This window comes from Chanodichthys erythropterus, chromosome 12, assembly GCF_024489055.1.
Source record: "Chanodichthys erythropterus isolate Z2021 chromosome 12, ASM2448905v1, whole genome shotgun sequence".
In the NCBI taxonomy this organism is placed as follows: domain Eukaryota; kingdom Metazoa; phylum Chordata; class Actinopteri; order Cypriniformes; family Xenocyprididae; genus Chanodichthys; species Chanodichthys erythropterus.
Window position 1 is genome coordinate 27588075 of NC_090232.1, and position 72089 is coordinate 27660163.

Sequence of the window (72089 nt, forward strand, 5' to 3'; positions counted from 1 at the left end):
CTTCAAAATATTGAAGTAAAATGTTGAAAAAAGTTATATATTTTCCTATAGATATTTGGTTTTGACGATGTGTGTGCCAAATTAGGTGTTATTACAAGGATTTTAATGGTTAATGGATTTTGTATGGTTGCTAGGTGATTTTGTTTTGGAACATTCAAAAAAATAACGCGATTTTCTCAAAATTGACTTTGCTGACTCTGTCGACTTCAAATAGGTGTAGCTCAGTCATTTTTCGTTGGATTCCAACAAATCATACATCATTTTGACCATTTTTAATAGCAATTAGAGACAATAACAATAACTAATTTTTGAAAATTTGCTCATTGTGACTCATTTTGCCAGCAGAGGTCACACATTTTAGAGGCACGTTTTTCCAATGAGCTTATGTTTCTAATCACAGCTGATGCTACTAACATGATTTGTTATATTTTTGTTGAGGTCATAAGAGTATGACAGTAACCACGGAACAACAACCTCAACGTTGTTTGGATTATTAAGTCGTTTAAACCTAAACGACAGCGCATTGTTCCTAGATGAGACTCCGTTCCGTGCCAGACAGCCATGTCGACAGCAATCAACTCTTTCGGTACGACCTCGACTCTTTATCCAGACTCTCCCGAATGATTGCCGACCTCGCTCGCGGCCAAGAGGGAGATATATTTCCTCTGTGGGCATATCTGTGTATGTGTGAGAGCAAAAGTGAACATGCTTGTTTGCGTGTGTGGGTGTTGCTGACAGCCGGAGAGATGGCTGTTCTGATAGTGCTGATGAGGCACACATCGGCGCTTAATCAAAAGCAGAGGCAGTGGAATCACACTCCGGAGATGGGAGTCATAAATTTACAGTGAAACGCAGAGTGCAGCTTACAGCGCAGCTCAAGGCGCTGAAAGCACAGTGAAGGGCCCCTTACGACACCTTTAGAGCACTCTGAGTGTAGTGTGCACTCGAGTGTGGAGTGCACTTTCCACTTAACTGATGGAATTAATAATTCTCTCAAAATAATGTACTGTAAATCGGCAGGCCGTAAAAGTGCAATTTTTATACCTTGTTGGCAAGCTATTGTACACAAATACAGAAGCTTAAAACGTGCCAAGTACAATATTCAGAGCTTTGAAATGATAGTTCAAGTCTTCAACACCCCACATAATATTTTACATAATAATGCAAATGATGAGCACACTGGTTTCATAAACAGACATCTGCACTCCTTATGAATAGGCGTGATCACATTCCTGAACTCCAAGCATAAAGTTGTGTTTAAATCATACCAATAACATTTAATATGAGCCAGATTTTGGATCATTTTGTCAAAGGCTGCTAAAGAGATTGACGTAGGCTTTGAAAGGCCATTGAAGGGCACGAACCACGACAATCGAGATGAGTCTCATTAAAAAGAGCTTGATGTCTGCTAAAAAAAAATCAATATTTAATCAAGGATTCTTTCTACGGGACCACAGACTCATATCTGATGTGTCTTATAAAAAAACTTAGTCAATCAATCTTCTCTGTTTATAATGGCTTTAAGTTGGTAAATATACAGTGACCTGATTTTACTGGTCAGAGATTTAATAATGTATTATAGAGGCATACTGTATCTCGGAAAGCATAGATTTGCTGTATGAATGAATGTGTAAATTATGAGAGTTATGACAGCTGATGGAGTTTGGACCAACCTTGAAAGCATTGATCCATGGATCCATTTATTTTACAACCAACAAACAAGGCTGCAAATCAATTTTCAAACCAAATGATATGGAGATAAGTATTGATTGGTGGAGGTGCTGGCAGACTCGAAGCGCGATATGAGGCAACTCTCTCTCTCTCTCTCTCTCTCTCTTTCTGTGTGTGTGTGTTTCCATAGTAATGGAAAAGCTGAGGAATATGTGGAGCTGGAGTGAGTTATTTTGCCCTGAAGAACTTGAAAAATAAACTCAGGTGCCAGTTATCATTTAGTCTTTGCCAGTGAGACACTGACATTTCATGGCTATTTCATGATGTCATGAACGTACTTGAATGTTTCTAAGTAAATTCAGCTTTCAGTAAGTTCCATCAGTGGAGTTTAGACCATTTCGATTTAACAACACATTGATTATATAGTCAAGTTTGATGTTATTAATGCTAAAAACAGGAAAAAAAAAATAATCCATAAAAATATGAAGAAAAAAAAGGTAAACATTTAACCATTTAAACTATAATTCTACCATATTATCTAAAATGTGTGAAAACATGATTTTTTTGCACATAAAATGTTTCTTTTATGTTAATTAGCAAAACAAAGGAGTCAGCCGTTATATTCACCAGAGAATTTTAATAAATTATACATAAATCAGAAATGGAAATGTTTATCGTTTTCAGGAAAGAAAAAGAGTTTTTAATTTCCAGTAGTGGGTACTATACGTTACTTCTAAAAAAAAAAAAAAATTAGTCACTAGCTACTAATTACTAATTTTCAACAGAGTAATTAAAATAATGTACTAATTACTTTCTCTAAAAAGAATTGCATTACTTATTACTAATTACTTTCTAAATCTCATATCAGCCTCGACCAGTTGAACAATACAAGGATAGACATGAAATTGTTCTTTTAATTCTTTCAAATAAATAATATAAAATTGCATAAATTATTCTTGAACTGACCAAAGTATTTAGAGGTACATTACAGTAAAAAAAAAAAAACAAACAAAAAAAAAACATTTTAACATTAGACATTAAATTTTGATGTTAATTCCACTATTAATTTATATAGAATTTGAATCTATACACTATTCTCTGTAAACTCTGATGATCAAAATAATTAATTGGTTTGAGTAGGGTAAACTTACATTAAACAAATTAGCTCAATACAATGTACTTTTATGAGTATTTAGAACTTTCTTTTTCTTTTAAGTTCACAAAACTGATACATTTTAAGTAATTTGAATTGTATCATTGTTTTAAGTCTTAAGAACTTTAAGAACTTTTTTTTTTTTTAGACAAACGTAAATTTAACAGAAACTGGGCTAGGATTTATTTTTCCCAGCATGCTTTTCATGACAATTGAAAGGGAGAGTAAATGCTAAAATTAAGTGTTATATGATTTTTTTGTTTGTTTTTTGTGCAAGATTAATGTTATGTGGGAGATTTATAGTGATTGATGTTTTACTGTTTGTTTTGCTTCTGTATTGCCGTACTCACTCAGCAATATTCTAATGCTATCAAAGCATTGTGTTACAAATGAGCAAGTTAGCATTTACTGAATTAGCTAGTCAAAGCTAGCCAAGTTTCTGCTACTAAAAATATTTAAGTTGAGATTACATGACTCATACATAAAATTTTAAGTTAAGTACAAGCTAAATTGTTAAGAGCAATGAAAACGTATGAGTTCAAAATAACAATCTGCCAGTTCTGCTTACTTAAACTTTGAATTTCTTAACTTAAACATTTTGATGTTTGATTACCTAATGTTTTTGAGTTTTGTCAAGTTATTCGGGTTTATATTGTGCAATTACATCAGAAGTAACTCATTAAATTACAGACAAGAGTAATCTCTTACTTTACTTTTCTAAGGGAAAAGTAATTAAATTACAGTTATTAATTACTTAGTAATATACCCAACACTGTTAATATCTAAATAAATAAATGCATAATAAAAACATAGTCCGGGCCAAAAGTGATCATAATTATAACCACTATTAAAACGTTTGGGGTCTGTATGATTTTTTAAACAGGGAAAACACCAAAACACAATGAAACTAAACAGAACAGAGCAGTACATACATGCAGTTTATATATATATATATATATATATATATATATATATATATATATATATATATATATATATATATATATATATATATATATATATATATATATATATATATTTATATATATATATTTATATATATATATTTTTTTTTTTTTTTTTTTTTTTTACCTGTTTAAAAAATTTATAATATATTTTCCCTGTTTAAAAAATCATACAGACCCCAAACGTTTTAATACATACAGTACGCACACACACACACATATATATATATATATGATTTTTATTAGTAATGTTGAAAACAGTTGTGCTGCTTAATATGTTTGTGGACTGTGATACCTTTGCTGAATAGAAAGTTCAAAAGAACAGCATTTATTAGAAACTTTCTGCATTTTCGAAGAAAAAAAACATAATTTAGTATTTATTAGCTGTTTTCCTCATGGGAACCAAAAAAATGTCCCTACAAGGTCAAAAATTTCTTGTATTACTATGCTTGTGGGGACATTTGGTCCCCACAGGACCACACACACACAAACACAGAGAGAGAGAGAGAGACAGAGAGAGAGAGACCATCTGACACTCAATCCATCTCCCCCATGATGCTCTGGATTTTATCAGGAACACTGCAGCAGATGGGCTGTGAACAAGAACAGAGTGATATGTGTTAAAGCGCACACTGACGCGGATACACACACATTTCATGAATATTGCGTGCTTTGACTCATCGGAGACCACTGGCTTCTTTGAAATAAGTCTCTGACTTTGGCAATCGTCTAGATAGTCATCCAGACTTCATGGCAAACCTACTGAAAGCACTTCTCTGGGGAGCTTCAGCTCCAGACTCTGAAGAAGTGAGCGAGGGAGAAACTTTGCACTGAGATACTCCCACTGCACATCTGCACCCAAAGCCCGGGAAAATGAACAGGGCTAAAACTAGCTTATGAGACAGCATGTGAGCGTCTCAATTTCATAACCGCAATTGACATCTGACACAGTGTTGGAAGGCTGACATCATTATGTTTTACATTTATTTTTAGAAAGTGTGGAAAATGTTGCATTTTGCCATTAAATATTCCAAAAATGGCCTCTCACAAGGTTGACAACAAAATGAGAGATAAAAAAAAGTAAGTGCAGACTCATGCTGTGTGAATAAATCTCATCCAAAACATCTTGAAAAGGTTTTTAGTAAGACTACAGGAAAATTCTGCTTGGAATAAAAAAGTTAATATGCAATTCTCATAAAAAAAAAAAAAAAAAAAAAGTCAGAATTGCAAGATATAAACTCACAATTGTGAGGGGGAAAAAAAGTCAGAACTGTAAGATAAAAAGTTGCCATTTTTTTATTTATTCTGTGATGGAAACGTGTGTAAACTCACAAATTGATGCTTGAAAAACCTTTGTCCACCAAATCGAAACATGTGGTGCAGCCAATATGAAAAGCAGATCATCATAACTGCATGTCAAGGTCAATAAGCCTCTTAAAATATTAAATAATTGGAGCATTTTGTTACAAAACAAGGTTAGTTTAGGTAATAAATTGTCATGTTGTGCAGCTCACCCAAAATGTGATAACATTAATGAATTAATAACTGATATTGTGCATATTTGTAACACATTTTTACTTAAAAAATATATTGAAACATTTTTTTGAGTACAGAGGTTATACTTTATTTTAAGTTATTTTAAGTCCTTGTTACAGTGTCACTATACATTTAAGTACTGAGTAATGTCAATTAATAGCATGTACTTCCTGTATAATTAGGGTTAGGGCTTGGTTTAGTGTTAGCTGCATGTAATTATGCATAATTTACTGTTATTACTACAGTAAGTAAAGTACATGCAACATATGTGGCATGGACACTGTAAAATAAAGTGTTAACATTTATGAATACATCACATGAAATTGTGACAGGCATTAAATTGAAACATGTTTAAAATTATAAGTTTATAACTTGCGATGAGGGGGAAAGTCAGCACAGTCTTGTAATTGTGAGATATAAATTCTGCAATTGTTAGATAAAAAAGTCTCACACATGACAAGTACATAAATTACATTTAAACATTAGTCAGTCCAGCCTAATTTTTCTCTGGTGACTATATGCATAATTTATTTCCTCTGAGCCTACATGTCTGTCAAAATACTGACATTGTGTACCAAACAAATCATAGTTCAAAAGTGTGGCATATCCAGACGGTGATGAGAAAAGGGATCAAATTTATCTTGGCTCATCATCAATCATTCTGAACTGCTGCTACCACTGTCAGACATTTTATGATTAATGATTCTATGATTTTGCTCTTTATTTCTCTTTCCTGTATGTTAATGATGTGGTTTAATGTTCCACTTCTATTCAAAGACTTTCTTCTTGACATCCATCCAAGTTGACCTGATTTCTTTCATCCTGAACTCAAAATGCTGGTTAAACGGTTTAATGTTGCCAATCTAGGCGGGCTGAAGATTGGCTGACATCAATCAAGACCAAATGATTCATTTTGTACTAGTCAATATTGGTTACTGTGGTGGATATTGTTTGAAGGGTCAATGACATGCTCATTTTTGTATGAACCTGAAAATTATTCAACTCATACATACACTACAACTCTTCAAATATCATAATGCAGAAATGCCTCATTAAAAGAATGAAATCTTCAAAATAAGCCCTTATTAAGTTTGGCATGACCTTTAATTTATGTTATGTTATGTTTGTTTTTCAGCAAAATTGCCTCACTGCTTAATGTTTGAAAAACCTTTGTCCGCCAAAGTGAAGTCATGTGGTGCAGCCAATGTGAAAAGAAAAATAAATATTAAATAGTATTAAATATCATAAATTGGATCATAATTGGAACTTTTTATTACAAAACATGGTTAGTTTCGGTAATAAATTTTCATGTTGTGCAGCTCACCCAAAATGTGATAACATTAATGAATTAATATCTGAATTTGCATATTTGTAACACATTTTTACTTACTAATTTTTGAAACATTTTTGAAAATAATAATTAACACTGAGCAAAATTGGAATATTGCAAAAAACATTTGTGAATAAAGCACTGTTTCCATCCAGTGAGCTGAAGAGAACAAATCATCACTTCCAGATAAACTGGCGCTAAATATAACTAAAAAAATAAATAAATAAATAAAAATAAATTGCTGCAGCAGAAGGAGCCATTGTATATAATAATTTTGTATATAATAGCCTAAATTACTTGCGCCTCAGAGCATGCAGACAACACGCAATGAAGAAATCTTGCTTTCGGTGGCAGATGCCTGCTGTTTGGAAACACAGTTTTGTAAGACTCAGGAAGGTAATTATACCAAACCACTTTGACAGCAGACTTTGCCCAGGCATTTCAGAACAACCAAAACAGCATTTCAGATGCTGTGCAACGTGATCAGTCCAGTTATGCTATCCCATCTTTTTTGATACACATCGAGGAATTTATCATGAAAATGTGTTATTATCTTAATTTATGGTCATGTTTTCTTATCGAATAAAACGTTTTTCCAACTCAATTGAGCGCATACGTTTTTTTATGCACATTTTTAGAATTTTTGCACATTTTGGCATTTCCATCCAGCATTTTTTATGTGCTATGCCAAAATATGCATAAAATAGGTGGATGGAAACATAGCTATTGTAAGGCCCTGTCCAAACAAACAAGGGTATTTTCAAAATCACTGTTTTTTCTATGTTTTTTTTATTTTATTTTTTTCTAATCTTTTTTTAAAATTCCTGCCAGGGTAAAGATTTCCAGAAACTCCGGTTGCAGTGTTGTCGTGTAGACCGGAGATTTTGACTTGTGACATAGGAACCGGAGCAGCTAATAAAAAATTTCAGGCTTCTGATTTGCCAACATGACATTACGGTTAGGGTTATATCGCCACCTTTCTCTTGACAGTGCTTCATAGCGTGTTTTTGTGTTTTCATGTGGACAGAGATTTTTTTTTAAATGGAGGAAAAACTCTGTTTATAAAAATACCTGTGCACCTGTGGACTAGGCCAAAGACTATAGAATAACACAAGACGTGTCACTCGTATTGTTTTGAATGGGAGAAAGTGTAACGCGCAATATGGCGGTGTAGCGAATTAACCTTAAAGGGAAAATATTAATAATTATTCATAATTCAATAAGATTTATTAATTATGATTAATTATGAATATGTAAATCTGTTAATCAGATTAACTGGATATAGCTACATTAATCTTAATATTACAATCAATTAACCTGTTCGTCCAGTGAACACTCAGTGTTGATTGTTTATTAATTCTAAGAAATGTTCATTTCCAGGTTATGGAAAAATAACATTCTTACTGTACCGTGCTACTTAGAGCATAGATCGGGATCTAAATCACTTAAGAGGCAATTTATTAGCAGACGGAATCAGAACCAAACATGTATTGTGCACAATCTTTATTAACTAACTCACAAACACATAACTAAACTAACAAACACATAACATACAACAAAGGTCACACACACACGTACTGTAGGTAAGAATGAGTAATGATATGGTTGAACCGGAGGAGGTACTGTTACTAGAGCTATAGGAGAAAGTCAAAGACAATCTGGAAAGGAATCATCAGTTTCTTCAGCAATGGTATAGCTAAGTCTTACAAATCAATACTAAATCGCTGTTTAGTGTTAAAATGTACGATACTTGCAAGATGCCTTTAGGCTGAGGAGCGTCGGATCTGCTAGCTGAGGATAAATCTTGAGGTTTTCGTCTCAACTTGTTGCCAGTCTTTCCTATGTTGGGTGATGAGCACATGGCTGGGTGTTGTAGGCCGAGGCCTACTGGGTCATCCAGAAGCAAGGAAAAGAGAGGGAGTGGCATTTTTCTCTATCTTTTAACCTCTGGTCCAAGTCCAACCTCTTAAAGTTGATGTAGCCAATGAAGGTGTATTTCCGGGTGACAACACACCTTCTGTCAGGGCTTTTACGACCGAGAAAGATTAACAACCTGAGTTCTTGAATAAGAACTATTAAAGATTCTTGTAATACTGATGTGTTGCACTAGCCTGACGTGGTCATACTCAATTCTAGTCAGAATATGAGTCTGATACTGCTCCATTGGGCTTTGATTATAGGGGCGTCTTTCAACCGATCCAGGAAAGACCTCAATTGGATAGACCTACAACCAATCAGAGCTACAGAGTAAGTGACGTACGTTGAGCGACGCATAGTTGTCAACAGAACTCTTCTTAGCGACCATCGGGGCCAGCTGATAAATCAAACTTTTGCCAAATCCCGTAGGAAGGACGGCAAAGACATCTTTCCCATCGACAAATGCCTTGATCGCGGTCCTCTGTTCCTCTTTTAAAATGAATGCGCTGTCGATATCTTCTATAACGGACGCGATGGCGGAATCTACACATCTCAGTTCTTCAACAGCCATCATTGTTGTAAACTAATTGACCTTTTGCAAAGACTCGTCCCCCTTAGTTACTGTTGCTTTGTCCGACAAGCCGTGGCGCTGTCACGCCACACAGAGTGGAAAATACATCGCGGAGCAAAGAAGAAACTGACAACACATTGACAGACGAGACAGAGCAGGTTACTTATGATATTAAACAAAGTCCCAGCTTTCAAACTGTGTAGTTATTAAATGTTATTTTGTGGCTCTTTAATGTGTTGTGACCATGATCGTGACAGATTGCTGTAGCGCCTCAGCTCAAGAGGCTCGTGAACCGATCATCTCTTCCTACTAGTCCATTTATAAAGTCCAAATAAACATGAATGAACATGAGAATGAATGTTGTTTCAAACGCGGAAAGCGTTTGTTTCAAACAATTTTTCAAGTTTAACTCCACCGATGTTAATCTTCTAACTCCTGACTGCTTTGTTGGACAAAATGGCGGATGCGGGGTTCTGATTGGTTAGATCGCTTGTCAATCAAACTCCCCAAGCGCTCTTTGATGACGTGGGTGGTTACGTAACCGCAGATAGCCTGTCCATCATCGATTAAAGCCCGCCCTGGCAATTTGATTGGCTCGGCCTTCTGGGAGCCGAGCATAATTACTCCACAATGGATCGAGTCCAGACCGAACTTCCCGTCCAAAAAATGTTGTGGGCGGGGTTCGGGCTGGCACCCAGGCTAGTGTTGCACAGGTATGGACATAACATAAATTACCAAATTGGAATCGAAAGTTGGAGTCCGTAGATGCCAAACGTGCTACCCATGTGATTCCAGTTAACTATACATTGCAGCTCTGGAATATTAATACCAAACTAGTTCAAAAGAGAAAATGAATACATAGAATAAAGCCCATGAAAGAAAAGTCATGAGATGGGAAACTTGCATACATGTTTATACATTTCCCAAGTGGTTATATAGAGAATACAAAAATACAAAAATTGAGACAGTTGTTGTCAGATTTCATTCGTGATTTCACAAAAAAGCTTGGCAAACAGCTTTGGAGCTGCATGATGCCCAGGATGCCCGAGAGGCATTTCAAAGATGGCCGCTGAGTGAAATGACTTGTCTTAAAGGGACTTTGACTAGGCCTAAGTTGACCTAGTTTCTTGAGTACCAGTTAATCACTAATTAAGTTCACCTGTTGTTCATTTAGTTCCCTCATTTGCCTCTGTGTATTTATAGCCCTCAGTTTGTTTAGCTCTTTGTCTTGTGTTATTGTGTTGTCATATGTTTCTTCTACAGTCTTCTTCATTGTGAATTGTCTTCTTTGTTTAATAAAAGTTCTGCAATTAAATCCTTGTCTTTTTGCCTGACCACACCATGACAATCCCCTACTGATTAAGTCTTATGAGGTTAGTTAGAGCAGTCTTGATAAATGAGGATCTTACTGTAGTTATGAGGCCATCCTTGACCAGCTTTTTATTTATTTTTTAACAGCGGTAAGAGGTCAGTAGCATAATGAGACCGCTAGCACTTGGTCAAAAAATGTTAATTATTACAATTTATGGGAAGAATAAACAATGCTTGCCCTAAAACAGTCAAACTTGGAAGACTGTAAGATGTTAAGATGCTTCTCTAGGGTGTGGTTTCTGTTCAAAGTCCTCAGTAAACAACAGCCTGATGGTGATGATAGTACTGGGATTACTCAAAATCAACATTAAAATGAAAACAAGTCAAAGCTGCTGCCAAAGATAGCCTCACAACAAATAACAGATCAGCTTCAACAGAGGAAGAGCTTTCCAAAGACATCAAAGAATATACAGTACACCTGATAGAATTGATGACATCTGTGAGATGTTTAGATGGTGAAGGGCACCTGGTCCTCTCCACACCTGTACGATTGTTCATAGAATTGCTAAATCTGTGAGACAGAGGTTTGAAGTGATGAAAACATAATGCTAACATGTCAATGTGTGCCAGTCATCCTTCAAAACTGGCATTTTCTGTATACTGTCCCAGTTAGATTTGCTGAAGGCAAAAATGTGGTCAAAATGAAAACCAAGAATTCAGCAAATACTTCTCAGGAGATTAGACAAGCCACCTTAAGGGAATGAATCGCAGTGAGGATTGCATAAAATAGAGCAGTGAGGGGGGAGAAACTAAATAGGACAATGTAGTGTCAACATTACGACATCATAGAGAAAACTTATTAATTTTGCTCTAACCATAAATTACAGACTTCAAAGTGATGTAGTTATGCAATTTTGAGTGAAATCATTTTTTGGGCAGTTAATCCCCCTAGATACCGTGTCACTAGTTTTCTGAAATGAAGTTTTCTCTCTGCTTCTAAAAAATAAATAAAATACTTGACAAGTTTTACACCTCAAGCAAGGCTCACTGACAATTAAAGAGTATTAATGTAAAACTAACAAAGAGTCTATTGAGTTTAGAAGACCTTGATGGGAGTTTTCTTTGGATGAATTCACATGTGTCTTTGAGAAACGATTAAGTTGTCAGTAAACTGCACAGTGTAGAGATTCTCTGATCACCTTTGGCTCTGTCACTGCTAGAGTAACACCTCTGAGAGATGAATGATTTGAAGGTTTAAATGAAATATATTTTCAAATCATTAAGCTTATGTTGTTTGCTACATATATTTACACTCCAAAAAAAAAAAAAAAAAAAAAAAAGATTTTTTTGATGCTGTTCAGTGTATTTAAACAATTTATTTTGATTCAACACCATTGTATCAGGTTTCTGGTTTAAATGTGATTGATTCATGTTAAATTGACTTGAAACGATTACTCTTTGACTTAACTTGATGTTTTCATATTGGAATAACATGTTTCAGTTAAGTAACCCAACCAGGACTCAATCAAACAGGATTTTCACTTCCCATCATGCTTTGCAAAGGGGCTGAACTAGGAGTGTAAATGTTGAAATAAAGTGTTATTTTAAGCAGTTTTTAGGAAGATGAAAAAATGGAAAGACTTTTTAATGTTTACTGTTCTATTATGTTGGTATTTAAAAGTTTCTGTTAGTTTTAGGGTTACCATTGTGGTGAATTGTTGCACTTGTGCTTCGGTTGAGGACCTGCTAACAAACTTTCAAATTACTTTAATAAGAAAGTTATCACTGTGGTAGTGCTCTGGGTTACATTTCCCAAAAGCGCTGTAATCCTATGGTGATTGTAAAACCATTGCCACTAATGGACTTATGATCAATTTAGGCTTTACAATGTTTTTGGTTAAGGCAATTTAGGATGAATCCAGTATCACATCAAGATTTCTAACACAGAACATCACAAAAGTTATATAAATCACAAAATTAAACAAGAAGAATTAATTGTAAAAATCAATGTATATGAAAACAATTTATTTTTTTATTTATTTATTTATTGCTTTTTATTTATTTTCCAAAACATTGCAAATTAGTTGGGCTGACACTATTAAATTAAGCTGTGCCCAACCATAGTAAATAAGTTGAATCAACCTTAATAAATTAAGTTGAACCAACGTAAGTGCATTAAATTGGAATAACAGAATTGCATAATGCTGAAATAAAGCAACTTAATCATGTGGAAATCCTTTACATATTTTTTTTTTTATGTTCGTTCAAAGAGTTATTTTTTTTGAGTGTCGCATATATATATATATATATATATATATATATATATATATATATATATATATATATATATATATATATATATATATATATATATATATATATATATATATATATATATATATATATATATATATATATATATATATATATATATATATATATATATTATTTAACTTTAATGTCAATTAATAGGTCATTTTCATTGCCATTAAAGTGAATTAACTGAACATAAACATGCAAGCTTGATAAAAATGCTCATTTTAGAAGACAATTTCAGATGGCACTTAGAGGCTTTTGCATCTGAAATCTTCATTCATATATATATATATATATATATATATATATATATATATATATATATATATATATATATATATATATATATATATATATATATATATATATATATATATATATATTCTATATAGTGTCCTCCACAAATATTGGCACCCTTGGTAAATATGAGCAAAGGCGGCTGTGAAAATTAATCTGCATTGTTAATCCTTTTGATCTTTCAAGCATTGAAAATCCCCATTTCCACTATCAGGGCAATAATTAAGAAGTTCCAATCAACTAAAGATGTTACAAATCTGCCTGGAAGAGGACTTGTGTCTAAATCGTCCTAATGCGCAGTGAGGAAGAAAGTTTGAGTGGCCAAATACTATCCAAGGATCACTGCTGGAGAATTGCAGAGATTAGTTGAGTCTTGAGCCTCAGAAAGCCTAAAAAAAATTATTAAACAGCACCTACACCCCCACAAGTTGTTCAGGAGGGTTTCAAGAAAAATCATCTGTTCTCACAGAAACAATATCCAGCATATTCAGTTGTCAGACAATACTGGAACTTCAAACAAGACCGGCTTCTATGGTCAGATGAAACTAAAAAAAGAGCTTTTTTGGCAGCAAACCCATCAGATGGGTTTGGTGCACACATAGATAAAAAGTACCCCATGCCCACGGTTAAATATACTGCTGGATCTTTAATGTTGTGGGCCTATTTTTATGCTGGAGGTCTTGGACATCTTGTTCAGATACATGGTACCATGGATTCTATCAAATACCAACAGATAAAAAATCAAATCCTGCTTCTGCTAGATATCCAATAATGGGCCGTGGTTGGATCTTCCATCAGGACAATGATCCAAAACAAACATGAAAACCAACACAAAAATGGGTCACTGAGCCAAAATTAAGCTTCTGCCTTGGCCATCCCAGTCCCCCGACCTGAACCCTAAAGAAAATGATTTGAGTGAACTGAAGAGAAGAAGCACCATCATAGAGCTGGGAATCTGAAGGATCTGGAGAGATTCTGCATGGAGGAATGGTCTCTGATCTCTTGCCAGGTGTTCTCCAAACTCATCAGGCATTATAGGTGAAGACAGAGCTGTTATCTTGAGAAAATGATGTATGATAATTGGGTGCCAATAATTGTGGCCAACGTGAACTAGAGAAAAACATTTATTTCATAATGAACTTTTTCCCCATTTTCAATTGTTTTACTTAAATGAAAAGTTCAAAATTTGTGAATTTTTTGAATGAAAGATCAAAAAGATAAACAATGCAGATTAATTTTCACAGCCGCCTTTGCTCATATGCCAATATTAGTGGAGGGCAATGTATATATATAGCCTTATGGGGTGTTTCATTATAGACCTAGGTCAGCCTCATGTATGTTTATGTTCAGTTATTTCACTTTAATGGCAATGAAATTTACCTATTAATTACCATTAAAGTGAAATTACTGAACCTAAACATACGAGCTTGATAAAAATGCTCATTTTAGAAGAAGATTTCAGACAGCACTTAGAGGCTTTTGCATCTGAAGTCTTCATATATATATACACAGTGGGTACAGAAAGTATTCAGAGCCCCTTAAATTTTTCACTCTTTGTTATATTGCAGCCATTTGCTAAAATCATTTAAGTTCATTTTTTTCCTCGTTAATGTACACACAGCACCCCATATTGACAGAAAAACACAGAATTGTTGACATTTTTGCAGATTTATTAAAAAAGAAAAACTGAAATATCACATGGTATATATATATATATGTATATATATATATATATATATATATATATATATATATATATATATATATATATATATATATATATATATATAGCCTTATGGGGTGTTTCATTACTAAACCTAGGTCAGCCTGATGACAAAAAACATACGCCGCCATTTGAAGGGAGTGTGATTGCTTCCCTAGGCCACATTTTTCAAATAGTAAAAGAAATAATAGAGATTGTCACCGCCCGCTGTGTTAATGGTCTCCATTTTCTCCAGACTACAGTGCGGAGATTGTGGCACGGATCTGTGGAGAGGGATCAAACCGCTTGTTTTCAAAAGGATGTGCAGGAAATGACTCTTCAAGTTAAGTGGTTCTTTTTGGTTGATGCTGGATGCGTGCAGGACACGGGGCCACATCGACCTTCAGGCACGTGCTACGTTTCTAGAGCAGAACTGCGGGGGACTCACACTCACAGAACACACACATGCAGACATAGCTCAAGGCCACCTCTTTTGTGTTGTGTCTAAACAATATTGTGGATTGGGGGGGGGGGTTGAATTCTGCTGTACACCACAATGATCTAATTCCTCAAGACCACACAAGAAGGTACAGTGATGTTTAGTTTCTTAGACCTGGACTAAAACTGATCCTGGAATAATTTGACTTGTTAATGTGAAATATCCAGTAGGTTCAGAGTTTTTCAGGTCTTCCACCCCTAAACCCAACCATCAGTAGGCTGTGAATGTACAGAAATGAATGAATGATCATAGTAATTCAAACCATCATTTCACATTATGGCCATTAAATGTAACCAACTCTTGGAATGTGGCAATGAATTAATACATTTTGGTAACAAATTTTGTAATTCTTTTCTATTTTTTTATTCTGCTCGTCATCTACGGGACTTTGCAGCTCAGAGATGCACTAACGTTTTTACTTTTTTTAGAACTATTTGGCGGAGCAAAAATAGACAAAAAGCTGGCAATGTTATGTATAAAATTTAAATTACCAAAAATGTACTTCTTATTTATTGAACTGCTATATAAAAACATCACACTCAAAATTGTGCTGTTGGTTAGAATATTAGCAAATCAAATATTTAAAGCAACAGCACTCTTGCTTAAAGGGTCAGTTCACCCAAAAATGAAAATTCTGTCATTAATTACTCACCCTCATATCGTTCCGAAACCTTAAGACTTTCGTTCATCTTCAGATGAAATCCGAGAGCTCTCTGACTCCTCCATAGACAGCAATTAAACCTGTTAAGGGTCAGAAAGGTAATAAAGACATTGTTAAAATAGTCCATGTGACTACAGTTGTTCAACTTTAATTTTATGAAGTGACGAGAATACTTTTTGTGCACAAAAACAAAAATAGCAACTTTATTCAACAATTTCTTCTCTCCCATGTCAATCTCCTATACAGTTGACATAGTGAATGCAGTGCAGGCTTACGTCAGAACGCTGACTCATTATTGGCCGACGTTGTACACGTGAGCAGCACAGCGCATGTGATGCTGACACAGGGTTGGCCAATAAAAGCTGTTATTTTTGTTTTGTTTTTGCGCACAAAAAGTATTCTCGTCGCTTTATAAAATTAAGGTTGAACCACTGTAGTCACAAGGACTATATTTTGACAATGTCCTTTCTTAACAGTGTTGGTTAGATTGCTGTCTATGGACAAGCTCTCAGATTTCATCAAAAATATCTTAATTTTTTGTTCTGAACATGAACGAAGGTCTTTTGGGATTGGAACACCATGAGGGTGAGTAAATAATGAAAGAATTTTCATTTTTGGGTAACCTAACCCTTTAAACATGGCATCTGCTCATGTGATCTAGAGTTGCTAAGAATCTGCCAAGTTACATTGGCATGTACAAACTGACATGTTTGCTTCAATAATAAAACTCTTTGGAGCAAAGCGATGGGTTAAAAAGAAAATGACAGCTGAAACTCATTTTATAGTCACTGTAGAGTATACAGTCTTAAAGTAACACAATTTTATATGTATACCATATTACATGACAACTGTAGGCCTACATGAATGTTTACGGTTTGAAATATATTTATACACATTTGGATCTCAAAGGGATATGGTAATAATATCCACAGAATAAGAAATGAAAAACAACAAGAGATGAAGAGAAGGCAGGAGGGAGAGTTCAGCCCGAGCAGAATAAACAAGAAGCGACAAGTGATGACATGACAGCTAATAGAGAGAGAAAGGCTGTTCTTGTCACAACCTTATTTTTCGTAGAACTGCAAATAGAAGAGAAATTGACTATGCTTGTTGAACTCTTTCTCTGTTATAATTTACCTCAGACAAAATCTGACATTCAGTGACAGTTCCTCACAGAATTCAAAGTCTTATACAAGTGTAGTTTGTTACACATAACCAGAAAAATGCCTGCTTACAAAGTGTTCTGTGGGCCTACATGAAGACTTTATGAAGATTGGTCTTTACTCTTTGACTGTCTGGTAATCATTCACAATTTCTGTCTACACAATTTTGAGTGGTTACAACTACTTCAACAGATCCTCCTTATAATAAAACCAAAGGTCAGTTACATTTAATGGTCCATGCTTGCTTTCCCTTTGAATCTGAGCAGAACAGATGACTGCATGTCACCCTTCATGAGATGTTTGCAGAATATAGGCATTTGTTGTGGTTTTTGCACCACTGGAGAAGGGCAGACAGTTTCTGAGTCAAAAAAATAAATCAGCTCATCAAGTAAATTGGCCAATTTCATATTGTATTTGTTGTTTAAATTCAAAAAAAGTGTGAAACCACTTAAAGCAGTATGTTCTTGGTCCATGGGACTCGATCCAGTATTGTGTCTACCAATGACAAAGCCCCATACACAACAAACGGCTCTGTTTCTCATGAGAGCCCTTTCGAGCCAGAAAGCCATTGCCTGTGCAATTTATTTTAATAGAACAAAATGATCATGCCACAAAAATATGTCCAGTGATTAAATAGAAAACATGGGCCAACATCAGCTTGCCAAATAAAAAATAAAAAAAATAAAATAAAAAATAAATCGCAAACCTTTTTATGTATTTCAAAGTTGTCAAGCAGCATTTTGTTGCTACAAATTGTTTTACTGCTGTTTTTCCAGTTAACAGTTTGCTGTCTCAAATTATATTTCCCAGAAGTGACATCAGATGAAACAGAACAAAAGAGGAAATCTGGAAGTTATCTATTCTTAAAATGCATTCTTCCCCATAAAGCATTTCAGATTCCTTTAAAGGGAACCACCCCACCTAATAAAAACAGTGTTTACATTCGAAATGGGATTTCCTGAGACCATCTTTGAGAAGATACCAAAGCCATTGTGTAAATAACACAGAACTGAATCAAAGGAAAAATAAGGAACTGTACGCATAGAATGTGTCTTATATGTGCAAAAGAATGCAGAAAGAAAATGCAGGGTCATGAGGCCTTTTTTTTTTTCCTTTTTTTTAAGAAAAGTTCTTGGAACTTTACACTGGGTCTCATGTTGCCTTCTAGTGCACCTGGGAAACATGAATGACCAAGCAAAGTTGTAGTTGTGACGTTACAAGGTGCGTGTCATTTTGACTCTAATTGATAATTATAGGCTATAGATAATATAATAAATATAATCCATATAGAGATCAGTGATTGGAAAGCAAGTCTGTGGTGAATTATGCAGTTGTCTTAATTTTGCAGAATTTCTTAAACATTTTAAGGTGTGATGTAGGCCTACGAACAGGTTATAGACAAGCTTAAGCTAAAATTAATCACCCAGTTTGCTTCATGTAATGAATGGGAAAAAGCTCTGTGATTTGACATAAAATACCTGCTTCAACTGCAAGACTCTTCTGAGATTTAAATATATTCAGTCATAAATTGCATGCTCAGCAGATGTAAATGTTAAAAAATCTAATAGGCATATAATTAATAATCCAATCAAATCTAATAATAGGCCTAGGCTACATCTAATTACAGGATTAAGGTGGTCAATTTTATAATTATATTATTGATATTGTTATCACTGTACCCCTGAGGTTCAGTGACCATATTACTTTCACAATGAGGACATGTTACTACAAGATTAGGGAGTAAACCATTCAGCCATTTCTAAGAGGCCTTTTCAATAACACATTGTGAAGGAACTTTGTTAGATGCTCCTTTCTCTTTTATCTCCCTTAAGGCGTTCACTCTTGTTTGACAAATTGTCTTTATTCAGTCATTACAGGAGTGTGGGGATGTGGGCCTCTAGCAATGCACCAGGCTCTATTCAGGCAAAAGAGAAAGAGAGAGAGAGAAAAACAAAAAAAAACAAAAACATGTTGTATGAAACAGCCCAACTGATTACTTAAACACAGTTAATTAAACTGCAATTTAATTTCCTATAATATAAGTATTGATAAATGTTTTCAAATACCCTGCTATCATTCAGAGGCCAATGCAGGTGTTCTGTCTTTCAGAGCCCCTTTATGATAAGATCGACCACCAAGCATGAAAGGTGGGTTCAAGACCCTAACATGATATTCAATGGTCTGTTACCTGGGTGGGCCGGCTGTGCTGGAACGCGCCAACACGAGCCAGAGGGGTCTACCTGCTGAGACAGGAGCCCAAGGCTCATACTGATAGGAGACCCCCATTGTGTTGAGTGACGGTGGCATGACCCTGGTTGGAGAAGTTGGAGGAACTGCCAACAATTATCTGCATATCTGGTCTTTTTGAAAGAGAGAATAGAGGGATCATATTACCCTAGAGTGCCATTTAATATGCATGCTGCACTAAAGACAAATTAATCATAATGCCTCTTCTAATTAAGAGTTTTTTTTTTTCCAGCATATTTGTGTAGAAATTCCTAAAGCTTAATACACTGTGATGCCCAGCAGGTTCTTTTAAATAAGCTCTTGTGTTATGCTGTTAAAATGACACCTTGCATCAGTGCACATTCTGTGTTGATTTCAATTCTGTTCTACACATGGTGAAGAAAAGTGATTCTGATGCTTAGTTTGTTCAGTGATCCATAGCCAGCATGTGCTGAGTACTAAAGTGTTTCAGTTTAATGAATCAGGGACATGGCATACTGTTTCTTTTTATATGTTACTGACTCAAGTTTCTTTTCAGTAACAAAATAAAGCTTAGACATTGTGAAATGGCCAGCAGTTACAGGACAAGACTATGCAGTGATGTCGAACCTTTCAGTCCATGTCAGAAAGCTGATACTGCCATCAACTGGTCAAGATGTTTCATTGACTATTTAATGCCCTTTATTTTTTTAAATGGTTACTATGATTTTATGTGATTATGAGTGCATTATGTGTACTAAATTTACAAACAAATGAAATTCATCATTTATCAGCATACACCACCATTCAATACAGAAGAAAAAACAATGGCAACTTTCCCTCTTATATACGTCACAATAGGGAAGACTATTGCAGCTTCCGTTTCGTGCTGACGTTAAAGGGATAGTTCAGCAAAAAAATGAAAATTTGCTGTTAATTGACTCACCCTCAGGCCATCCAAGATGTAGGTGTCTTTTTTTCTGCAGATTTTTAGCTGAAACCGTGGTCCTTTGTGAATTATATAGTGCAGTCAATTATATAGTAAAGTCAATAGCTACAGTTACTATGAGAATCAAAAAAACATATATATGGCACATATATATATATATATATATATATATATATATATATATATATATATATATATATATATATATATATATATATATATATATATATATATATATATATATATATATATATATATATATATATATATATATATATATATGGCTCCTGATGAAACGTTGAGGTATGATACAGTGGTAGGTATGTGCAAGAAAAATGAACATTATTTACTACAATTTTTCCTGTAATCCACAGCCTTGGCAAACAGTCCTGAGTGTGTTCACACAGTCTGGAGCAGGAGCTTCCTGTCACATTATGACATATGTGAGCTGACGTTGTGCTTGTTTATAACTATTGAAGGCCAAATGGGTCAGCAGTCAAAAGCATGCTAATTCTGATCCATTTGGCATTCGATATTATGTGACAGGAAGCTCACTTTCCAGATTGTCTTGGTGATCTTCTTGGCCTGTTAAAGTGCAATAGGTTAGTTCACCCAAAAATGAAAATTCTGTCATTAATTACTCACCCTCATGTCGTTCCACACCTTTAAGACCTTCGTTCATCTTCGGAACACAAAGTAAGATATTTTTGATGAAATCTGATGGCTCAGTGAGGCCTCCATTACCAGCAAGATAATGAACACTTTCAGATGCCCAGAAAGCTACTAAAGACGTAAAACAGTTCATTTGACTACAGTGGTTCAATGTTATGAAGCGACGAGAATAGTTTTTGTGTGCCAAAAAAACAAAATAATGACTTTATTCAACGATGTGATTTCAAAACACTGCTTCATGAAGCTTTGAATCTTTTGTTTCGAATCAGTGGTTTGGAGCTGGTATTAAACTGCCAAAGTCATGCCCCGTAGTGGTAAACTATTGAGATTTATTGACATGACGTAACGGCAGTTTGATACGCGCTTTTTTCGTTTTTTTTTTGGCGCACATAAAGTATTTTTGTCGCTTCATAACATTAAGGTTGAACCACTGTAGTCATATTAACTGTTTTAAATATGTTTTTAGCAGCATTCTGGGCATCAGAAAGGGTTAATTATCTTGCTGGCTATGGATTTTATCAAAAATATCTTAATTTGTGTTCTGAAGATGAACGAAGGTCTTGTGGGTGTGGAACGACATGAGGTCGAGTAATTAATTACATAATTTTCATTTTTGGGTGAACTAACCCTTTAAACAAATAAAACAATTCAGCTATCAAAAATGGCGCAATTGCTTGTAAAAAAAAAAAGGAAAAAAGAAAATCATGATGGGTGCCTAGTGTTTTCCAAAGGGAAAAATTCATGTTTGATCATTGCTGCGTTGAGAATCCATTATCAGTCTTCAGCTTTTAATGCAGCTAATGTATTATTTAGATTCCACTACATATGCATGAGTAATTGAGAGTTGTTGTTTTTTTTTAATGTCACCTGAGAGTCAGTGTCAGAGTTGCATGAGGACTATGAAAGGAGCAGTTAACAGTGAGACACAGTAATGCTGTAAAACAATGTAATGTATAATGTCAGCATAACTGCTTGTGCACTGGTGTGCAGCGGCAACAAGCCGGGGAATGGTGTTTTATAACTAGCCTACACAATTAATCAGGGAATCATGTCAGACGGTAAAGGCAGCTGGCACGTTTATGACCATAGGCGAGATCTGCATACGAGCAAACCTTAAAAATGGGCTGAATGTGTTTTATGCTGTTTAGCAGTTAGTGTTTCATTTTTTATGTACTGTAGTATAAAGTGTGTTCAGCACCAACTGCTGGCTAGCAGCTCACAGCGTGGTCTGAGTTCTTGAGTGTGAATATTAGCTAGTGACCCCCAGATGCCCCTGTGGTCTCAAAGTTTAAATAGAAGTGCAATGCAGTTAATAAGACTGGATACATCCCACAGAATAAATGCTAGGCGGTGTAGTCTACAAACAGTGTGGGTGGATCTAGTTGACTTAAATACTATAGAGATGCTCTTGAAAAAGAATGGTTAAGAGCAAAAGAAGAGAACAGAGAAATAAACAAGCAATGGAAAATTCTGCCAGATATACAGTATACGTTAAATGGATAGTTCACCCAAAAATTAAAATGGTGCAATCATTTACATCCCTTTCTTTCGTCTGTGGAACACAAGACAATATATTTTACAGAAAACTGAGCATTTAAATTAACTTAATGAAATGAGCCCATTTCACTATACCATTTTTTTTCCCCTTTGTGTCAGACTGAGAATTGTAATTAGGTGTTGTTTTGTGTGTTTTTGCACAAGATTAATATAGCGAGATATGGGTTAGTGTTTAATATTATGCTTCATAGGGTTTCAATGTAGGGGTTTTTTTATGTAGTTTTGCAGGGGTTCCCATTGTTGTGAAGAGCCTCTGCTATAGGGCGAAAATAGACTGTAGAACTCTAAGACTAAAAATGCTGAATGTTGAGTCTTATTGCTAATAACATTAGCACGTAAGTGCTATTATTTACTAGCAATTGATCATTAAATAATCAGATTAATATGTTCATGCATTGTTTAAGTTGGTTTAGTCAATAATTCAGTTTACTTGAACCTAAAGGGTTAGTTAAAGGGTTAAAACTTAAAGGGTTAGTTAAAAAATGAAAATTCAGTCATTTATTACACACCCTCATGCCGTTCTACACCCGTAAGACCTTCGTTAATCTTCGGAACACAAATTAAGATATTTTAGTTGAAATCTGATGGCACAGTGAGGCCTGTATATAGGGAGCAATGATATTTCCTCTCTCAAGATCCATAAAGGTACTAGAAACATGTTTAAATCAGTTCATGTGAGTACAGTGGTTCAATATTAACATTATAAAGCAATGAGAATAGTTTTGGTGCGCCAAAAAACAAACAAAATGACTTATATAGTGATGGCCGATTTTAAAACACTGCTTCAGGAAGCTTCGGAGAATCAGCGTGTCGAATCAGCTGTTCGGAGCGCCAAAGTCATGTGATTTCAGCAGTTTGCCGGTTTGACACGCGATCCGAATCATGATTCGACACGCTGATTCATAACGATCCGATGCTTCCTGAAGCAGTGTTTTGAAATCGGCCAACACTACATAAGTCGTTATTTTGTTTTTTTGGCGCACCAAAAATATTCTTGTTGCTCACTGAGGCCTCACTGAGCCACGTCATTGCTGGCTACGCAGGCCTCACTGAGCCATCGGATTTTAACTAAAATATCTTAATTTGTGTTCTGAAGATGAACAAAGGTGTTACGGATGTGGAACGGCATGAGGGTGAGTAATAAATGACTGAATATTCATTTTTGGGTGAACTAACACTTTAACATGATGGTGTTGTGCTTTTGGTCATTGTTAGGCATTATGTTTTCAAGGCAGTTGTAAAATTGTGAGAATTTTAACATGGTTCCAGTCACTTCCACTGAGTGCCTCGTTTTTTTAAAGGAAGAACTCATTTAATATTTGGTAATCATTACGCCACAAGAGGTGTCGATTGCTGAACCCAGAATATTTCTGAGCTGAACAGCATGAGACTGCTGCAGTTTGTATGAAATAGATCTGTAGGCTGACATTGCATCCTACTAAGCCTAATATAAAAGAGAAAAAACTCAAAACACATTTCCACTGAGGGAGCTCATTCACCATCAATGCACACTATCCCAGCACAATGAGATAAACCTCAAAAGAGCTAATTTCAGAGCAATTTCTGTCAGTCTGTGATGTGCCAGCTTTAAAAGTTAAAATTTAAATATTATGCTAATATGCGACGGGATTATCGTTTGCAAACAGTGTTTTGACAGGCTTGTCATAGCATGATCTCTTAACTGTCATGAACGGTAGACGATACTGATTCAGGGAGGAGTGGCTTTCTTTTGTATTAAAAACGAGCAAGAGGTGGCGCTATTTCACTGAAAATCTATAAGTATGATCTCTAAGTATGTTGCGGCAGGCAAACAAAAACGAAAGTCTTTCTTACATGTCAGGAGAAGCATGAAACAAAGACCATTTTGTCTGAGAGAAAATGACTGCTGCTAAGCAGAGAATGCATGGAACAGGAACAACATCGCAAATGCCTGGCTTTTCCAGGTCCCTCGTGGACATTTTATTTTAGTATTTCATTCGAGTGAAGCTGAAAGTGCTTTGTTTTGGACACAGAGGAGATTAAAGGTCAAAATTGTTAATTGGGCTATAAAAAGTCATTTCCTCGCTAGCAGCTGACCAATCAATGCGCGAACATGCTTGAAGCACGTGATCTTGTGCTCAGCTTCCTTATATCGTGAACGTAATGTTTGTTTACACTGGACTAGAGCATGTTATGCGTTAACTGCCATCTGTAGAGAAATGTTTCTGTCAGCCGTCAGATGATTTCTTTCTCGTCCCGGGTGTATCAGGTAGGCTACGGCAGACAGTCCGTTTTAGGATGAAAAAATATAATATTTAGTCTGTATTTAAAACGTGTTGTATATGCTAGTTCAGCATTTCAGTATTTAGGAATGCAAAAATTGGATTATATAGGTATCCTATTGTAGATACACGAGCGGTCATTGACCTCGTGCACTCAGTAGTGACTTATATATTGTTTTTAAACTCTCATAATGTTAATGCCATTCAGCAGTTTTTTTTGTTTTTTGTTTTTTTCGAGGCTCCAGCAGTGTTGCTTAACAAAAACTAAAACTATTAAAATCGTATTTGGTAATTGAAATAACTTAAAAAATGTTCTACTCAAATATTGATTTCTTTGAAAAAAATTCAAATGTTGTCAACTATAAAAAACAAAACAAAATAAGTTCAAGTACTAAGATGACTTGAAATAAACCTAAAATAAAAATAAATTAAAGCAAAATAGAAATAAAACCCCCCAAAAACTCCCAATTAATTAAATTAATTAAACAACAATATACCTCTTTCGGCCTTAAAGGGTTAGTTCACCCAAAAATTAAATTTATTAAAATTAAGTCATTTATAACTCATCCTCATGCCGTTCCACACCCGTAAGACCTTCGTTCATCTTTGGAACACAAATTAAGATATTTTTTGTTGAAATCCAATGGCTCCATGAGGCCTGCATAGCCAGCAATGACATTTCCTCTCTCAAGATCCATTAATGTAATACAAATATATTTAAATCAGTTCATGTGAGTACACTGGTTCAATATTAATATTATAAAGCGACGAAAATATTTTTGGAGCGCCAAAAAACAAAAAACAAAAAAACAAAAACGTATTTAGTGATGGCCGATTTCAAAACACTGCATCATGAAGCTTTGGAGCATTATGAATCTTTTGTGTCGAATCAGCAGTTCAGAGCGCCAAAGTCATGTGATTTCAGCTTCAGCGGTTTGACACGCGATCCGAATCATGATTCGACACAAAAGATTCATAACGCTCCGAAGCTTCCTGAAGCAGTGTTTTGAAATTGGCCATCACCATATAAGTTTTGTTATTTTTTTGGCTCACCAAAAATATTCTCGTCACTTTATAATATTAAAGGTGCCCTAGAACTTTTTTTAAAAGATGTAATATAAGTCTTAGGTGTCCCCTGAATGTGTCTGTGAAGTTTCAGCTCAAAATACCCCATAGATTTTTTTTAATTCATTTTTTTAACTGCCTATTTTGGGGCATCATTATAAATGAGCTGATTCAGGGTACGCGGCCCCTTTAAATCTGGTGCTCCAATGAAACATTGTAACACAGTCAGTGTTATGTTGAGATTCGCCTGTTCTTCGGAGGTCTTTTAAACAAATGAGATTTATATAAGAAGGGGGAAACGATGGAGTTTGAGACTCACTGTATGTCTTTTCCATGTACTGAACTCTTGTGATTTTACTATGCCAAGATAAATTCAATTTTTGAATCAAGGGCACCTTTAATATTGAACCACTGAACTCACATAAACTGATTTAAATATGTTTTTAGTACCTTTATGGATCTTGAGAAAGGAAATGTCATTGCAGGCTATGCAAGCCTCACTGAGCCAACGGATTTCATCAAAGATATCTTAATTTGTGTTCCGAAGATGAATGAAGGTCTTACGGGTGTAGAACGACATGACTCATGAGGGTGAATAATAAATGACATTATTTTTATTTTGGGGTGAACTAACCCTTTAAACTAGACCCCTATATCTTATTTGTAGTTTTTATTCAGTTTAAGCATGTTGAAGGACACAAAATGTTCTTTGTTCTTCTATTTTCTGTTTTTGTTAACTTCTTTCTATTCCAGGGTGTATAATGAAATCCTTTCTATGGATCCTGTGCACTCTTGGCCTGCTTCTCTCTACTGATGCACAGAGTGGTACAAAACCTAATTTTGTCTTCATGATGGTGGACGATTTGGGAATTGGAGACCTTGGATGCTACGGAAACACAACCCTCAGGTTTATTAATAAAATTCAACCTTTATTTTCTACCAGGAAATCCGCTAGCTGTCTGCCTATAGACATGTTATGTGAACATCTCCTTTTAGCTGTTATGTTCTCTGCATATGATGTAGTGCACATTAATGCTAGCAGTGTCAAGTCAGTTCTCACAGAAATAAATGTTGCCTATGCAAGCAAAGTAGATTTGACATGCAGGGAAATTTCCTTTTGATGGGTTCATATATGTTTCAAAGATGAAGAATATTTTGGTCCCATATGAACAGACATTTCTCTCGCAAGCATAATGAGACTGTGTTGTATTGTGGTTGTCCTGGTCTGCAGGACGCCTAACATTGACAGACTGGCCCTGGAAGGGGTGAAACTGACCCAACACATAGCTGCTGCGCCGCTCTGCACTCCCAGCAGGGCAGCCTTCCTCACAGGCAGATACCCTATCCGATCAGGTCAGTCCTGCAGTTACTGCTGAAATAAGCAATATGTGCTGCTTTTAAAGCATATATGTTTAAAACACTTCTGTGTGTGAGAGTTTTATGCTAAATAGCAGGACAAATAATATTATTATTATTATTATTTGTCCTGTTTAATGTTTTTATATTAGTAGTAATAGTAATAAGGGGCACAGAGGTTAGAATTATAGGGCTAGTTCACCCAAAAATGAAATGTCTGTCATTAAGTACTCACCCTTATGTCGTTCCACAACCGTAAGACCTTAATTCATCTTTTGTTCAACTGTGCATCAGTTCATTCCGATTGACTTTGTTACTTTTTTATTCTGACTGGGCTACTAGTCCAATTACAATTGGTTTATTAGGGTCCATGTAAATGCAGCTTGTATTCATGTTCTATTGCAAAACACTTTTGCTGCTATTGAGATTAGATACGGGTAAGGTTAGGGACAGGTTTAGTATATATGGGTAGGTGTAAAAGAAGGGTTAACAATGTGATTATAGATGCACTTACCATTGTAACATTTAACTATGACACCTTAAAAATAGTTCATGTGCACATGATTTTTTTTTTTTTTTTTGACGGCATAGGAATGGCAGCACAAGGCCGTATGGGAGTTTTTCTCTTTTCTGCATCATCAGGAGGCCTTCCACAAGAGGAAATCACCTTTGCGAAGGCTGTCAAAGGGCAAGGCTATTCCACTGCTGTAATTGGTATGTTACTTTCATAAACCTGGTTATCTAGTAACAGAGTCCTGTACAGTATGTCACTGTGGGAAATGCCTTGGACGTGATCAACGACAATACATGTGGTGGCTGACCGGCAGGTCACGGCAATGACACGGGAGCTCCACCTCCTGTCCCTGCCTTTACCTACCATTGCACAATCCTTAGCATATATCTTTTTCTTTTTGACTGTAAGGGGGGAAGTGTGGTGAAACCAGTATTGTAAGAGAATTGGAGATATACTGTACCTTAAAGTGTAACTTCACCAATTATCAACCCACACTTTGTATTTTTATGTCAGTAGTATATATAAACAAACAATATTTACTCATTCTCTGGGGCGTATAAACGTTGCGTATGCACAAAAAAAGGCATTGAATTGTGCTTATGCAATTTTCCACGCACATATCTGGATTTATAAAAAAATAACTTGCCGTAAACATAAGCACACTGTCTGCACACTCTAAACCTTGTGTAGGCATTCTGGAGTTAAGCACTGAAATTACATAAAGTCATTATACAAATTAGAAAGTTAAACAAAAATTATATGAATTTAGAAATATTTGTAGTGGATATGCTTTTCCTGTGGCATGTTGCTATTTAACGGCAGCGAAGAGTAATAGGTGCATGATAATTATTCTTAAAACTATATTGCAGAACTCATGTTCTGAGAAAATATTTCTCATAAGAACAGTGATCTTTTGTTCGATGGTAGAACGGTCCCATTAGCCATTTTAATAGGTTTGATGACAAAACTGTACAACCACTGCTGCATGGAGGTGTGCTGTTGATGTCATGTGCAGGTATTTACAGCATTTAAAGCATAGAATTTAAAGTAAACTGTAAGATTTGCATGTTTTACTTTTAAAATGTCTTGTCAATGACGTGCTGTTTACCTTTATAGGCAAAATTACATGCATTTTATTTGTTTAAATTGATACTATTTGGCCAGTGAATTTCTCTGAAAAGTATTTAATACAATTTTGCTTTTTCAGATATTCTGATGTTCTAAAATAAGACAAGCTTACTAAATGATTTTTAGCAATCTAATGTACTGCACAAATGGCATTTATAGTCCATATCTCATATTTTCCTAACGTCTTGTACTATTAAACATGATATCATGTGGATGGGAATATGCATATGGAAACTATATGCAGATGAGGATATGCATAGTAAAACTAAGGCGTTGTAAGCTCCATATGGTTATTTCGGGAAAGAGATGGGGTGGAAATGCATGTACTCACAATCTTCTGCTGACTGGGTTTTATAAAGGGAATTTTGCGCAGGTTCTGGTAAAATCTAGCTTTTGTGCATACATGCACTTTTGGGATGAAATCTACATAAAGTTTTATACACAAGGCCCCTGGACCGAGAAATTCACGATTATTTGTCAGGAATCCAAAAACTTCTGACAGCTCCAGGGCTTTCATGAAAACTACTGATTATACTTCCACATTTTTGTATCCCTTCCTACCGATAGTCAGATCGACAGAGGGTTATCAACAGAACGGCTATTGTAAGGGTAGGTTTGTCACTGAAAATCGTATTGTACTTTGTCTTGTCTTTAAACAGCATTATGGCAAAAAATTGAATACTATGGCAACAGCTTTCTTTTGCCAGTGGTGAAGTACCCCTTTATATATCTAATTATAAACCGCTCTACATTCCAGAACTTGGGTATTCCAGTGCTTGTGCTATCATCTCTTCATAGTTTGTATTAATCAAATTAATAAATTATACACTGTGTGCAGAATTATTAGACAAGTTGATTTTCTGATCATATTTTTTTTTCCAAGCATATTTTACCAATTCCAATCCACATCAATCTTAATAACTACTATTAATATTGTTTTTAATCATTTATAAGTGATATATAATTGTTCATGAAGGCTGGAAATGAAAAATGCCTTATATTCAGGTGTTATTATTAGGCAGAATTATTAGGCAGGTTTTCTTTTACAGGCAAAATGAGCCAAAAAAGAGATTTAACTCAGACTGAAAAGTCAAAAAATATTAAATACTCATGAGAAGGACGCAATACTAATGCAATACTAGAAATTGCAAAGTTAAAGCATGACCAAGGGACAGCAAAATGCTCAGTGAGTCAGCTGGGTCATACAAAAACAGGTGGAAAAGAAAAGACACTGCAAAAGAATTAAGAAATAAGGTGAAGAATTAAGTGTGAAACCATCAGGAACCCTTTAGTCTCCAGCGACACCATTTTCCAGAACTGAAACCTACCTGGAGTCTCCAGAAGTGCAAGGTGTCAGGATCTCAGAGACTTAGATTAGCTAAAGAATCCTAAAAAATGACCCGCACTTAATACGAATCATAAGCTGAAGTGTTATAAAATACATGAAGACTGGGTTTTAAAGGCCTTATAGACGGACAGCTTGAGAGTGACTCCTGAAGGACCAGCACCACATCCTCTTTTATCACTGTTTGAAGAATTTATCTTCCAGAATCTAGCAGGTGTGGGAGTTCACTTTTTAGTCCATCTCTTATCCTGAAATGTCCATCTTGCGATGGACTAAAAATGATCTTCCAAAACTTACTGCCAGATTCTGGAAGATAAATTCTTCAAAGAGTGGTACAAATGTGCTTGGAAAAAAAAATATGATCAGAAAATCAACTTGCCTAATAATTCTGCACACAGTGTATATACATTTATTTTTAAACATTGGACTTACACAGAATGGTGCAGTAATATACAGCCTTTAAAATCTCATTATAAAGTGCAGTGATGTTCAAGTTAACTTGACGCTTATATCTTTGGACTGATTATATAGCACGTCCATAATGTAGAATGATTGCTTAAGCCGTCCTGGGGTTACAAGCTTGCGCTAATGTAATTTAATATCACTGATTCTCGAGACATGAGACAAAAGGATGTCCAGCAATTTTACTTGCTATTAGTTTTAAAAAATTATACTTCTAAAATAATCCAAGATTGAAAGTTAGAATGTTACAACACATACCATTTTATTGTATTATTTCTATATTTCATTAAAATAGTTACATCAATACTAAAGACCCCTCCATCCACCCAACCACTAGTTTTCTCAATATTTATTATGCATTTTAGATATTAGATATTTTAGATTTTATATCTGACTGTATGTTGTATCTCACTATATGTTGACACATTAAATATTTGCAAGGAAAAGCACCTTTTGTGAGAAAATGGAATAAGCAGATGGTTGCGCCAAAACACATTTAGATAATTTATGATGCATCTTTTTTTCTTTTTTCTTTTTTTATCTATTTATTTTTTTCACTTTTGCAGTTTGTATTGTCATGTGTATCAAAATCAGTGATACCACATGATATACTACTGGATGAAAAGCCAGCAGCTCCACAGACGGCAGCTAAAGAATTAGTGGCTCATCTCAGGGACAAATGTGGGGTACAGTGATGGAGCATGCAGCTTGCTGACTCACTTTGCAAGAAACAGTGCAAGCTCTAAAGCTGTCTTTAGGAAAAGTAGATGCTTTTCATCTTTTGTAGGAAATCAGTGTTTGGTTCAAAAGGGGATTGAGGGAGTGTGTTCCACAGTTAGATCCCAGGATGGTTTTAGTGTTTTTTTAAACGAAGTTCATCCTTTATAAAATGGCACATCCGTATCTCTCTCACACTTGAGTCACCAGTTGATTAGTGTCACACATAATGAATGGGAATGTGCATTCCTCCACTTAACTGCCAAACTGTGCAGCTGTGGCAAGTGGTTGTCACCCTGCTGATTTATGCATTCCACCTCTGTGGTGTTGTCTGATCTGACCAGAATGCAGTGTGAGTTTCAACACCAGAAACAAAAAGAATAATTCAAGATAATTCATGTTTCTCCATTAAAATTATGGTGGCCATAACCTCTTCACTGTTCTGCCCTCAAACTCGGGCTGTCAGCAAATGAGTGCTCATGTTTATCGACTTTCCTCAGTGAAACTGGTGCTCACTAGATTGCAGTTCTTAGAAATAAAGGGTCTTGCAAACTCTGTCATTTGCAATAACCCCAAGAGATTAACAGCCCATGTCGAGGCCATTAGGCCCCAAAGGCAAAGGCACATCCTGAAGGAATCTGCTTGTCCCTTCCCCATTCTGAAAGGATGTACAGAGAAGCAGATTGTTTAAATAAGCAGACACACTGAAAACGACATTTCTCAAAGCCGACTTTAACACCCAAGGGGCGAGAGAAAGACCGAAAGGTATTGTTTGATATTTGATATTTGAGTCTGTTGTCTCTGGCAAACCTGGAAAATTTGTTGTTTGCTGGTAAATGTGTGAAAAAATTTGAAGAAGATGGTGAGATGAATGCTTTGCAAGTAACTACATGGCAACTAAATACATGGAGGTCCTTGAAGCAATCTTGTGCACTTTAGAAAGCAAAGATAATAGGTTTAACTCATTTTCCATGACCAAATTGAACATGGGTAAAACAATAACTTTGTATTGACTTGTACCTGGTCTTCAAACTTCTTTTTATTTGTGATAGCGTCTCAGTTCACATTACATTCACACCTAGGTTTTTAGGAAGCCAAGCAATTTGAATAATAATAATGATAATAATAAATTTAAATAACTTTTTTTTTTTTTTTTATATTATGACTGAGCCATTTTCTATAGTGAGATATAGGGCCCTATCATACACCCAGTGCAATGCGGTGCTAGGCGCGACAAGTGTTTTTTGCTAGTTTCAGCCCGACGCAGTTATCATTTTCACGTCCTGCGCCACATTGTTCAAATAGCAAATGCATTTGCGTCCATTTGTGTGCCCATGTGCGTGCTGGTCACAAGGTGTGTTCAGGTGCATTGTGGGTGCGTTGGTATTTGGAGGCAACTGAAATAGACTTCATTGCCAGCAAGACAAATACACTTTCAATGCCCAGAAAGCTACTAAATATGCATTTAAAACAGTTAATGTGACTACAGTGGTTCAACCTCAATGTTATGAAGCGACAAGAATACCCCCCCCCCTTCATCGTAGTTGCAAGAATGACCTGTACACTCTTCAAAATAAATCATTTATGTTCCACAGAGAAATGAGAGTAATACAGGTTTAGAATGAAAATGAGTACATAATGACTGGATGAAGTCAGAGGGTTAATGAAATTAATAATGCAAAGGCTTAAGAAAGACCTTCAGTTTCTATACAGACCTTTCAAAATGGATTGACAATTTTCTTTGATATTATTTCAGTCACTGCATTTGCTAAGCTCAAACTGAGTACCTTCCTCAAAATCTGTCTGTATGAATGTGCAACGGGAGTTAAGCCCTTGATCTCTTACCAAAACGGCAGTGACCAACGTAATATCAAAGATGGTGACGTCCATAAAACTTTCGACACGACAAGAGTCCAATCGAACTGTGAATTCATCTGTCAAATCTTCATTAACCAACAGTAGCTTTTATGGAGAGCATAGCATTTGAGTCATGCGAAGATGACTGGATCTAAAACCTTCAGATGACACAGAACTCATATCTCCATCGTTTTAAGTTACCGAAAGCACAACTACACGAAAACCCGCAACACACGGCAGACTTGTGTTTGTGCAACGCAGAGCGCCTCTCTCCCACTGTATGATGTTACAGACATCTAGTTGTCCAGTACGATTGGTGAGTCCTGAAAATTTACAGATGTGCATTCGGTTATGCAGTTGTCACTCCCATAAATAACTGAACTCTGTGTGAACATAGGGACTCAAATACAGAACAGACAACCGTATTCTGATGCTGTGTGAACGTGGCCATTGAATGAACGTTAGAATAAGAAACATTCAATACTAATGCATTTTGTTTTGCTTTAATATCATTTTTTGCCAGCCATCAATTGCTAAATTTTGTAAACACATTTTTTATTTTTTTTTTTTTAGGGAAATGGCACCTGGGTCTCAACTGTGAAGACAGTGCCGACTACTGCCACCATCCTAAATCTCATGGCTTTGACTACTTCTATGGCACCATTATGACGCACCTTCGGGACTGCCAGCCTGGACATGGCTCTGTCTTACATCACGTCCATGCTCACATTCCATACAACGCCCTTGGAATTGGTCTAGTTTCCCTGGTGTTACTCCATATTAGAGGGACAATAACTGTGACCAGGAAGGTAGTTTTTGGTTTTCTGGTCCTGGTAGGGGTGTTGGTTAGTGTCTTTGGTGCGGTGTTATACACATTCCCCAATCTAAATTGCTTTGTCATGCGAGGGACGGAGATTGTTGAGCAACCATATACATCAGAGAACCTCACTCAAAGGATGACCAGTGAAGCCATAGAGTATCTGGAAAGGTATGTGTCTACTTTTTATATCCATGTTAAAGTACAAAAAGCTTTCGTAGGTACTCCGTTTGAGCTTAGCAAATGCAGTGACTGAAATAATATCAAAGGAAATTGTCAATCCATTTTGAAAGGTCTGTATTGAAACTGAAGGTCTTGTTTAAGCCTTTGCCTTATTAATTTCATTAACCCTCTGACTTCACCCAAAAAATGAAATTCTGTCATGTACTCATTTTCATTCTAAACCTGTATTACACTCTTTTCTCTGTGGTACATAAAAGGATATATTTTGACGAGTATACAGGTCGCTCTTGCAACTACAATGCATGGGGGAAAAAATGTTGAAGTACACTGCACATCTTTTTAATTTAAATTCAGAACAGATTTTAAAACACCAGGAATCATACACTTGCTGACTTTGAAAATGGTTATAGAGAAAAGCTGGGCTTAAAAACTGCCCTAAACGATTGAGGATCACGCATGTCCAGAATTTTAAGTTGTTCCAAACACAAACTCATGCAGAAACATGTGCCTTGTTGCTTCTAGGAGACTCATGACAAAAGAAAACAGTATGTGTCCTAAAATTGGCTCAAAATATCAAACAAGTTTGAAATCCTCTGTCTAAATGGATTCAGTCTGAACCTAAAAAAACGAAACAAAAAACAAATGTGCCCATCATACACGGAGGGTCAGCCTTAGACCATAAAAGAAACTTTTTTTTTTTTTTTTTTAAAGCAAACTTTGTTTATTTTTCTGACTTTATTGGCAGATCGTTTTGGTTGTTTTAAGCACAAAGTTTGTTAAATTCTGATACATTCCTCTGAGACATCATCTTACTGTATGTCAGTTTGCTTCTCATAAAAATATATCATACTGAAATAATTGTAATAAAATAATAATAATAATAATATGATTTTATGATTTTTATAGCATGGGACTGAAGCTTTCTTAAGGATTATTCATTTTATTACAATATATATAGAGATACAGCCAGGCACAGTTATGTATGTGACGTATACAATTTTCATATCACAATAACTGCTGAAACTTTTATCACGGTATTGAATTACACTAGAAAAATGCAGGTTGAAAAAATAAACTGCAGTGATGTTCTCTCAATAACATAAAGAAAAAACAAAAACAAAACAGTAATAACAATTATATTAATAATTTGATTATAACATATATTGTATTCTAATACAAAATGAACCTTGAACATTAAAGTGCAAAAGAACACAACTAGAAAGAACAATAATAAAGAATTAAAACATTATCAACCAATAAACTTTAATAATCTTATTATTACAAACGTACTGTCAGAACCCCTGGCATAGGGTCTCCTGAAATCTGTTCATTCTGACTGCCCCAAATCTGCACAAGTCTGTATTCCAGCTTCAAGGCTTTCAAGCTTCTAAAAAGACACAAACGCACCATAAAAGTATAATTTTCAGTGAAAAATGACCAAGGTTTATTGCATGGCTTCAGAAGATCTGAAATAGATTTGAAATCATATGGACCACTTTTATGATACTGTAATGGTTCTTTTGTGTCCTTTGAAGTTTGAACGCACTAGTTCCAATTTATTTTGTGAAAAAGAAATCTTCAAAATTTGTCATTTTGTGCTCAATGGAATAAAGTCAGTTATAAGGGCTTAAGATGACATGTGGGTGAGAAAATAATGACAGAATTTGTTTTATTGAAATACAGTATCTCAATTCTTACCTGTATCACAGAGAATCGGTTTGTTGGGAAATTGTGGTTTCATCTGCAGAACCAATGAAATATTCTTATATTAAATGATCAAGTTTATATTCTCTCATTGCACTATTGTATGCATTGTAAGGCACTGTAAGACATGTCATCAATAAATCCTTATGAAAACTCACATGAAAGCAAATCCCTTTCAGCCAGGCTCTGATCCTTGATCTGATGGGATAATTCAACCCTGAAATAATGTGCTTTGTTTGTCCAATGGTCATGTAAGATGAAACATTAAGGTTTTTTTTGTTTTGTTTTTTTCCACAGGAATTCAGAGAGGCCTTTCTTGCTCTTCTTCTCGTTTATTCAAGTCCACACTGGACTTTTTGCCTCTCCTCTCTTCAGGGGGAAAAGCCAGCATGGCCTCTATGGTGATGCAGTCATGGAGGTAGACTGGAGTGTAGGTACTGTATGACTTTTGACTTTGCCTTGTCACAGAAATATTCTAAAGATAAATTGATAAATTTAAAAGCAAGTACCCTAAATGGCCAAAAGTGTGTGGACACCCATGACTACCATGCTTGAATTTGTGCACTCCATAGCCAATAGGGATAGGGATAGTAATAGTTTGCCAAATAATGAAAATTCTGTCAGCCAAACACAATAAGAGTTAACATTCAGCTCTTCCAAGCTTTGGAAGCCTTGGAGTCGTATGGATTACTTTTAAGATGGATGGATGGATGTTCTTTTTTGGGCTTCAAAATCTCACTTACTATTCACTCCCATTATAAAGCTTGGAAGAGCCAGGATATTTTTTAATATAACTCCAGTATTGTGTTTGGATGAAAGAAGAAAGTCATATACACTTCAGGATGAGTAAATTATGGGATAATTTTCTCTAACCTTTTAAGAAAGCTGTTAAATGGGGCCGACTCCATATTAAAAGGATTCTTCACCCAAAAATAAAATTTCTCTCATTATTTATATATCATTTACCCTCCTGCTGACCCAGATGTATATGACTAATTCATCTCTGTGAGTCCATATAATGCAAATATATGGCATTCCCAAAGTAGATGCTTCAAAAATCACACAAAGTGAACAGGGAATCTAAAAGACCCAAGTTGATGAATCAATGTCTACTAAAGCAAAACTTAAGGTGTGTGTAATAAAAATACAAACATTTTAAATATAAAGCATTGCTTCTGGCCAAGTGTCATACACTGGTTCATACGAGTTCACGGTCAACATAAGCATCAGCGCAATGCAAAACTTGTGTGAGACATGATGATCCTCTGTGCTTCTGCGCCACTTTCATCATATTTCACAACATCCTGACGTAGTGCTTTACAGCGTTCTCATGACAGGTACGTATGACAGTTGACCCGGAGCGATGGTTTATCGTTTAAATTTGTATTTTCTTACACAGACACCCACCCCTATCATTTGGCTTCAGAATACATTGAATTATCAATTGGGGTGGTGTATATTACCATCATGTTTATTTTTGTGTTTTTTGAAGCATCAAATTGCATTATATGGACTCGTAAAGATTATTTTTCTCAGAATCTTTGTTTGTGTTCTTCTGAAGAAAGAAAGTCATATGCACATGGGACTGCATGAGGGTGAGGAAATGATATGAGAATTCTCATTTTCTGGGTGGAGTATCACTTAAAGGCACATTCAACTCCACTCCTAGATTGCCACTGTTCTGCAGAGTGTATCTCTAACCATCTCCAGAACACTTACCTGGAAGCTTCTAGTAATCCTAAAGACCTCAATTAGCTGGTTCAGATGCCACATACTTTTGGCCTTACATTGAAAGACATGGTGATAAGCTATTATCTCAAACTGAACTACATCTTTTTGCTGTTTTTACATTTAATTAATCAGACTTATCAGATTTGCTGAATTCATCTTCTGAGGTAGCTGAGCCGAGAAAGAATTTATCACAAACCAATAAGAGTGTCTCTTAAAAGGGCACAATGTATGGTTTCTAAAAATGTCTATGAAGCTTTTTTTGTTTGTTTGTTTTTGAAAAATGAGTCGTTACCATATAAATGCAATAAGGATAGCACGGAATGGATACTGACATCACTGTTGCATAACAGTGAACCTTTTTAAGCGAAGGACAGTTCTCTTAGTCATAGTCGAGTGTTTGGGAGAATAAGCAGAAGGAATGAATTGATTCTGTTGCAAACAGCAAGCTGATATCCAGATAATTGGATTGTGTTTTTAAGTCTTTGAGTTAACAAGATATTTTACGAAATGCATGTCTAGGCACAATTTGTTTTTGTCTAGTATTATTCAAGTATTAAAGAATGAGCTTTAACCAACACATTCAGTCAATTGTATCAAAACCTTTGACTAGTATAATAAATGGCTGTTTTTGACAGACTGGTGAATTACTATTTAAAGGTGCCGTAGAACGTCTTTTCAAAAGATGTAATATGTCTAAGGTGTCCCCTGAATGTGTCTGTGAAGTTTCAGCTCAAAATACCCCATAGATTTTTTTTAATTAATTTTTTTAACTGCCTATTTTGGGGCATCATTAACTATGCACCAATTCAGGCTGCGTGACCCTTTAAATCTCTCACTCCCTGCCCTCCCGAGCTGTCGACTATAATTGCAGTTATACAGTGCATAAACAAAGTTCACACAGCTAATATAACCCTCAAATGGATCTTTACAAGACATTCGTCATTCACGCTGCATGCATGCATCGATTCCTGTAAGTATAGTATTTATTTGTATGTTTACATTTGATTCTGAATGAGTTTGATAGTGCTCCGTGGCTAATGCTACACTGTAGGAGAGATTTACAAAGAATGAAGTTGTGTTTATGAATTATACAGACTGCAAGTGTTTGATAATGAAAATAGCGACGGCTCTTGTCTCCGTGAATACAGTAAGAAATGATGGTAACTTTAACCACATTTAACAGTACATTAGCAACATGCTAACGAAACATTTAGAAAGACAATTTACAAATATCACTAAAACTATCATGTAATCATGGATCATGTCAGTTATTATTGCTCCATCTGCCATTTTTCGCAATTGTCCTTGCTTGCTTACCTAGTCTGATGATTCAGCTGTGCACAGATCCAGACGTTAATACTGCCTGCCCTTGTGTAATGCCTTGAACGTGAGCTGGCATATGCAAATATTGGGGGCGTACATATTAATGATCCCGACTGTTACGTAACAATCGGTGTTATGTTGAGATTTGCCTGTTTTCCGGAGGTCTTTTAGACAAATGAGATTTATATAAGAAGGAGGAAGCAATGGAGTTTGAAACTCAACGTATGTCTTTTCCATGTACTGAACTCTTGTTATTCAACTATGCCAAGCTAAATTCAATTTTTGATTCTAGGCCACCTTTAATGAAATGTAACCAGATTTGCGTTTCCTGAAGGCATCAAAATTAAACTTTGTTATTAAAATTTAAACACAAAACATTAATGCTTTGGTTCTATGTAAATGAAGTTCTGCATTAGAACTCTTGTCCATTTTGCAGTGTAATGGTGGCTATATAGGGTTAAAGGTATAGTTCACCTAAACATGAAAAATATGTTGTCATTTAAATGTCTCACTGGTTTTTCATCCATACAATGGAAGTCAATGGTAACCAAAACTGTTTGCTCAGCAACATTCTTCAAAACATAATTTTTTGTATTTTGCAGAATAAAGTCATAGAAAGAAAGAGAAAGAGAGAGAGAAAGAAAGAGAGAAAGAAAAAGAAAGAAAGAAGGAAAGAAAGAAAGAAAAAGAGAAAGAAAGAAAAAGATCAGAACATCAGAAAGAAAGAACATCTTCATTTATATAGCGCTGTTCACAATACAGATTGTTTCAAAGCAGCTTCACAGTGATTATAGAAACATTTTTTGGCTTTACAGCAGCTCTAAGAAAATATTATTATTGCGCTAAAGTAGATTTTTGATTAAATCACTTCCGTTGTAAAAATTGTTAATTAATAACTTAGTGGCCGCATAAATTACACCCTTTCTACTGAAAACCGTAGACCTTTAATGCATTCTTGCGGTTCATTTGCGTGTTTAGTCTATAGGTTTGCACGTTTAAGTGTGTATGTGCGCAGACGCTTAGTCTTTTTTACAAAGTGATATTGCCAAATTACTTGTCTGGTCTGCATAATGCAGAAAAAAACTAGTCTTGTCTGCGGATCTATGCAAACTGGAATAATTTGATAACATTTTATCTATACATATGGAACGGAAAGGGAAGGAGGCTTTCACAGGGGATAGTTTAGTTGACACTTCAGGGCTGTGTTTTCGTCGTGTCTAGGTGCAGGTCCTTCATCTCAACTGGATACGGCCTGGATCTGGCAGACTACGTCAAACCTCGGGATAAACAGAGAGAGACTAATATTAGCGTAGACGCCATTCTTCTTATGATGTATCGAATACATCAGGTGTTATGGGATGTGTTCCCGGTTCCAGCTGACCTAATCTATGCAGCCTAACAATTTACATGATTTGAATTATAGAAGTAGATAATGTGTAATGTGTTATGCTTGTGCCTGGTTAACACAGAAATAAAGAGAAAGAAAAAGTCATGACAATTTTCACTTTGGGGTGAACAATCTCTTTAAATTATGCAGATGCATGAAAAAAATACGAATTACAAATCAGAATGCAAATACATGGATTTTTTTTTTATTATTATTATTATTTTTTTTTGCAGTGACACCAGTGATCAATGGAGGATATTCAGAATGTATTCTTATATTTCAATTATAAAAGAAAGTTTAAAAATACATTGACAAAACAAAGTTTGAATAGAGTAGTGTATGTTAAGTTTTTTTCAACTGAACTGGTAGAATAAGCTTTCATCATCATTTCATCTGCTAAAACAGTCACAACCTTTAAGAGACAACTAAAGATACACCTCTTTGGTCATCACTTAAACTTAAATCACATAAAATGTAATCAGAGCACTTTCTATAAACACAAAAAAACTGCTTGTTGTGTCTCAATTGTAAGTTGGTTAAATAAAAGTGTGTGCTACGTGTAAATCAATTGCAAAAGTTTATACCTTAGTGTTATGGGTTTAAACAAACCCCAAACAAGAATGTTTAAGTTACATCAGTCCAGTACTACATTTCACTAAAAAATATAACTTTTTTTAGTAGTTATAGGTTGGTTTTTAGTATTTTAATATTAATCTTATTGTCTGTCTTACTTCTCACTATGCTGTTGCTGTTTTTAGGTCAAATCATGCAGACTCTGGAGCTCTTAAACTTGAAGCAAAACACTCTGGTGTACATGACTTCAGATCAGGGGCCTCACCTGGAAGAGATTTCAATCCACGGAGAAATGCACGGGGGTTATAACGGCATATACAAAGGTATTCTGCATATACAAAGGGTTTGCCCATCCTTATGAACAAAGCATTTCAGCATTATTTTCAGTTTTAAAGGTGAACAGTAAAAATGTGGGATTTCACTCGCTCTGTTTCCCTCTCTCGAGCAGCTGGCAAGTCGACCAATTGGGAAGGTGGGATTCGGATACCAGGGATTCTTCATTGGCCAGGTGTCTTGCCTGCCGGGAAGGTCATTGATGAGCCCACTAGCAACATGGATATTTTCCCCACGGTGCTGAATTTAGCTGGTGCTTTCATACCCAGTGGCAGGTGAGAATCTGTCGCCTAGCAACAAAATCTGCCACTCAAGGATTTGGTTACTGAGACAACAGATACAAGGTGCAGAATCCACTAATGGAGAGATACATTGAAATATTTGGATGTACAGAAATCAATAGATTCAATCGTGTTTTCAATCACCTAATAAGATGATCATATGCCCAAGTTAGCTAGTTAATACATAGAATAATGACGTTTTGAATTTTGGCCACCCAAACTACTAATTAGACACACTAAATAGGCTAGTAATTGCAGTACGTTACAACTTGTTTCCATTACAGAGTCATTGATGGCCATGATCTCTTGCCTCTGCTGCAAGGGCAAGTGGAGCATTCTGAACATGAATTCATGTTTCATTACTGCAATGCCGAACTGAATGCTGTCCGATGGCACCCGCCTAACAGTGAGTCCTAATTGCACACCCACCCTTCTACACTCTTATGAAGCAACTAATAACTATTTTGATCATCTTAATAATTACACATATATATATAATAATCTGTGATACATGGATAGATAAGCGAGATGATGATTTTAAAACTAGTTTCCCTGTTTTTCCAGGTAGTGCAATCTGGAAGGCCTTTTTCTTTACACCTGACTTCTACCCAGAGAACAGCTCTGCGTGCTTCCACACTCATATCTGCTTCTGCATCATGCCCTTTATCACGTTCCACGACCCTCCGCTGCTTTATGACCTGTCGAGAGACCCGTCAGAAAGCACCCCCCTAAGTCCAGACACTGAGCCCCAGTTCTACTCAGTTCTAGAGGTCATAAGGGCAGCAGTAAGCCGTCATACACAGAGTCTGAAGCCCGTCCCATTACAGCTTTCCCCTCTCCAAATGATATGGAAGCCCTGGCTCCAGCCCTGCTGCTCTTCTCTCAGTCAGCTTTGCAGATGTGAACGAGACCATCAGATAGAGAAGCTACGACATGAGCTTCAAGAAGAATAGTCCGGTACTCAAAATCTTATACTTTAATGCATAAGAAGGGCATGTAATACTTAAAGGGATAGTTCGCTCAAAAATGAAAATTACCATCATTTACTCAACCTCATGTTGCTCTGTGGAACACACAAAAAAGATCATTTGAAGAAATAACCAAGCAGTTTTGCTAACTATTGACTTTCCATAGAAAAAAAGAAAATCAAGCATTTGGTTTAAAATGAGGGTGAGTAAATGATGACAAAATTTTCATTTTGGGGTGAACTATCTGTGACTTTAACTTAAATAGGTAACTTAAAGGAGCGGTCCCGTTTAATGTGGTTCACCAAATTTTCACTGGCGAAATATAGTTATTTCAATAGGAATATGAAAGATTTCACAACAGGTTTAAGTTGGTAATGTGGATTTGTGGACATGCTTACCAAGTAGTTTGAAAGTGATATAAAGATTGACAAAATTGAAATTTAGCTGAAATTTGGCTAATGTGCTCAGACTAATAGGCTAAATGTGCAACTTCACTGTAAACAATGTGAAGAGCAATAAAGGCCCTGATATACTTCAAGTGAAATCAAAGAACGAGGTCAAAATGAATTTTTTTTCTGGAGTACGGCTTGCCAAAGAGAACTTTACAGAAAAGTTTGCTCTGGATAGTAAACACTTCAAACTACCGTTGGTCCGTGGTGAATATGTAATAGGTGTGAGCTGAGGCTCTGCTTCTTTGACATGAAAATCTTCTTTGGTTCATTTTTTTTTTTCTTTCCGTTCTGTCCATCAAGGTGAGACACAAGTAAAACATGAACACAAACACATTGAAAAGATGCTTCATAGTAGAAATTGAAATGGATCTTCTAGTTAAAAGTGACACTGATTTTCATTTCTAATACTGTAAAGCTGAATGCTTTGAAGCAATCTGTTGTATAAAGTGCTATATAAATGAACGTGACGTGAAGTGACTTGGAGTGCCGCATTGCAAAGCTGGTGCAAACAAATCCACTTTGCTATGAACGAATGCTTTAACTGTTTTTTTTCTCACTGTCGTTTTGTTGTTTATTTTGTTATCGAGAGGTAAACGCACAGCACATATTAACATATCTAAATGCTGCTCTCAGCAGCGCAGGCAGCGACGGGATGTTCACTACACTCTAAAAAATGCTGGGTTGTTTCAACCCAAGTTTGGGTCAAAAATAGACAAACCCAACCATTGGGTAAAATTTTTAAATGCATTTTTTAACCCAACGGTTGGGTTTGTCCATATTTGACCCAAATTTGTGTTGAAACAACCCAGCATTTTTTAGAGTGTAATATTATATTGCTGCAAAGGTTTTTCGAACATCTTTTTACCCCTAAACGAAAAATAATTTATTTATTGGGGCCTTGATATTGCCAGATTTGTTTCACAGGATCTAAGATCTAAGGTCATTTGTGGCAAGGGTGTTGGTAAGCGAAGCCAGATTCTCTGTTCTGAGTTCTGTATTTCTCCTAGTTTGGAGATGCATCATCCTGATTCAACAGCACAAGGTCAGGGATTTTGTGAAGCTGTAATTACTACCTTTATGCTCGTAAGCTTTGATCTAGCCTGCTACCGGTAACGACTCATACCCATAATGCCTCTTACAGGCTTTGGTGCTCTGAGGGTTTTTATAGTATTTTTGGTATCCAATATGTTTTGCTTATTTTTGTGACTAATCAGGCTGCGCTGGATGGTTTGCCAGCCTTAAGAGGCTCTCCACGCTCTCAACATCATGTTCATTACACTAATCTCATCACATTTAAAAATGGTCTGTATCAGGGAATAAAAAGATGTTTTGCCTAATTTTTTAAGAGCCAGATGTGATATTTATTGGAATTATGCTCTACTTCATGGCTTGATGTATTTATCACTGTTTCTGAAATATTTTACACATTTGCTAATCAGATATTGATAGTCATTTGAATGAGGTACATTTCATATTTGAGAGTGTCAGCTCTATGAGCTTTTGATTCTTAACTAATATTTACCATTTGATGCAGTATCATACATAATTTCCTCAAGATTTCATGATTATCCACAGTCCTGAATAAATAGTGCAGGTTCTTACAATTATTTCAAGTTGGTGTTACTTAACATGATCAAATAACTCTTACTAGCATTTTCCTGAAACAAATTTGAAAACATTTTGACCACTTCTTACAGCATATCTACTAAACTGCATCACTTTTATGTGAACAGATGCTGACTTTTAAAGATATAGCTAAAAGAGCAGATGGTGGTATACCCAGGGGAGCCTTAAAAGTGATTGAAGCATGGGGCTCCTTAAACCGAAAAAGATCTAGGCCTATGTCAAAATAGACAAGTTCAATCATTCTGATTTTCTGGGTGCTTTTACAAAGGGGAGAGATCAATCAATTGCATTATGGGAGGTTTGCTTGGCCTAAATGATCAAAGGCACCAAAAGAGAACACGAGCTTTGCTTAAGAATAGGTTTCTAAAACCTACCCATAGAAACTTTTTGGAATACTACAACTTATTGGAAGTTGAAGAATGTAAATAACTTTAAAGCTGCTGACATTTTTTTTTTTTTTTTAAACCCACAAAATAAACTTTGTGACACTTTCAATGTTGCTTTATTTGTTAGAGCAGCTCAATCATTAAGTAAATTTGGGTCGTGACTCACCAGAAACCTGTTTGAAAACAGGCATTATTTTTGCTATTCCATTTGTTACAGCTGAAATTACACACTGCAGCTTTGCATTATATTTATCCCTATGAAAAGAAAGTAACACACACTTTTAAAAACACACTTTTTTTTTAAACACAATTGCATATTATTTTCAATTAAATTAAAATTTATTCTAGTTAATTTATATTACATGCAAGTAGTTGAACTTAAGAGTGTTTGTTGACCCACTTAAGTAGTACATCTTTATATGCAATTTCATATTTACTTCTATTGCCTTGAAATATGATTATAGTGTACTGCCGAATATACTGACAAGCATTTATGGCTAATTAAAATATACTTCAGTGTTTTTTTTAAACATGTGTCATGTAATTAAATATATTTGTAATTACACAATTGTAATAAGGCTGCAATTTAGTCAATTTAAAATATATTAACTTTACGTATAATATTAAATAACATTACAGGTAAATTTTTAATCAAGTACTTAACATGTGCTTTAGTATGTTAGTCCACACATCAAAATAAGTGTTCTTTAAAGCATGACAAAAATATGAAAAAATTAGTTTAGTGCAAAACTTAATGTGTCATTACAAAGTGCACTTTTTTAAAAGTGTACAATTGTGGTAAACTGCACTCTCTTAAAATACACTTAAGTGGCTTTTATTTAATATGATATTAACTGAAAATACATTTTTTTTTTTTTTAAATAAATATTTTTACATTTTGAAGTACACTACAAATGCAAATTCAGCCTAAAACAATTAAGCACACTTTTTTTCACAAAGTTAAAGATGAAGGCAGCGGCTATTTGCAGTAAGTGCAAATAGCAATAGATGCTATTTACACTAAGTGAAAATAGCATATTTTCTAAGCGATAGATGCTATTTACACTAAGTGCAAATAGCTGTAGATGCTATTGATAGTCAAAATAGCAATATATTCTATTTACAGTACACTAAGTGACAATAGCAGCATTTTCTTAGCGATATGCTATTTACACTAAGTGAAAATAACAATATATTCTATTTACACTATGTACAGTATCAGTTCTTTGCCAATATAAAGTATAGATAGCATCTACTATTTACTCTTATTGCAGATACTATTTGCACCTCAGTATTTTTGTACAATAGGATGCTACCTTATTAGGAGAATAAAAACCCTCCCTACACCTTCCCCCAACCCTACCCAATAGACGCTTTTAATATAATTAAACACTTGTTCGCAGTTTATTTACATTGAAAATATATGCAAGCTCGGCTGGATTCGAACCCGTGTCAATCTCGTTAAAAGCCAGGTCTGCTCGATACTTCTACGCCACTGAAGACTTTGAACTCTGTGTGTCTTTTTTGAAACTTGAGTGGCCCACCCAGACATTAGTGGGCGGAGCTAGTGTTAATAGCGTTTGCCAATGAGTGACGCTATTTGCACTTAGTGTAATATATATATAATAATAATATATAATTTTTTTTTAACCTCTTTTTTTTTTTTTAACCTCTCATTCTTTACTGTCGTGTTTCAGCTACACACTGTCAATGTTTATGACTCAGGCAGCCAGATTCACTGTTTATCTGAGCAATGAAGCAGATATAATCAGCTCTGTCCTCTGTTTTGACGTTAACTGCTGTTAATTTGAGTTAGGTTTTGGCGGGGCTCCTATGTTTTTATGTGTTTTTCCTGTAACCACTTTCAGCCTCTGGCAATTTAGTCCAAAATGATCATTAACGTGACATTGCCTGACAAGGCCAATCCCCATGTGGACCATAAAGAGTCGCCTTATTCACTGTGCCTGGCACCAAACAACCTTTACCGCACATTTTAGCTATGTTGTTGTGACACAAGACCACAGACATACAGACATTAGAAGAATATGAATGAGGAAAAACAGGTAAAACGATGCTTAATGCAAGGTGACGGATGTAATACCAGACTGGGTTTGACTTTCACAGTAGTGCAGAATAGTCTTGAAACAGCTACATTTGAAACCTTGGTGAGGCCTGTAGACATGAATAAGCCCATATGCTAAGTAAATATGTATTAATGGAGAGATTTTTAGAATAACATTGTCTGGTATGGACTCAAAGCTTGTTTTAACAATAGTTTCTTGTGACAGTTGGCATGTTTTACTTCTTTTGATTTCTGTTTTTGTCTCTCTGTCCAGCTGTCTGACTCACTCTGATCGTTTCTTCTGGCAGATGTGATTCAGATTGTATTTGAGCATAAATTTGACATCTACAAGCACACATTCTCTTTTGTATCCACTGTTTTTTCCCCCACACTAAAACCTGTTCCTTCCATAAAACAATTGAGATTGATGGGGATTATCACAATTTCTTTCTTTCTTTCTTTCTTTTTCCTTCCTTCCTTCCTTCCTTCCTTCCTTCCTTCCTTCCTTCCTTCCTTCCTTCCTTCCTTCCTTCCTTCCTTCCTTCCTTCCTTCCTTCCTTCCTTCCTTCCTTCCTTCCTTCCTTCCTTTCTTTCTTTCTTTCAAAGAGGTTGTCGGGGAAATGTGACACTATGGGAATGCATCAGAGTGACCGATGCCTGAAGCACATGTGAAAACACGCCAGTCTTGATTGGTCAGGTGATGTAGTAAGTCAGCAAGGCTTAGCAACTCTTTAGCAAGAGGAAGGGGGTTACTCATCTCAAATTGATCTAAGCCTGATCGAGGATCATTTCCAGCACTCCAGTGGACTGGGTTCAATTAGCGTTGTTCACACCATGACTCAAAGAGCTGACATTTTAGGGCATGCAGTTTGAATGAAATGCTTTTGAATGAGAAGCTCTGGGACTCAGAATCATCTCAACAACCTCCGTTGAGAGACCGGAATCTATGAGCTGACCCAAAGTTTCCAGATCTTCAGCCGGCAGTGACAGATCAAACCATGCACTTGAGACAGGAGCTTTCTCCAGATAGGAACTTCCCAAGGAGTGCCGTTCTGGAGAGACACTAGATCCTAGAACCAAACTGGACTTGGTCTTGGCAATCACTAGAACTCCCAGGAGCAGTGCTATCAGAGGAAAAGTGTACAGACAAAGCTTTGGCCTCATCTGTACCATGGCATCCAGCTCTAAAGGAGCTGTGTGAAGGTGAACCAGAGGAGACAGTGGGTCGACTCCTCTGCCTGCTCTCAGATTTGCATGCCCTAGAACTGGCAGGGAACAACAGAACATATTAGATTGGGGATTCATTGAGAGGGGATGTCCATGATTGTCTCCGATCCCACTCTGACTTCTGAATTGTGATGCAGCCAGAGGAGAAGCCTGGTTTCTCTCAATTTTTTACTCCATTCTGTCACCTGAAGGAGTTTGGGTTCCTTGCCGCTGTTACCTTTAGGGGTGTAACGGTACATGTATTCATCCCGAACCGTCACTGTACGGTTCATGCAGTTAGACGCAGAAAGATGTCAGTAAAACAGTTTGTAAACAATTACATTTACCTCAGTAAAACCATTCAGTGTCAACAGCTTGTTAGTTTGATAACTGTTTTGCTAAATATATGCACTATATTAGCCTATATATTAATTATATTTTACTTAACTTGTTTTCATGACAGAATTATTTAGGCCTTACATTAACTAACAGGTTATGACAGCCACTGTGTAAATTATTATATTTCAACAACGAATTGGAGAAACAGAAGTTAATGCAAAAACTCCCTTATGTGTAATTTACATGTTTACAATAAATAATAATAAAAAAATTGTGTTGATGATTATATCTAAAAATAAATAGCAACTGAATTTAATAATTTGGGCTCTGTTGTTAATAGTAACCTTTATTACAGTAACGTGCAAGGCTCCCTAATAGTTTACAGCATTAACAGAGATAGATTTCACGGTACTGGGGGAGGGACAGCCTGGTTTTCTCCAGGGGGAAAAATGCCATAACCTTTAATCAAGTTAAGTGTTCCAATGCAAATGCAGTCAGTAAATTAACCAGACAAGATGTTACACAGATGTTGCACAACTCCTAACTACACATTTTTGCTGGCCATACTGTCTAAAACAGAGAGTGAGACAAACAATATGATGAGCGATATCACACAAACGCAAACAGACAAGTTGCTTCCTGAAGACAAATAAGCTGGGGATTCCGTGACGTCCCCTTTTATTGTCTTGCTGAGGTGCTATGCTACGTCACTTGACCTCATGTCAGCCAATCAAGATTGGCGTGTGTTCACACATGCTTCTGACACTGGTCGCTCAGAAATGTCCCCATAGTGTCAACGCCATGACACAGCATTGAGTTCCATTCGAAAGGGAACTAGTACACTTTCAGAGACACTTTGTTTATAAATGTGCTTTTGCAAAATTATTATAACTCAAAATTTCAAGGATTTTTTTTTTTTTTTATAAGTTGTCAGAAGCCATGTATTATGGCTTGTGGTTTATGTTTAGCTTTTTACTTCTGCCATCTTCAAAATTCATAAAAGGTGTGTTAATTTGTGAAGATTATCAAGATGAAAAAAAAAAAAATGTGTAAGAATCAAACTTTTGTTAGTTGCAAATGATGCACATGCACAGAACGGTGATTTTTTCCAACCATACTTCAATATGGAACATTGTGATTTGAACCAAATGCATCGGCGATACATGTTGATGAGTTAACCATTCCAATTTTGAATGTATGATTCATTTTTCTCCTAATAACATTCTGATTAACCAACCAAATGCATCTTGAGTCAACATGGAAAATTGATTGATGAAAGATACAGATTTTTACAAGGTTAAATGAATGTCTTGGGTACTCTGTACTACAAACAGTACTTATATATTCTAGCTCATGTTTCACCACTTTAATATTTTTAAATTGTCCAGCATCTTTCCTATTGACTGTTTGATGTTATCAAATGTTGGCTTGTCAGAAAAAATTAAAAAAATAAATAAAAAATATAGCTGCAAGCAGCAATTCGGGGCCAAGCCCCAGAAGGGGCAGTAGCGCAATACGGAGCAGGAAGAGCAAAAACAGCAGAAATTGAATGTACATGCAAAACAGCTGGTTCAGAAGGACAGGTGGAAATGAAATGAAAATCAATAGAAGTTCAGAGAATGAACAGGGAATGAACTAAAAACACTTGTATCTCATTCAAGAGGAATAAAGATTAGTACAATGCTTATTTGGATAAAAAAGGTATCAAAATGACTCATTACACACAATTGTATAAAGGAACCCCACACGGGATTCGAACCCACGACCTCCGAGTCCAGTGTCCATTTCTCATCTCATTGCACCACTGTGCAGGTGAATGTTGGCACACCTGCCGAAGTTCATTAGTTCATGTGAAAATGAACTCAAAATGAAGAATTTTTATAAAACTGCACTGAATGTTATATTTAATAACTACTTTAGATCATTCTGCAGCTCATCATGCTGTAGCGCAATACAGAGCAGGAAGAGGAAAAACAGCAGAAAATGAACAAACATGAAACAGCTGGTTCAGAATTACGGGCGAAAATGAACTCAGAATGTACATAAGCTTAGATGAAAATGAACACAACATGAAACAAAAAGCATTTATTTCTAATCCAAGAGGCAGTAAAGGAATCAAAACACACTATTTCATAAAACCGCTCCACCTGGGATTCGAACCCACTATCTTGGGGTGCAGAGCTCATCAGGTAACTGGCTTTACACATTGAGCTACTTGAGGATGCACATTCAACAATCTGTGGAAGAGAACTTTTAGTGTAAGAAAGAATTTACAAAAAAGCATTACTTAGCATGCTAACCATATTAGCATGCTAAGCTAACTTAATGCTAATGAAGCTCATGGTTAACTTGATAGCTGAAGAGCCACATTAAAGAGAATGACAACTGGTTAGCATGCTAAGCAATTAGCATGCTAAGCTAACTAGCATAAGACAACAAACACAAGCAAGGTCACATTCAGAGATGAATATCTTGGGAATGGTAGCGAATATCAAAAATCCGTTCAGTCATTTCTGTGCGGCTCGGTCCAAAGATCACCTGAGCTGATTTTGGACAAAATTGGACAAAAATTGTAGGAGGAGTAGTGAAAAAATGGAATACTGTACTTTTCAAAATGGCCACTACTGTACTGGGTGGAGTCTTAATGTAAGATATTGAATGTGATCAGTATGAAGAGAGGAATCAGTTGTATTGACATTCATTTTTCTGGAACAAAGGGTTCAAAAGTTATAACCTTTACTAAAGTGAATATTTGAACTGGTGGTGGCGCTATAGACTTAGTCCTAGATACTCCAAAGTTGGTCAAATTACTTTTAATTACTATCACTACAAGCATGCCAAATTTGATAATTTTCCTTCTTATGGTTCATTGATTACCATACAGGGGGAAGAAGAATAACTACGAATTTGGACATAAAGGAATTGCATGTGATAGCTTCAGATTAGACCAGTTTTAGGCAGAATGCCTAGAACAGACACAAGTTCTGCATCTTTTCCTGCCACAGTACCTCATGCGGTCTGGGCATGTGTCACACTGAGTTTCGAACCCACGATGCAGAGCATTCGGGATCCGTGGCGTAACACATTGAGCTAATCAGCCATGCAAGTTCATCAGTATGCTAAGCAGAGGTTTCAGTGTGAGAAAGAGTTCACAAAAAAAAAAGCTTCATAGCATGTTAACCATATTAGTATGTAAAGTTATTTAATGCCAACTAAGTTTTGGTTAACCTGTTGACTAAAGACCACATTAGAAAGAATAGCAATAGTTTAGCATGCTAAGCAATTACTGTGCTAAGCTAACTAGCATAAGACAACAAACACAAGCAAGGTCACATTCAGAGATGAATATCTCGGAAATGGTAGTGAATATCAAAAATCTGTTCAGTCATTTCTGTGCGGCTCGGTCCAAAGATCATCTGAGCTGATTTTGGACAAAATTGACCAAAATTTGTAGGAGGAGTAGCGGAAAAACTGTTTTTCATTTACTTCAATACGGCAGACAGGTACATTTAAGGAAAATGACAAATGATACATTGTCGGAATCGGCATAAGCCAGGGAATAAAATGACATGAAGCATACACATTTTGGAAAGTGTTTTCAAAAGTTATAAGCGTTTTTGAAATAATCATTACATCTGTGGAACAGTAGGTGGCGCTGTGCTGAAACTTCTCAGGTACCTTCACGACCTTCTAAAGGTCATACATACCAATTTTTGTGAAGATATGTCAAATTGTTTAAAAGATATCGCAATTTATGACAAAATTCAAAATGGCGGACACGTGATTCATCCAATATTGACAGAATCGGTATCGTCGGATTCGGCATGATCCATAGACACCAAGATCTTGATTTTCTGACAAACTGTTCAAAAGTTATTGTCCAAAATAGCCATTTTTCATATCTCATGACCTGTAGGTGGCGCTGTTCCCAAGTTTGGCATAGACCCTCAGACCATGGTTCTGATGAAGGGTACCAATTTTTGTTTCGATTGCTCAAAGTTTGGCCGAGATACAGCTTCTATACTAATTTTGGGTCGACCTCGTTAACTTCGTGACATCATAACCTTTGAACAAAGATGAATAAAAAAAAATCTGTTCAGTCATTTCTGTGCGGCTCAGTCCAAAGATAATCTGATCAAAGATTGGACAAAATTGGACAAATTTTGAAGGAGGAGAAGCGAAAAAAACAAATACTGTACTTTTCAAAATGGCCGCTACTGTAATGGGTGGAGACTTAATGTAAGAAGTTGAATAGCATCAGCATGAAGAGACGAATCAGATGAACTAAATTTAATTTTTCTATGACAAACAGTTCAAATGTTAAAACCGTTAGAATGTTGAAATTTTGAACTGGTGGTGGCGCTATAGAGTTGGTTCTAGAGACTCCAAATTTGGTCCAATCACTATTCATGAGCATCTCTACAACTGTGCCAAATTTCATCATTTTCTCATGTTCCGTTGATAGGGCTGCCATAGACTCCCATTCGGGAGGAAGAATAATAATAATAAAAGGGAAAACGTACAATTACAATAGGGGCTACAGCCCCTTCGGGGCTTGGCCCCTAAATAGGCTCTTTTAATTATATTAATATTCTTATGCTTTCAGTACTTGCCATTAATTTCAATCATAAAACATCATGGTTAAAAAAAAAAAATCTCAGCACTTAACAATGCAAATTAATACATACTTGATTTATCAGTAAATAATGCAAATATAATTAAAGCAGCCATTCAAAGACACGTCCCACAAGAGTTCAATTGCACAAATGAATTCACACACACTTAGACAAAGTGCTATGCAATTCCACATTATTTAATATAACTTTAATTTTACATTCATTTAAATAATACTTTCATTTAAACAATCATTCACTCTATTGATTAGTTCAAAAATGCTGGTTCAGAACTGAAGGCATAATATATGGGGATCTAATGAACTTTGCGTTTATTAAAAAAAAAAAAAAAAAAAAAAAAAATGTGTACTTTAGCTTTATTCTTACTGTATATCTGTTTAAATCGTTGAACATGACATCACATATGAGATATAAGACTGTCTCTGTGATTTTGAATAAGATTTGCCTGCTGTAATGTCCCCTGCTGCCACGGAGCTATACACTGAATAATCCATTTTTATCAAGCTAATGGTGCTCAGCTTATAACATTCCTCTTGCTTCTAATGCAGACCAATTACAGCTGATGTATTTTCACATAAGCAGTTCTTATCTTTTTCTTTTGACAACTCTAACTGCTCTAAATCAATAAGTCAATAAAATTGCTATTTAATTGCACAAATTTACTATTTATTCCATATGATTTGATAACTCGCATGAGCAGTTTATGCAGTAGGGTGTGTGTGCCAGCTCTCTGTTTCTCTCTACCACCAGATCACAAATACCCACAAGCCTTTGCTAATCCCCAAATCTTCCCCAGGGAGCCGTTATTCTCACAGACAGAAAAATGATCATAACGCTCTTGTGGAATCAAGTGCAAGTAAACCGATAGTTCTGAGAGGTGAGGAGACTCATGGAGTTCAAACAACCTCTCCTGTGGCTTTACTTCAAAGGCTTGTTCTCCATGGTTGTCCTCAAGGACCTACAAAAAAGCTGCATTGATATGTGCAGCAAGTGAAGGCAAAAGGGTGACTTGTTAGTCTTGGGATTGACTGAGGTTTAAAAGCCATTATGAACAGATTCCAAAAGGAGTTTCGGAAATATTTAAACACTTCATTGAGTAATTCTTAAAGTGCCCTTGTGGTTCTTTACCGAGAGCAGTTGTCATTGCAAGCTGTGCAACAGAAAATTACTTTTTATGATCATTCAGCCTCCTGAAATACATAGTATGTTTAGTGTGCTTTTCATCTTGAGAATGAAAGTTGACACCATCAAAGTATGTTTATTAAAGGTGCTATAGAGGATGTGTTCGACGACTGAGAAACCAAAGACTGTTATTGAGTTTTTGAAATGAGCGAATGCCTAAGAACAACCCCCCTCCTTCACAGCTCATTTCGAGGGAACGCCTCCCAAAACTCGTGCAAGAGTATTGGAACATGAGTGTTTGTTTACCACCGGCATTCGTTGTATCGTGTTAGTGGATTCATTATGTCGGACTCACTGCAGGTAACTCATAATCTGCAGTTGTTACTCCTGTCTCCTGACAAAAACATTGTATGCGGCGCCTGTGGAAAGTTACTGGAGCGCGCACGTCTCTCACAAGGAACGTCATGGCAGTGATTGACAAGCCAGAGGGCCAATCGTTTACGCGATGATCGCGTAAACGGTTGGCTGATGTTTTTAAGGCCCTACCTCATGCACAGATGATGTTTATTAATATAATTCCTTTCAGTGCACCTAATAAATAGTCTTATCAGTTAGTAAAGACAGTTTCAAGTAATATTGCAAAAATGTTTAAAACAAAACATCCTATTTAGCACCTTTAAACTGAACATAATATTGCATGCCACAAATGAAATGCTATGAGGAAAATTGTCAAAAGAAATGGTGTCAATATGCTACATTTTAGACAATGAATGTGTTGAAAGAGCTAGAAATGAGAAAATCAGTTATTGCAGCCATCCATCTTTCTTTAAAAAGCGAACAGCATCCTGGTATCCCTCTTGGTCCAGTGCCTTGAGTCTGGGTAATGAGGGAGGAAACAGGGCCCTGTTCAGCCTTATAATGTTGTCCTTTGTGAGCTAAGGGTGGAAAACGGTTGAAATTGACATAATAGTTTGGAAGGAGATTTATATTTTAAATGTTTACAATGTTAAGTAGTACAGTTCAACTATGAAAGTTCGACTATGAAATAAAAGTAATAAATAAGGCTTACTCAATGCTAACAACTTACCATAACGCTCATGTTGGCCAATCTGAAGTGAAGCTTACTTATGCCCTTATGTGTTGGGGAAATATCCTGAGGGCCGCTAAATGGTGACACTGTTATTGTGCGCCCAACAGGAAGAACAGGAAGACAGTTTGAGATTCCGCCATCCATCCATTTCTGAGGAAATAAACATTCTTAAATAACATATATACACTCACCAAGGCTGCATTTATTTGATCAAAGTACAAATAATAACAGTATGTGCAATATTATTACAATTTAAAATTTTCTATTTTAATACATTTTAAAATGTAATTTATTCTTGTGATGACAGAGCTGAATTTTCAACATCATTTCTTCAGTCTTCAGTATCACATGACTCTTCAGAAATCATTCTAATAAGATGATTTGGTCTTCAAGTAACATTTCTTCTTATTATCAATGTATAATTGTGCTGCTTAATATTATTTCGTGCAAACCATGATACATTTTTATTTTTTTCTGATAAATAGAAAATTCTAAACAACAGCCTTTATTTGAAATATAAATCTTTTGTAACATTATATAAATGTTTTACTGTCACTTTTGATCAATTATTTTAATCATTAATAATTAATTGAACAAAATACTTTGTATAGTTAGCAAATCAATCACACTGTACATCAATATCATTTGTTGAGAAAAGCCCAGAAAATAAAGATGATTCAAGACATTTGGTCTCATTCACCAAGCACAAATTTGTGTGTGAAATGTGCGTAGGAACGATTTTAATAAATCACGATTCACCATTTTTTTTTTACTAAAAATCATTCTAAATTTATGACAAAATATACGAACTGAAAGCACTTGTATGCAAAAAAACCCAAAACAAAACGCTTACTCTCTATGGCCTTATAATCGTGTTAAGAAGTTATATAAATATGAAATTTCATCCTAACAAGACTATAATTATATTAAAATGTTACATTAATTGTATTATAATTCGTATATACAATTATATAATAAAATTATTTAATAAATACAATTTAATCTTAAATAAATTTCATCATATACAGTGATTATGTTCAGCTGCGAAGTTTCTCTGAATAACGCAGATATACACATATGTACATCTGGCTCATGAGAGGTCTGTAATCTGGGTCTGTATGAAAGGCATTTATTGTGAGAATGGCACGCTTGGCATTGCTCGAGGATCAGGCGTGAGCGTGTCTTTAAACAGCCGCATGTCTAACGAGAGTGACGTAAGCCTGTTAGTATAGTGTGTGTGGAAAGCCCTTATATGGACATAGTTTGGGCGTGTTTTATGCAAATGACTAACCTTGTGCGCACGGCTGCTTATTTAGAATACTCCAAATTCACTAAAATAAGAACGAGGTTAAGAACAAATTCTTGTGCATATGAAAGTGTTGTGAATTAGACAGAGATTTTTCGTGAGAAGTTCTCCTGTGCGTACAAATACTAAATAATCCACGCAATTATTAGTGAATGAGACCCAATACATTTTTGTCAGATGAGCAAATAAAAATGCCTTTAGTAGTCTATATTTCTATTTCATTAAACATAAGACTCAGTGGCCATCAACCTTCAGTAATTAATTTTACAAAGAATTTATCTGTCTGAGATAAACTTAGAAAAACACAATATATATTTTGTAGATATGAAGCTAAAAGGAATGATAGGGATGAATAACAGAGATGCACAAGGATGTGCACATTTGTGTATGTGGTAATAGAATGGCCCATGTAGCTTTTACTATAGTATTTATTTAATAAGTTCAAAACAATTGTCAATTGGTTTTCAAAAGCATATTCTTTGTACAAATTGCCATTGGCTAACATTACGAATTTTAATGCATAGAGTCCATTTTAATGGACAGATATTTAACTCTTTCTAAATGCATGATATATATATATATATATATATTTTTTTTTTTTTTTTTTTTTTTAATGAAGCAAAATTGGAAAGATTGTGTTCTTTTTAACCTTTCTGATTTAATAATCCATGCAACAAAGTTAAAGGTGTTTACTTTGTTTAAACTGTACTAAATTAACATGTTAAATCAAAAGCAATGCAAAACATCAATATACAATTTCTGTACGCCCCTATTATGTTAATATACAGTAATACAACTTGGCTGAAAATACCACAGCTTTTGGCTACTATAGTTTTATCAGACCTCTATCACTGGAAGGGGCAAGCAGAAATCAAAGAGTTGGTTTGCTCATTCATCTAAATAAATCCATACAGCAGCTCTCAGCAGAGCCACAGACAGTACTGGAGCCAAGAGAGCTGGTCATATAAGACACCATTACCTGCCCTTGGAACTCCACTGGCTTCATTCCAGCGTAGACAGGCAGAAAGCAGCTGGCCAAGAGCACCTTTAAAAACAATACAGTTATAATACATCAGTACAATGGACAGACCGAGGACTAGAAGGTTATAAGGGTAAAAGATTTGTAACAGTGCCTGTGGTAAAGAAAAGAAAAAAAATCAATGATTTTTCTTACATGTTGAATAAAGGTCAGTACAATACTGTTGTCAAAAGGACCGATCGCGATACCAAGTCGGAACTTAAATTTTAAAAATGCGCCGCTTTGAACGCTGTTGAGCGGATTCGTAAACACCTCTGATTGGCCTTTTGTGTTCACACGCTCATCAGATATGTCTGTGATTGGGCATTTGAAAGCAAACAGAAGTGTTTTGAATTTAAAAAAGCATCTTGAAAGCAGGAGTGTTTGAAAGCAGGTGTCTATCAGATACATTTTTGTACCACCTTTGCTACAGTATTCTGACTGATAAGTAAAGCTTTGCTGATCTTCTTGTAGCCTTCACCTTTCTGGTGTAAAGAAATTATTTTCTTTACACCAGAAAGGTGTAATTATTTTCTTTCTTTTGTGTTTCAAGACTTCTTTGAAACACAAATTAAGATATTTTTAATAAAATCTGAGAGTTTTTTTTTTTTTTTTTCCTCCCCTGGAAAGCAACAAAATCACCACAGTCAAGGTCCATAAGCACCAAGCATAAAAAAAATCAAGCATCATAAAAATTACAATTCAACAGAATATGCTTAATAGTCAAAGGAACTTTACATGAAAGACATAAAAGAGGAACTTTGCCCATTAATAAAAACCCATGGGTAAGTCTTGAGTACACCTAGTGAAGACAACTTGATCATGTCTTGATTTGAAATGATAAAAGGTACTTCTTTTTATACTAGGGTTTATTTCATACAGCTCATTATTTTTATTTTCATCCCATTCTTCCAGAGTAGTAGTAAAGACTTAAGGTGCGTCCCAATTTGCGTACTTGTGCACTATTCTATGACGTTTTTAAGTATAAACAGTGCGAGTAGTGCGTTCACACAGAAAATTCCAAAAAGAAAAAGTGCACTTTAAATGCCCAGATGATGCACTAAATTAATGGAAAAAACGAAGTGTGGAATGTTGGAAACTTCGTGCACTCGACTGTTGCAACTTAAATTACATAGTGGAGGGGAAGGGAGGATCGGACTCTGTTGTTAAATGAAAAAATAACCTTATACAATTCATGCACTACATGGATGCATAAGTAGTGTATAAGTACATAGTGTATAGTGCGTCATTTGGGACGCAACTATAGTTAAAATAGTCAACGTGACTAAAGTGGTTTAACTTTACAAGACAAGAACACTTTTTGTGAGCAAACACAAACAAACAACAAAAAAAAACCTCTATTCAACAATTTTTCCTATTCCCTGTCAGTAGCTCCTACGCAGTTGACACATCACAGAGCTTCTGTGTTTACGTCTGAACTCCAGCTCAGTATTGGCAAAGTCCCTTTAAGTGTTATTCTGTAGTCTTTGGTATTGGCCGACGCTGTTCAGCACGACGCATGTGTGTGATGCTGACGCAGGAGCTGGCCAATACACAGTCAGTGTTCTGATGTAGAACACAGAAGTTCTGCAATGTGTTTTCAATGTAAGGCCCCATCCACATGGAGACGTGAATACGCACAAATTTTGTTTAGGCGTTTCGTCCACACGGATCCGGCGTTTTCGGAAGGTGAAACCGCTATTTTTTGAAACCGGGTCCCAGAGTGGATAAATCTAAAAACGGCATGTTTTCGTGTGGACAGCCTATCCGTACATTTTGTGAAACGATGATGTCATCACCCCATGTGTCAACCCTAGTCAGCTGCCGCTAACAGCACAAAACAACAACAACAACAACAACAACAACAATAGCAGACTCTATTTGCTTGTGATGCTGCAGAAGCTACTGAGCCAAAATAAAGCGTTATTTCTAAACTTTACTATAGTTTGTATACAGCGCAAAGTCTAATTCGCTGTTTTAAGTGTATCTCTGTGGCAGAATTACAGCACCACATAATGGTCTGGCATGAATAATACATAGTTTTGAGTCATTTCAGTGGTTTCGTGTGGACGCAGATATTTCTTGAGATGAGGAAAAAAAAAAAAAAGATCGGATAGGGTAAGCTCTGGCTTCGTGTGGACGTAGCCTAAACTGCATAGGAGAATGACAGGGTAGAAATGAAATTGTTGAATAAAGTCTATTTTTGTTCTGCTTTTGCACACAAAAAGTCTTCTTGTCACTTCATAACTTTAAGGTTGAACCACTGTAGTAACACTGACTATTTTTTGACAATGTCTTTACTACTTTTCTGGACCTTGAATGTGGTGATTTCGTTGCTTTCTATGGGAGATAAAAAACCTCTTGGATATCATAAAAAATAATATCTTAACTTGTGTTCTGAAGATGAACAAAGGTCTTAAAATCTTCATAACAGAGATTTTTCAAAAATTAGCTACTTCAACATGGTGTAACGTATCAAAGCTGTTTTTAAAGTCTTCGCTGAGATGATGAAAATGCATTTACTTAAAAAGCAGCTGCAAATGATGTATAAAATACACATACTCATCTTTGCACCAATAAAATTAACAACACTTTTTTTACTACCAAATTATATGTTATCTAATTAATTTATCTTACAGTTGAATGTTTTCCTCGACATCTTGTGATTTATGCTATAGTTATAATTTCATTTTGGGTGAACTAAACCTTTAATGCACCCTCAAAAAAAAATAATAATAATAATTTTACTTCAGAAATAATAATTAAAAAAAAAAAAAATCATCAACATAAAAGAGGTATATTCAAGTAATGAACTGCATTTTTAATGTTTTTTTTTTTTTTTTTTAAATATATATGTATAAATTAATAGTACAAAAAGAAAATAATGCAAAATAAAATAAAAAGTAATTGCATCATTGATGCCAAAAAGTGTATCATTATGTTAGATGGACTACTGAAGCACCAGCACAATTTGTTCTTTATTTCAGATGGGAGTGAATTAATGAACTCTGCAGCAATTTTCCACAGCAGTAGCTCTGTCAAGTGATGGCACTCATGATGTGGCTAATTGAATAGGCGAGTACCCTTTGGGTTGTGGGCACCACTTGGGTAGTTGAAAGATAAATCATTTGTCCATTGACCTCAGGCTTGAATACCTTAATGAGATCTTCCCTTGAGGTGAAGCTGGACACCATTCTGTTCTTGAAGGTCTTTGAGTGTGTTATTGAAATATGGAGGCGTTCATTGGCTAACTGGTGGGCATTGGGTGGGAGGATCTCTTCGATGCCCTCCCTAGAGGAAAACCAAAGGACAGATGCTCGTTTGTAGTGTTTGCATAATTAACAACCTCAGTGAAATCCATTTTTCCCTCAACATCATATCGTAATTACACAATCTGTTGGCCGAATCACTGAGGTAACGCAGGAGAAATAAGGAAAGAAAAATCCACTCAACGTTCCATTCCAAAGATATTTCATCAAAATTAAGTCTGCTATCCGCTCCAAGCGGTGTGTCAAGATTATCAGAAGCCCTCAGAGGTTTGTGCACATCACAGATATTTTTCCTTCAACAGAAAGAGAGAAGAAAAAAAAAAAGTCCACTGTTTCATATGTCAGCAGTATCTGCAATTTCACAAGTAGCACTGAGGAGGTGACACATTTCTGCATCAGAATGGCACTATCTACAGACCATTCAAAGCTCATTCTACTGGAGCCAGGAACAGTTCTAATCAACCCCTTGCATCTGAAACTGTCTTAAGAAAATTACTGCAATAAAGAAAGAATTATCAATGGAGCTTGTGCTTCAATGCACATACTTGTTAAAAAGAGTAAAAAAAAAAACACACATTTTGTTGCCACAGTGGTCTTGGAACATTTTTACATATGTTTTGGCACCATCCTTCCATCTCAGTTTTCTGGAATGTATGTTAATTTCTAATTGTATGACATGATTAAATTGTCTGTAGTACCCCATTCATGACTGCACCTTTTAAATGGTAATTTCTCTTTTCTCTCTAAATCAACACAGGATGCTGGTTGTCATGCAACGGAAGCACAGAAATATAAATATAAAAGTCATGTGTCCTGGCGCCAGGCCTGTTCTCATTTCATTCCAAATGCATACTATTTTTTTCCCCTTTCTGTTGAACACAAAAGGAGACATTTTAAATCATGCACTGGTTGTTGTTTTTTCCCCATGTATTTTACAATTAATGGAGGTGTGTTCCATTTGACTGTAAGTGCCCTTCGAAGTGGACTTCAGTGTATTCTCAAGAGAGATACCATTCTGAAGGTAGCATATACACTATTTAGATAAAAGTAATAGGACACACCTCTTAATTAAATTCTGTTTTTTTAAACCAAACCCATTGCCAAAGGTGTATAAAGCCCCTAGCCATGCAGACTGCATTTACAAACTGATTTGAGTTGTTCTGAAGAACAATTCAATCATGGTACTGTGATAGGATGCCACCTTTGCAATAAGTCAGTTTGTGAAATTTCATTCTTGCTAGGTATTCCACGTAGGTATTCAATTGTCAGAGGTATTATTGGAAAATGGAAGCATTTAGGAACAGCAGCAAATCAGCCTCAAAGCGGAAGACCAATTAAAGTCGCAGGGACTATTCCAGCTGTACTGTGCCCCGGTGCACAAAGCAAGGTCCATAAAGATATGGTTGGATGAGATTGGTGTGGAAGAGTTTGACTGGTCCATACAGAGCCTTGACCTCAACCCCATGAAAACACCGTTGGGATGAACGGAACAGAGATCGCCAGGCCTTCTTGTCCAACATCAGTGCCTGACCTCCTCACAAATGATCTACTGAATGAATGAGAAAAATTCCCAATGAAATACTCCAATACATCTTGTGGAATGCCTTCCCAGAAAAGTGGAAGCCGTTATAGCTGCAAAGGGGGGACCAGCACCGTTAATTTATAGCCTATGTATCAAGAATGCAATGTTGTCACAGTCCCTGTTGGTGTAAAGGTCAATTGTCCCAATACTTTTTAGTCCAAATAGTGTATGTTTAGTTTGAAGGACACTTTAAACAGGAAAGGGAAAAAGGGAGTGTCGTTTTGAGACATTTGGAAGTGGCAAGGAAAATGTACCCACCTGTCATTGCGCATCACTCCAGTATGGCAAGAAATCTGACTAAAAAACACACCATGAAAATAAGTTGAGGATTCAGCAGTATTACGGAGTTTAATTGACGGTGTGATTTGTAAGTGGTTGTTCTTGAGAAAAAAGTGCAAAAGATTACAAAAGTTACAATGCAAGTGTCCTGATTACGGTTAAATTTATTTTCATAACGAAACAGACATTTATCATTCAGTTTAGCACTTTAAAATATGACAATTTATATTGATTATACTAAAGGTCCGCTAGAGGTCGCCTATTCAAAACAAAGGCGTAGCTTGATGACGTCAAGTTTGAGCGAGGAATCTTGGGACATGTGGTCTTCACCTCACAGCCGGTGGAAAAGAATCAGGATAGGACTCGGGCAGAAATCATGTTCATGGATGCGATTATTAAAGGTACAATATGTAAAATTTTTGCAGTAAAATATCCAGCTGATTACAAACAGTATCTCTAATGTTTTCAACTACTTGTAAATCATTAGAAAATTCCCATTCTAAACAGTGACACGGGGCAGTGCAGTCGCCTGTCAATGACGTCAGTTACCTTTGTTACCGTCTTTACTGACGTAGAAGCCACATGACAACAGTGCCGTGGACAAATGCGGAAGTAGAGTCTAGCGTCCAGCAAACCACTAGCTCGCTTCAAGCAGTTCCTTATTTACTTCTTGCACGTTTTATGGTGGATTGTGTTACTTTTTTATGGAACATTATTACTGTTTACCATCTGCCGCTGGTTCTGTCGACAAGGACAGCTCCCGTAAACTCATGACCAGAAAAGCGGAAGTGGCGCTGGCGACTGTGTCATAATAAAAGTCCCGCTGCTCGTGAGGCATGTGTTGATCAATCGCTCCAGCTCCTCGTTCAGCTCCCGCAACACTCGGTCCTGCTCTGCTTCATACTACAGTAACGTTAATAATCGCATCCGCGAACATGAGTTCTTCCAGACTCCAATCCCTATTCTTTTGCACCGTCCGTTGAGATGGAGACCACATGTCCCAAGCTTCCGCTCTAAAACTTGGCGTCATCAAACTACGCCTTTGTTTTGAATAGGCTTCTAGCGACTTCTAGCGGAAAAAATATCACAGATTGTACCTTTAACGTTACTGTAGTATGAAGCAGAGCAGGACCGAGTGTTTTGGGACCTGAACGAGGAGCTGGAGCGATTGTTAATGACGAATGCAGCATGCCAGCGGAACCTATCATGCCACAGTCGCCGGCTCCGCTTCCACTTTTTCCAGTCATGAATATAAGGTAATACAGCGCTGGATATGACGCCACTGACAGGCGACTCCCTCACATGTCCCGTATCCTTGGTTAAAATAGCAATTTTCTCACGATTTACAAATAGTTGGAAATATATTCTAAGTACTCAACTGAACAAAATATATAACACTGGCCTAGTGTTTTTTACTGCAAAAATCTTTCATATTGCAGCTTTAAAACATTTATATTGATTGTAAGTACACATGTATATTAAATGAAAATATGCTAATTTATACTGCATTTATTTACAGAAGGATATCTCAAACACGTCTGTGTTTAAGGACATTGCAGGGTGTGAATGCATTTTGTCAAGTGAAGTGAAGTGAACTTCAACAGATATCTCATTCTCAGGGAGAAGAAAGCTGTGAACACTGCATAGAGACCCTAATGATTGGAACACTGCTTGGAGCTTTCAAGCTTCAAAAGGGATGCAAAAGCACCCTACAAGTATCAAAAAAGTGATCCATATGACTTCAGGGCTATAATCCAAGTCTTTGATAGCTTTGTGTATGAAACAAACCAAAATCGTTATTTAATTCAGTGAACAATAACTGCAAATTGATTATTGAGTCACTGAGATGAACTCAAGAACCAGTTCAGTGCTATTTGTGAATGAATCGTTCAAGCTAATTTTGTGTTCCAGATTGAAACATATTGAAAGGGACAGACTCAAGCAAATGGTTAATGACTTTGACATCACTACTGTGTATGTATGTTGTGAACTTACAACTTTTGATACTTTATGGTGTTTTGCATACTTTTTGACGCTCTAGTCCCCATTAATCTTAATTACACTGCAAAAACTGAACAGTACATTATTTCAAAATTCTTCTTCGATGTTCCACAGAAGTAAGTCATACAATGTTTGCTAAATAAAAGCATAGCAACACTAGCAAATAAAAGAGACTTTCAACCATTTGCAATTAACTTGTGACAAGGAGTTTCAGGTGCAGGGTAATTTTGATCCAGCCTCAGAACTATCTATCGCAATATTCTAACACCATTTTGAAAGTGAATTCAATTTGAGTGAAAAAAAAAACAGCTGAGTAGGATATCTTACCAAGACAGCCTTTCTGATTAAAATTCTGCATGGAGGAAAAAAGGTTGCAAAAAACCCCTCGGGGGTTAATTTCAACCAAGTGATTCATTTTCGTTCGATCACAAAATGATGTCTGCAAGCCGCTTTTACCTCAGTTCAAGCATGAAGTCATATCCTGGCGTCACAGCTCCAAACCTCTGACTTCTCACATTACTGGCAAACCTGTAGGTGAATTCCTTACAATGCTGTGAGAAAACACAAAGCCAGAACATATAGCTCTCAGTCAGTTATATGTGTGAGCCTTGGTGATACAACTGTGAGAAATATGTAGTTTCAATAGATCTGTTGGCTTGACAGGGAACACATCAATCTCTTTCAAGTCTGAACAGGTTAGTTTATTTTCCCCAGCACAATGAGGGACACTGCTGTTATGCAGTACTGTTTGAGCTCTGTAAATAAAAACAATGGATATGTCTATGTTGCAGTTTCACAAAAGGGTACAGCAGACATTCATATATATACTCTAGTGAAGCTCAGACACCTAAATCTCATAAAATAGCTTCATTATTTACACAGTGAAGAACCATGCTATGGCTTTTTTATATTAGTGATGCAAGTAATTTGTACAACAAAACATTAAAGATTTCATAAAATCTATTGCCAGTACTGCTCATTGCTCATTTTAGTTGCCTTCCTCGTGAAAAATAATGTCACTTCATAGAAGGTGATTTCAGGATGTCATTAAAGGTTTAGTTCACCCAAAAATTAAACTTCTGCCATTAATTATTGACCCTCACATTGTTCCAAACCCGTAAGACTTTCAATTTAAATGCAATGCAAATCAAAATCTTTTTGATGAAATCTGAGAGCTTTCTGTCCCTCCATAGACAGCTATGCAAAAAAAATAAAAAATAAAAAATACTAATTTGCGTTCCGAAGATGAATGAAAGTCTTACTGGGTTGAAACAACATGAGGGTGAGTAAATAATGACAGAATTTTCATTTTTGGGTGAACTAACCCTTTAAAGGACTGGCTTTAGTTAGCTGTAGTGGGCGGAAATTCTACTTACGAAAAAAAAAAAAAAAAAAAAAAATGGCGCCGCATTCGTTCCTTAAGTAGAATAGGAAAGGCATAGGACATACAGCGTAAGCTTTTTGAAGAATACGGAGAGCGGAAGCACGTGCAAGGCAATCATTTGTGTTTATAAAACACATACAGTTTTTTCGAAAATGACAGATCGTTTTGCTAAATAAGACCCTTATTCCTCGTCTGGGATTGTTTAAAGCCCTTTGAAGCTGCACTGAAATTGTCATTTTGACCTTTAATTGTTTGGAGGCCATTGAAGTCCATTATAAGGAGAATAATCCTGGAATGTTTTCATCAAAAACCTTTATTTCTTTTAAATTTCTTTTAGACTGAAGAAAGAAAGACATGGACATCTTGCATGAAATGGGGGTGAGTAAATTATCAGGAAAATGTTATTTGAAAGTGAACTAATCCTTTAAGGACACTGAACACAGAAGAAAAAACATGTTTTAATATATTTTTGTAATAAATTGAAATCATTACCAATTAAAATAATATACTCAAGAAAAAAAAAAAGTGTTTAAAATATATAAAGAAAATAAAAAAGAATGTATGTATGTATGTATTTCCTAAATGTAAATGTCTAAATGTTTTATAATACAGACAAATAAACAGCATTTTTAAATGAGCGATGGCACTTAATTTTTTAACACATTTTACAATATTTACATTGGTTGACCAGAATACTGTTTTAACATGTTCTTGGTTGTAGATGAATAGCTTTACCTGTAGTTTATCAGGAGCAGTGATCATTATAGTGGCCGCTAAAGAACCAGCTGAAGCTCCAGCGCAGGCTTTTAAAGAGGACAGCAGCTTATCTCCGTGTCTCAGTAACGCGCCTACTACTCCGAGATGATATGCTCCTAAAAACCCAGCCCCAGAAAATGATAAATTCACCACCGTCATACCTGACCTGAAAACAGATATTTTCATTTTAAATATTAGTATTGAAATCTGTGTTGTTTGGCTTAGAGAGTCCAGATAGAGATACACATTTGTGTACAGTGTATCCATATAATTTCTGCGACCAACCAACATAAGGCTACAGTTGTTTAAAACTATCTTCAAAACTATCTTCACTATCTTTCAAATCTGATAAAAGTAAGTATCGAAAATATGCATGTAATAAATTCTCTGCCAACTTAAATCGTTCAACGTCACTTACTTCACATTACTTGCTTCACAATTTGTACTTTCAGGGGAGGAGTTTTGTTTGACAACAAAGCAAGGCGCATGTGCTTCCAGCTTCCGCGTTTAGACGTTTCAAAATAAAGGTCATTCGTTAAGTAACGTATAATGTATAGTCAGCCGATTGTATAGTGTGCTGATTATGTGAACCACCTGTTCGTCTCACATTATGACACCAGGGGCTTAATAGTATTAATAGTATTTATTATCTGTATTTTTTTTGTTGTTGTTTTTGTTGAAATTTGATTTATAAACAATAATTTAATATAATAAATTGTAGCTGGCTATATTTAAATATGTAAATAATTCAATATTCAGGATGGAACTGTATCTAAAATTACTCATATGGGTTGTAAATATATACTGTTTAAAAATTTGGAATTCATAAGATTTTTAAAAATGTTTTTGAAATAAATCTCTTAAGCTCACCAAGGCTGCATTTAATTGATCCAAAATACAGTAAAAACACTGATATTGTGAAACATAGGGTGCCATTTAAAATAACTGTTTTCATTTTGATATATTTTAAAAAAGGCAAAGCTTGTCACATAACCCTTGCTGTTTTAATTTTTATTAAAAATTATTCTATAATTAGCCTAATTAAAAAAAAAAAAATCAAAAGAACACTATTTTGATGAAATAGAAATCTTCTATACCATTATAAATATACTCACTGTCACTTTCGATACATTTAATGCATCCTTGCTGAATAAAAGTTTACATAAGAACGTAGGGAAGAGTGGAGTAAGATGAGCCAGTGGATAAGCTGACCCACCCCCTGTATCTTGGCAACTGACAATTTTATTGTCATGTGACCATATATTTTAGAATCACCCATCATTTCTGCCACGGACTGAGAAAAGGAGAAGCACATGGGAGGAGTGGAAGCTGCTTATTTTTGTTATCTTTGTTTTTGGCTTGTCAAAGTAACATAACAGATGTAATGGCTGTTTCATCAAAGCAAATTTGTCCAGGTCTAAAATATTTATGATGCATGTTGGTGATTTACATATAAAACCATGCAAGTCATTTAGCTAAATATTATTCTGAATTGGTAAGCTAGCTAGATTTTCCTAAAATGGCAGCTATGGGGCAAAGTGAGCCAAATTATGTGGGGTAAATTGAGCCATCGTTTTAAGTTACCCCACCATAAGGCACTAAATTTAAGTTAAATCTGAAGTATAAACTGGTGTCATTTCAATGTAATACTACACAACTGGTTTAGTTTATCTTTATTTTTGAGTTTTCCCTTATCTTGAGGACCACATAAGTAAAAAAAAAAAAAAAAAAAGGCTCATCTTACCCCACTCTCCCCTACTAACCCCAACGTTATTTATCACACATGCACAAGTTACACATTTGGGTCAAAATCACTATAAAGTGCCTTGGGTGTCCTCATCAGAATCAATCATCATGAACAATGCAAAATAATGAAATTCTGAGGTTTTATAATAAATGACCAAACATTTACACACATAAGTACAGTGATAAGAATATGAGTACAGTCTCCTTCAATGTATTTCTCTAATTTTTACCATTTTCTTTGATTGAATGTATGTGATTTTGGCACGTCCCACACACTGCTTAGCTAACTGTGTAAACAGTGGTTAAATGACTTTTTTTTATATATATAGATATATATATATATATATATATATATATATATATATATATATATATATATATATACATATATATATATATATATATATATATATATATATATATATATATATATTCTTATTGTCCTAATTAAGTTGTTTGATAAAACAAGTCCATTTGTTCATTTATATTCTATTTTCATAATGATATTAAACATTTTGTACATGTCCTTGAAACTGCTCTCCACCCTGTCATTATGGGGTTACTGCTCCTTTAATTAAGAAACCTGCTGATGTACTCAGTGACATCCTTGGTCTTTCTTCAATGTAGGTTAAAACATCTGCTGCAAGTACACTAAGAATCTACATTTCCTAATTTTTATCATATTGTGTTTGTAGTTGGATTTTGTCAAGCTTAACATGTCCACCCTGTCATGGAGAAATATTAATTCATATATAAAAAAAATTCAGAAATTCAAAATATATATTTTAAACAGTACAGTCAACTTGCTAACTGAAGGTACACCATCTGTTAAATGCTAACTTTAGCCAAAAAATGTCCACCCTGTCACCAAGCCTTCCATGTCAAACAACACACATGTTACATGACAGGGAGGACATGTGGATAGTTTTTGCCACATTGTGATAATGTTTTTACTTGGGCATTAACTTGGTGCAAGTAATTATGGGAAAAATTACACGTTGAAATGATTAAAGCATTTAATGCATCCTGTCCCGGCCCAGAAAACTGTACGCCATCTAACATTGAATGCAGTTGCTCATTGATAAACATGATTAGAATGCAGTTAGAATATGCCTAAAGTTAAATTTACGGAGGCAAAAAAACACCCTGTATGTTTTTGTCTCATGTTTACATTATGATATAGTTCAGCTATCACACAAACAAAAATGCAGTTTTTACCTGACGAATATTGATTTTATACAACAGATACATAAACAAGAAGTTATTATTGTGTTACATTTTGTAAGATAAACAACCTCAGATACTTTGATCTCCTGAGATATGGATGGCACAAACACATACAGTCATTTGTCTCCGCACCCCACAAAGTGAAGTTGCAGGAAAGCTTCTTTCCATCCTGTCCTTCCTTCACATTTGCTCCTTCTCCCCCACTTCCTCCCCTTTACACATTCTTCCCATCACTCAGTTCACTTAAAAAGATAATATACAAATTATAATGTTCTGTCAATGCAAGTGAATTAACAGTCATGTTTGGTATCGTTTGAAATTTAGAGATACTCTTTGGTTGCAACTGTGGGTGTGCCCCTTTCCCAGGGTCCTTCATCCAAACTACCTCCTGTTTCACAGCAAGGTCCGAACTCCCTAGGTCTGTTACCCTAGTAAATGCAAATTCTGATTGCAAGTTCATGCCCCACATTGGGGGATGTTTTGTCTTGGTCTGAGTATTTAAAGAAATGTTGTAAAAGGCTCGGGGCTATTCTGTATTCAGATGTAATTGGCATGATACATTTACCTGACGAATAAATTGTTGCATTTGATTTTATTCTGACTTACTCTGAAATTATTGACTTCAGTAGATTACGATGTATCCATTGTTACCGCAAATCTGCGTCAGGTTAGTAACGGACTAAAGTCCAGTTTTGAGTGGAGTGTAGGGCACACCAACTGTGATTTTAGAGCTCAGACTAACACTTGACATTAATTCAAATGCTAAAAAGGGAATTTCCGATTAGGACAACAAAATGTTGATCGACCAACCTTAATAGGGTGAGCCTTACCTCTGTTTAATGTAATGTTACTCTAGTTAAGTGTACATGGGAAACCATGGCATAACCAAACCAAAGCTAAGAGAAGTAATATTGGTCGGCTTATCTGTAGTAGTGGTTGTGACCTCAGACTAGAGATAGTGTTACTTTAATTCAAGTGTATACAGATCTATGGGACTAAACAAATACTTTTAGATAGAGCAAGCATGAAAGCGGCCTTTTAAACAGTATAGTCGATTACCTCTGTCTAGTGACCAAGACTGGCGAGTTTGTGATCGTGGGCCCACATAACAGATGATGCGAGGACCCTGTGCGACTCTGAGAACTGAATGAACGAGTACAATAAGAGTAAAGAGTTAAATAGAATAATCAAATGTATAGCTAAATTATTATACAAATGATCAAGAATCAATTGACATTCTTAACTAAATTCGAGGTCATGATAAAATGTAGTCAGATAAAAGATTACTTGGAATTAAACTACTTTGCCTCACTGAAAAGACCGAACTCGCAAGAAACCTTCCCCGTCCTGTGGGAAAGCACCCTTGGGCCGATTGGGCGGGCCTTACAATTTTAAACACAATATCGTCAGTGTTTTTATCGTCATCTGTTTTTGATCTATTTCACCAACAAAAATATTTCCAAACAAGCAGCAGAACTGTTGTGCATTTCATCACTGAATGAATCCTTGGTTTTGAACTAATCAAGTAAACGGTTTTAGTTTCATATTTAGAGTATCATTGCTTAAGGGTTTCTTATTGTTCCTGTTGTTTCTCTGATGTTCCTGTTCTCTTCACTCATTATAGCATTTGTCCACCGTGTCATGCAAAGGTCCACCCTGTCAACTTATCTACCCTTTCATCTTTTATGAAAATAAGCAAATTATTTTAACAAGTTATCACCATTTGTGTGATTTCTACACATATATATATATATATATAAATGAAGGCCAATTAGTATTGCTTGCAAGTTTGATATCTTTGTTGTTAGATGTTATTTAGAAAAGAAAGTGCAACTTATTTTATAGGGAAACAAATATTTTTTTTTTCAGTTTCATTATTATCTAAAAAAACAAAACAAAAAAAAAAAACTACATTTTATAATCACTATGCAATGAAAATGTATTTACCATTTGTCCATGACAGAATGGACATATCTTGTGGTTTGCTCGTATATTTCCCGCTTGCAGTTAATTTATAAAAAGTGCTTGACCAGCATGCATTTCTAACAGCCTAAGGTCTCCTTAATACAACAAATATAAAGTTAAATGGAAAATCTCAGCTTTTTATTTTGGAAATTGTGAAGT

The 72089-nt window shown here is 35.6% G+C and overlaps 2 protein-coding genes across 6 annotated transcripts; one reads left to right on the plus strand and one right to left on the minus strand.

Annotated features, from left to right (window-relative positions):
- The first annotated feature begins 24325 nt into the window (after window positions 1–24325).
- sts (steroid sulfatase (microsomal), isozyme S) lies at window positions 24326–43537 on the plus strand. 2 transcript variants are annotated; one of them, XM_067404545.1, is made up of 10 exons: window positions 24326–24723; window positions 26555–26708; window positions 27033–27154; window positions 27749–27871; window positions 33754–34168; window positions 36182–36318; window positions 41084–41221; window positions 41347–41506; window positions 41797–41918; window positions 42077–43537. In XM_067404545.1, exons 2-10 carry the CDS (start codon window positions 26563–26565, stop codon window positions 42463–42465), a joined length of 1752 nt encoding a protein of 583 aa, XP_067260646.1. In that variant the 5' UTR covers window positions 24326–24723; window positions 26555–26562; the 3' UTR covers window positions 42466–43537. The 2 variants fall into 2 exon arrangements, with proteins under 2 accessions (XP_067260646.1, XP_067260645.1); XM_067404544.1 differs by lacking the exon at window positions 24326–24723 and adding an exon at window positions 26303–26392.
- A 9749-nt stretch (window positions 43538–53286) lies between these two features.
- On the minus strand, window positions 53287–67438 carry pnpla4 (patatin-like phospholipase domain containing 4). 4 transcript variants are annotated; one of them, XM_067403237.1, is made up of 8 exons: window positions 67411–67438; window positions 66972–67158; window positions 65309–65403; window positions 62831–62869; window positions 60877–61012; window positions 57683–57748; window positions 55395–55547; window positions 53287–55242 (listed from the first exon to the last, which is right to left on the minus strand). In XM_067403237.1, the coding sequence occupies exons 2-8, from the start codon at window positions 67149–67151 to the stop codon at window positions 55111–55113; spliced, it is 801 nt and encodes a 266-aa protein (XP_067259338.1). In that variant the 5' UTR covers window positions 67152–67158; window positions 67411–67438; the 3' UTR covers window positions 53287–55110. The 4 variants fall into 4 exon arrangements, with proteins under 4 accessions (XP_067259338.1, XP_067259336.1, XP_067259339.1 ...); XM_067403238.1 differs by having other exon boundaries at window positions 53288–55242; window positions 66972–67108; window positions 67411–67435; XM_067403235.1 differs by lacking the exon at window positions 67411–67438 and having other exon boundaries at window positions 66972–67386.
- Between the last annotated feature and the right edge of the window lie 4651 nt (window positions 67439–72089).

Excerpts from the sequence above, each read along its gene's own strand:
- pnpla4 (XM_067403235.1), bottom strand. The coding sequence starts at position 67,283 with ATGTTGGTTGGTCGCAGAAATTATATGGATACACTGTACACAAATGTG. Across the intron at positions 61,013-62,830 it reads GGAGTGATGCGCAATGACAG|GGAGGGCATCGAAGAGATCC; the intron begins GTGGGTACATTT and ends GTTTTCCTCTAG. Across the intron at positions 57,749-60,876 it reads CAAGGGAAGATCTCATTAAG|GTGCTCTTGGCCAGCTGCTT; the intron begins GTATTCAAGCCT and ends TTGTTTTTAAAG.
- sts (XM_067404544.1), top strand. Across the intron at positions 27,155-27,748 it reads CAGATACCCTATCCGATCAG|GAATGGCAGCACAAGGCCGT; the intron begins GTCAGTCCTGCA and ends TTGACGGCATAG. Across the intron at positions 41,222-41,346 it reads TTATAACGGCATATACAAAG|CTGGCAAGTCGACCAATTGG; the intron begins GTATTCTGCATA and ends TCTCTCGAGCAG.